Source organism: Pan troglodytes, chromosome 17, assembly GCF_028858775.2.
Source record: "Pan troglodytes isolate AG18354 chromosome 17, NHGRI_mPanTro3-v2.0_pri, whole genome shotgun sequence".
Lineage (NCBI taxonomy): Eukaryota > Metazoa > Chordata > Mammalia > Primates > Hominidae > Pan > Pan troglodytes.
In genome coordinates, this window is record NC_072415.2 from 16,976,062 (window position 1) to 17,048,150 (window position 72,089).

At 44.1% G+C, this 72,089-nt stretch overlaps 2 protein-coding genes across 3 annotated transcripts; both read left to right on the plus strand.

Annotated features, from left to right (window-relative positions):
* Positions 1–12,476: 12,476 nt before the first annotated feature.
* Positions 12,477–12,851, plus strand: LOC455499 (large ribosomal subunit protein eL42-like). The gene has a single exon (XM_016933225.4). It carries the CDS (start codon positions 12,504–12,506, stop codon positions 12,777–12,779), a length of 276 nt encoding a protein of 91 aa, XP_016788714.1. The 5' UTR covers positions 12,477–12,503; the 3' UTR covers positions 12,780–12,851.
* Positions 12,852–16,711: 3,860 nt separating this feature from the next.
* On the plus strand, positions 16,712–50,210 carry MC2R (melanocortin 2 receptor). 2 transcript variants are annotated; one of them, XM_063796124.1, is made up of 2 exons: positions 16,712–16,789; positions 46,617–50,210. In XM_063796124.1, exon 2 carries the CDS (start codon positions 46,745–46,747, stop codon positions 47,636–47,638), a length of 894 nt encoding a protein of 297 aa, XP_063652194.1. In that variant the 5' UTR covers positions 16,712–16,789; positions 46,617–46,744; the 3' UTR covers positions 47,639–50,210. The 2 variants fall into 2 exon arrangements, with proteins under 2 accessions (XP_063652194.1, XP_063652193.1); XM_063796123.1 differs by lacking the exon at positions 16,712–16,789 and adding an exon at positions 16,823–16,931.
* Positions 50,211–72,089: the final 21,879 nt, after the last annotated feature.

Genomic DNA, 72,089 nt, shown 5'->3' on the forward strand with positions numbered 1-72,089 from the left:
CAAACATTCCTGTCTGCTCTCTGACACCCCCGACCCCCATCTCCCCAGGAGCTGCCTGTAGCTGTGGCTTGCAGTTCCCAAAGTGATGAGCACATAAGCCCAGCTTGCAGGCAGGGAGCGTCACAGCTGAAGAGTGCCAAGGGAGGCAACTGTATGGACTAGCGAACCCCTTTCCACTGGCCATGATGCCACTGTGGATTCTGCATTGTGTGATGCCACGACTTTTTAGTGACTTACAGAATGTACAGCGAGAGTCACAGCATGCTGGGAGACCCCCTTTTATCCTCTGGGATATAACCCTGTTCCAAGCTGCCTAAACATTCTCAGCCTAAACATGGATTCTACTGACAACTAGCATCTGGAACGATGACACTGGCTTATCTGTTTGGAGACAGCTTTTCATACTAGACAGCACAGGTGTTGTCTTGCTGATCTCATCACAGTCAAGATCTCAGCCCAGGGTGATGATGCCTGCCCTGGCCCCAGAGTGAGGGAAAGTGGGGAAGAGGGAGGAAAGGAAGACAGAAAATTCTTACAACCATGTACCCGTCGTGTAAGGAAGACCCAAATCCAGAGAAATCCCACTGAGGGACCGCCAAATGATGAGAAGGCAGCCTGACATGTGACTTACCAGAAGCTGCCTCTGATGTTCGAGCCCTGGAGGCCAGGCAGGACTGGCACAGACAGGTTCACCCTCTCCAGGAAGGGGCTCACTTGGAGCAGATAAAACCATTGGCCACAGGTTTCTGTGGCACTGTCAGTCACATTACAAGCTCATTCAGTGTGGTCTCAAATCCCAGCCCCAGACCCAACCTTGCCCTACACTGACTCTGACTTCTGTTCATCAACCAAGACTTAGTCCACTTGGCCCCCAGGACCCCTGCTGGTGGCTATGGCAACCAGGCCTGCTACGACACCCATCTGGAAACCAACCTTTAACCTCCTGCTTAGAAACAATGCCCTTCTTTTCCAATCATAATGTACTTAAGCCCTGCTGGGGCCAGGTCCCACCCCACTTGAGCCCAGTGAGCAGTACTTTCTGCCCCAGTTTGTAAAGGCTCATCCTCACTGCCTGCAAGGCTGAAGCATGATACAGTAGACCCTAAATTAGTTACAATTCCAGGTGGGGGTGAGGCATGCTGCCACCCGCTCCAGTTCATTTTAAAGCCAGTTACAATTGCTGTCTTTACAGAGAGCTTGTCATTACAGAAGGACTTCAGCCCTAAGACAAGGCACAGAAAAGCCCAGGGAAGCTGCAGCTGTCCTGGATTCTGGCCTCATGCCAAAATAGCCACCTGGACCTCACTAGAGGCCCAAAGGGGCCACGAACATCAGCCCAAGCTTTCATCAAGTGATCTCTTCAAAGGAGAAACAATGAATAAGTAGAAAATTAGGTCAGATTAGAAGAGGGATGACATATTCTACCTAAGCATACCCATGATGCCACAACATCATGGATCCTTCCCATATGTTATACATATGGATATGGCTGGAAGTGAAAAACCAATATCCCCACATGATGTTACATCCATGCTATATATGGATAGATATCCCCATCCTTCCCAATAGTTCAACACTTAATTGATTCAGCCTGGCTTCAGAATCAACTGTGAATGTAACCAAAATGAATAGATTTTGATTGCTAAGATTCTGTTTTTCCACTAGACCACATGCAATTGAAATAAGAAAAGTGCTCTTTCAATGCTTAGGTGCAGAACTAGTTCTGGATCAACCCAGCCAGCCTCTTCCACTGTCTGGGTTTGTGATTTATTCTCAAAAAGGACCTCATACTTTGCCCTTTTTTTCTTTCAAATGATTATACTTTTTCATAGTTTTCAAAGACTTTGCCTTTAAATAGATCTCAATTCTCAAATTAACCCAATTCAGATTTTATAATTATATATTCAACATTTAAGATCTCCAAAATAATTCCGTTCCAAAAACATACTCAAACTCCCTCTACCTGCCTCCATTCTCTAGTTGTTTTCAATCCATTTTTTCTTGCAATCCCCTTTTTGTTGTCAGCGTTTTCCATTTTAAATTCATCATTGAGACTTTCTAGCAGCAAGTTAAGTTCTCAGAGAAAAAAATTACTTCTGGTATAGATTATCAATTGCTGCATAACAAATCATCCCCAAATTTAGTGGATTGAAACAAAAAAAAGAGTCATTTCTTTGCTCACGATTTTGCAATGTGGGCAGGCGTGGTGGGGACTTGCCTGTGCTTTTTGGACTTCTGTTGTCAGAGTAGCTCAGCTGGGCCTGTGGTGGCACTTCCATGATAGCTCACTTATGTGGCCAGCAGGTGCTGCTGGCTGAGGGTGCGGAGCTCAGCGGGGCTGCTGACTAGGTGCCACACTTTTCCTTCATGTTGTCCCCTTCATGTAGCTGCTAGAGCTTCCTCCTAGCATGACAGCTTCCTCCAGAGGGAATAAGCTGCCACTGCAGGTATTCATTCAATATTAACTCAAAAGTTCCTACACCCACTTCTTTCATATTGGTATTAGCTGAAGTAGTCATAGACCCATCCCATAATCAAGCAGAAGAGACATAAGCTCCTGAGGAGAGAACCATCATGAACATACAGAGCAGAATGGAATTTCCTGAGGTTATGTTTGAACACAGTCTCCCCTCTGGCCAGAACAATCCATGTTCTCCCCCTGCAAAAAATACACGAACCTCTCCAAAGACCCCAAAACTCTTTATCTCATGAAAGCATCAACTCAGATTCCAGGATATTGTCATCCAAATCACAAGATAATTCTCCTCCAGTGGGGTTCCTTGGGTGCGACTTCTTGGGTGGCTTATCTCAGTTTGAAGATCTGTGAATCATGGGCCTCACATACACCCAACCTGGGACAAGCATCAGATCATTGCTGTAGTTCCTCCCATCTCAAAGCAGGGGGAGGGAGGAAGCATGTAGTCGTGGGCCCAGGGTACTTGTCAAATCCATGGACACGTCACCAGTTTCTTGATTAGTGGCTCCAGTTCCACTAGCTGGGAGTGGTTCCCAGTGATTTTTGACTCCATGCTCTGAATCACCCTTCTTTTCCCATAAGAAATGGCCCAAGTATATAGCGAAGAAATTTCTCAGCCTGCTTCCTTTCATAGGAACATAAGGGTCCACATTCTTTTTATTATCTTTGTCTTTGTCCCTTTCAATCCAAGATGACATGCTTCCTTTAAAACTTTTGTGAGTTTCTTATGTATCAAATTAGACAAAAGTCACAACCACACCCCATTAAACAAAAATGATAACGACATTTCTTTCCAGGATGGGTATTTCTACCTTAAGTCCCATGTGAGACTGATATGGGAGAATGCCCCTGAGATTCTTAGAAGCCTAATTGCCTAGCTGGCAGGTGTACACAGCACACCCTTAGTATTATTGGGATAATTTTTTTCTAGCTTAAAGGCACCACCTTAAGGCTACCTTACTCCAAGACCATGTTATGCTGAAGGTGCTCTTTTTCTTTTGCCTAAAGCCATATATTACTTTCAGAGTGTCATGCTATCTGGAGAGTCTGGTGTATTAGTCCATCTTCCCACTGCTATGAAGACATACCCGAGACTGGGTAATCTGTAAAGAAAAGAAGTTTAATGGACTCACAGTTCGGCATTGCTGGGGAGGCAATTTTATTGGATTACAAACTATACCAATAAACTAAATTTTATTGGATTATGTACTAACGTGATTTTTAAAAAATATATTATGGACATATGAAACGTATACTTTCTATCCTTGAGATACAAAGTTTATACATACATATATATTTTTGCACAAACACACCATGTATACCCACATGAAAAGCACAGATACTCAAGTTTATTTTTCACATCACTCAATTCCTTGTGTTTTGCTTAGCGGAACTGTTCACAAGATGAGTATTAAATCTCCCACTATGTTTCTGTCATTTTTAAGTTTTCTTTGCAGTTCTAATAGATTTTCCATTATTTATTCAGCTAGTATTTTATGTTGCCTATTCATATTTTTGGATATTATATTATCTTCATCGTTCCTTCTGTAATGATGACATCCATCTTTTTCCTCTTAATACCATTCACACGTTTCATATTGACTGATATTGTCACGGCCATTTTTATGTGCATTTACGTGGTATCTGTGTTTCAAGCACTTTATTTTCCACTTTTACTTAACATTCCTTCTTTATTTTATTTTTATTTTATTTTATTTTATTTTATTTTATTTTTTAAGTTCCGGGGTCCATGTGCAGGATGTGCAAGTTTGTTACGCAGGTAAACATGTGCCATGGTGGTTTGCTGCACCCATCAACCCATCACCCAAGTATTAAGCCCGGCATGCACTAGCTCTTTTCCTAGTTCTCGCCCCCACTGCGCTCCCCCAACAGCCTCCAGTGTGTGTTGTTCTCCTCCCTGTGTCCATGTGTTCTCATTGTTCAGCTCCCACTTACAAGTGAGAACATAGCTTTCCTTTTAGATGAGGTTTGTTGTTTTTTTTTTTTTTTTTGGTTTTTGTTTTTGTTTTGAGACAGTCTTGCTCTTCGCCCAGGCTAAAGTGCAGTGGCCCACTCTCGGCTCACTGCAACTTCTGCCTCCCAGGTTCAAGCAATTCTCTGCCTCAACCTCCCGAGTAGCTGGGATTACAGGCGCCCACCACCATGCCCGGCTAATTTTTGTATTTTTAGTAGAGACGGGGTTTCACCATCTTGGCCAGCGTGGTCTTGAACTCCTGAACTCATGATCCACCTGCCTCAGCTTCCCAAAGTGGTGGGATTACAGGCATGAGCCACCCACCGCGCCTGGCCAAGGTTTGTTTTTTAACCCAAATTGCTGTCCCTGCTTCTGCCAGAAGACTTCAGAGTGTCCCATGGAGTGTACTGACTATGGCACTTGTTTGACTGCCTCCCTGTTTAGATGTACTATTCATTTAATTTATTGTTGCCTCTTTTTCTGTTTTCTTACATGTGTTAATTTGATCAAATTACTTGTCCTTTTCTTTCTTTTTTTTTTGAGATGGAGTCTTCCTCTGTCACCCAGACTGGAGTGCAGTGGTGCAACATCGGCTCACTGCAACCTCTGCCTCCTGGGTTCAAGTGATTCTCCTGCCTCAGCCACCTGAGTAGCTGGGACTACAAGTGCCTACCACCATGTCTGGCTAATTTTTGTATTTTTAGTAGAGACGAGTTTTCACCATGTTGGCCAGGATGGTCCCAATCTCCTGACCTCGTGATCTACCTTCCATGGCCTCCCAAAGTGCTGGGATTACAGGTATGAGCCACTGCACCTGGCCATTCTTCTCATTTTTAACCTTATCTTAATTTGGAAATTCTTCTGTAATTCTTAATTCTACTCATGGTTCCTTCTCTTTCTCAACATTTATTCTTCTACTATAAAGATCTCAATAGCTCCTCTTTGAAGATCCTCTGTTGCCCATGGTTTTCCCTTTCCTCAGTAAGAAGAGCATTTAAACGCCTTTATTACTTATCGTATCCCCTAAACATTTGGGTTTGGCTGATATAGTTTACTCTTTTTAATTCCAGACTATTATTAAGTTTTGCCATACTGGTGACCACCATATTACACCCTGGCCTAACCACACACAACAATACAGCTCAGCCCATAGAAAGCTACTGAGGAAGCTACACATCCACAGATCTCACAGAGACTCCAATTGCACACCATGTGCGCATGCATATACACACATGTACATGCATCCATATACCACAGTCTGGTTCTCCACAGCCTGATTTTGGATCTTGTTCAGGTGCATGATCCAAGTTCCCAAGGCAGGTTCTGTTGTAGTTTAATGTCCCCACACTGCAAAATCTACTTCAGAACTGCCAGCTGCCAGCTACCAGTGGTCCTCAGTTCAGATTCTTCTCTCTGCAGCCCCATAGAGTTTATTACCTGGGAACTTCCTATGAGCAACCTTATTACATCACCTAAAATCCAATTTTTTTAGGACACAAGTAATGATATCAAATCCCAAACATCCTGATGGGGCATGCCACCATATCTATTGTATCTTGGAAGGAACATGGCATTTATTTTAGATCTTAGGCACTATTATCCACGGTGATCTGAGATTGTTCACTAATTGTGTACATATATTAAAAAACACGTATAGAAGCAGGAAAGATGTGAACATCAATGAACCAACCACAGAAGCAGCAGAAGTCGGAACTCAGTGACAACTGGGGTGCAGAGCCCCTAACAAATAGGGGGTATCCCACCAGCATCTTTTCTCACCTGAAGTCACTATGCAAGGCATTGAATCATAATTTTTTACTTGCTTGGTAAAGTCAAATAAAAATTCAGCCAACAGCTGTGTGTGGATTCCTCTGAGTTTCCATCCAAGAGTGGAACTCTGTCTGTGGGTGGCTGAGCAGCTCTGCGATTCTGTTGTAAGTCTCTGGAGTCCTCTTGGCTCCATTGGCACATGGGGGCCTCGCTGGCTGATCCAAGGAGCAGCACGTGCTCAGAGAGGGGAAGGGACAGTGCAGCTCAAGCCTGAGGTGAGTATTGTCCTAGAGGGGAAAATGTGCATACCAATTTTCTATGAGCATTCAGCAAAGTAGGCTATTTTGACAAATGTGCATTACATGCTTTGCACAGACACATAGCATAGTGACAACGTGACATACACTGATGTCTTAAGGAACAAAAAAATGTTAAAGCTGCTACCCAAGGAGAAATGAAACCAGTTACCAGATAACTTAAACAAAAACACCTGCAAGGGAGAGAGGGCAAATGAGGGAGGCCCAGGTGCCTGCCCCTGAGGAGCTCACGTGCTAGCAGAGAAAACGCTGCAGGAAGCCATCACACTACCATGAGGTGAGCACAAGGGGAGTCCCAGGAGAGAGCAGCAGAGCAATCCCCTCCCTCTGGAAGGGAGCCGGGTGGAGTCACGGGAGCTGATGGAGGCTGCGGATGGATGGGAGATGCCACACAGCTTGGAAGACAGTGTTTCAGGCCAGCCACAGGGCACAAACAGTGTTTACATTACGGAGTATAGCTTGGATGGGATAGACCAGCAGTCTTCAAACATTTGTGCTCAGGTCCCCACCAAAAGGATTTAGGAAACCTCCCTCCTCAATGAGTACACTTCCCAGGTGACTTCCAGCACTTTTCATTATAGGCTTAAGTAACTGCAAAGGATGTCATTCTCACCATACTGTAAATGTTTCTTTTAAGCTGTTACATCACTTATTACATTCAATGGAGTCTAAATACTATACAATTTGATATCTACACCATGATCCATTTTTAAAATACAATGTCTTCCAAAAGTCATAAATCTTAGATTATTTTTGTTTTTTCCTTGAACTTACTGGGAGTAACTTTCTTTTGTTTAGGAAAGCACTTTATTGGGCCTCTTGCTTAAGCAGAGATGCGCAGACCTAAAAGAGATGGAACATTGAGACAGGCAGTTTAATTGCTGTGCAACAGAGATTCTCAGACTCCCGGGCCTCGGAAGCCCCTGGAGGGCGGTCCCCGACCCACACCCCGGTTCTGACCGCCGGTCTGCTGCTGTCCTATGCATGTGCAGGCGATCCTCCAGCTGCTTGTCTGCTGACCACACTGTGAAAATCGCTGCTCCAGAAAATCGAGTAAAGAGGTATTTTTCTTGGACAGATTTCTTTGTTTAAAAGAATGTTCTGTTTTCCTCTGGCCCAATGAGAATAAAAGGGAGACACCAAGGATTCTAGCTGCAGAAGATATAACAGAAAAGACTCTGCTCTGGAGACCCAGGTTCCTCTCAAGGTGGGGTCAGGGAGGAGAAGGAAAGAGAAAGCACCTTGTGGATAAAAAGGACTGGTCCTAAAGTGGAAAGTCGTAGAGCAGTGACTGTTCTGTGAATTGTTAAATTGCCAGCACCCAAACTTTTAGCGGATGTTGAGTGAGCCTGCAGGGCAGTGTGGCCATGAGCCGGTCTCTGTGCCTGGAGACTGTCATTACCTCCCTGAGTCCTCTGTGCTAGGAGACTAAAGGGAAGGCTCACGTGCACGCCAGCAAAGAGGCATGGGAACAGCCTCCAGCCTCAGGGACCAGGCATGGTCCAAGGCAAAGACAAGATGCCAGGGGCAGCAGCTCCCACACTCCGAGGCTGGCAGCAGCCACCGGACACTGGTTATGAAATTGTAGCAGCACCTGGGGGAAGGAGCTAAACTCCCACAGCATCACAGAAAGCAAACTCGAGTTATTTCATTTCTATGTCAAAGGGAACACGAGGGAAATGCGGGACATGAACAAACCATGTCTGGTATGAGACAGCCTCCCAGGGTGACGCTGAGAGTGTCGTTTCACCTCTCGGGGGTCTCAGTTTCCTTCTCTGCACATCAAAGTGTTTAAACCCATGGACCTCAAGGTGCCTTCTAGTTCTAAGAGCCTGGGATTTGCTAGAGGTTTTTGATTAAAAGAAATCACAATCGGTCCTGTGCATATGGACGGAAACAAAGCTAAATGCTTTCCTTCTCCTTTTCCAGGGAGGCTCTAAAACCAAAAGGAATTGGCGGAATGGTCAGTCCCAAACTGGAGAATTTACTCTCAGTTCTTTTTGTTTCTAAAGGTTTTGGAAACTTATTCTTTTTCCATTTAAATGATCACAAATAGCTGTACTATCTCCCCGATGGAGACAGGCAGTGCAAGGGAAGCATCTTAGACGACTTGGCCAAGTGTGAAAGGAGCATTCTGGGGTTCTGGGCTGTTGAAGTTTGAAAACCCTACTCTACACATATCTTCCAAGAGCACAAAGCACCCTCTCCCCAGCTATAAACTACCGCAGCGCTGCCATGAGGTTAAGCCTGGTGGATTGCACGGGCATTCCTGTCGCAGAGCCATTCTGTTCCTGCGTAACCAGAGCCACTGCTCAGTGACACAGGGGCCCAGTCCCTGGGAAACCTGGGCCCTGCATAAGCACTAATCGGAGCCTGGGACCACAGCTGAGACCCCAAACACGGTGCTGGGGGGCCCAGGCTGATGGCACCTGCCAGGTGGCAAACACACTGCCATCTCTGCAAACTCCTCTCTGAGCCAGCTTTTATGGACTGTGTGCATCTGTGCTGTCAAAGAAAACATTTCAACAAATTGTGTTTAAAGACCTAATTGGCTTTTATTAATGATTCAAGAGTTGGGTGGCACCCCATCTATGAAAGGGGCATTGATAGCTGGGCAGAGGAGGTAGGCTTTATAGGCAGAAGAGGCTGAAGAAGCAGAAAGAGGGAACAAAAAGCAGATGGGTTGTTTCAGAATTACTTTCCTTATAGAGTCACTGACTTAAGTTGACTGGGCCCCTTAGGACTGGTTGCTCTGAATCTCCCAGTTTTTTGGGGGAAACAGGCCCATTTCTAGGCTCAGTTTGGTTTTATGGCACCTGGCACAAGTGACTCCATTCTGGTTTCGTCTGATCTGTTGTGGCCAGGTGCAGAAGCTCAGTCCAAACAATGGCCTCCACACATTGTATTTAATAGTGCAGAAATCTACCATTTGCCTCTCCAGATCCCCTGTCCAGCCTCTCCCTCCAGCTCTGTAGCCCAAGAGGCTGAGCACAAGGGATATATCAGTAACTTCCTTGCCCCGGCTTCTGGTTGGATTAAACCCAAGAGTCGAACAGGAGAGAGGGGAGACAGGGTATTCTCCCAGCTCTCCCCTGCAGGTCACCACAGGCTGGATACATGCCTCAGACCCAGGGCAGCTGAGAGGCATGGCTGTGCCCAGATTCTGTGCTCTGCGGTATGGCTTGCTCTACTCTGCTTACATCTTTGTAAATGACCCTTTTATTAAACTTGTCTCAAATAATCCAGTCTGAGTGGACCATCCATTGCAGGACATTGACTGTCTCTGTGTCTAACCAAAGCTCCAATCTGGGAGGGATGTGGGAATACTAGAAAAGTTCAGGAAGAGAAAGCAATAAGTGATTATTGGGATGAAAATATAGAAGTCAGAAGAACTAAGGGTTACTTGAAGCAGAGAAGGCAGAGAGAAAGTGCTTGCTGTTGGGCAGACAGCAGGCACAGGCAAGCAGAGGCAGCCTCAGCCTTTTATCCCCTCAGAGCAGCTGCTGGGCAGGAAGGCAAGTCAGCCTTTCTGGGGACAGTTTCTTCATTGGTGAGGCAAGGAGGGCTATACAGAGATAGGAGATTTCCAGTGTGGCTTTCAGCTCTCCCCAGGCTCTGACATTGACTCCGTGACCTGGTCTCACCCACTCTTTGTTTTATAGCTTCTCCAGCCCCAGTGGTGGTGATCTGCACACAGTGGGGCTAAGGCACAAACCCTATTTCATAAATAGCCACCACCCACCTCCCTAAATTAATAAACTAATAAACACAATTCTTAAAACAGCCTTCAGGTTTAGGTTGTGGCTGGTGTCACCACCTCTCCTTCAATGAGTAACTTGCACTCTCAAAGTCGCCCCCTGCTCTGCCCCTACCCAGCAGTCAGGGAACTCCTGCGATTACAAGACAACGATCAAACAACTAAAGCAGTCATCACCAAGCGTTTATATGTGCTAGGCACTGCCTTTACTCTCTCTGTCCACATTGACAAAGCACTTACCTACTTTTAACATACTCCTCTAGTTAAAAATTAAGTTCTCTTATCTGGTATACAAGATATTTTTATGATCCAAATTGTGCTGGCTTAACTCCTGCCATGTCCTCAGCACTCCCCACCCTCTATCCTTGTATTTAGTTTAACGGTCTCCTGTGTAGCACTCACTATATGCCAGGTGTTGTTCTAAATGCTTTACAAGTTAACTCATTTAAACAGCACTAACTAGTAATGTACTGGTTAGGATAGGGCAAACTAAGTTTGCAGTAACAAACTGATCCTAAAGTATCAATAGCTTACCACACAAAGGTTTATTTTTCATGATGTGTGCAATGTGGATCCAAGAGGGCTCTGCTCCACATTGTTACTCAGGGACCCAGCCTGAGAGAAGCCCCCGTAGTTTTATCACATGAAACACATGGCCTCCAAGGTACCCACACAAGGAAAAACAAAAGTGACAGGTGAGTCACACAGGCACTTCACCAGCTCAGCTTGGAGTTGACACTCCACACACAGTCCATTAAGGCCAGAACTAGTCACATGATCATTCGTAACCCAACTATAAGAAAAACTGAGAAATGTGGACCGGGCGCGGTGGCTCACACCTGTAATCCCAGCACTTTGGGAGGCCGAGGAGGGCGGATCACGAGGTCAGGAGATTGAGACCATCCTGGCTAACACGGTGAAACCCCATCTCTACTAAAAACACAAAAAATTAGCCTGGCGTGGTGGTGGGCACCTGTAGTCCCAGCTACTCGGGAGGCTGAGGCACGAGAATGGCGTGAACCCGGGAGGCGGAGCTTGCAGTGAGCCGAGATCAAGGCACTGCACTCCAGCCTGGGCAACAGAGCAAGACTCCATCTCAAAGAAAAAAGAAAGAAAAACTGAGAAATTTGGAGGATCACATGTGATGTTTGGTGAGCACAGTGTCTCTGCCACAGCTAGGAGGTATTAATATTCTTTTAGTGAGAAGGAAACTAAAAAGCAAAGGCCTGGAAAGGTGAGGTAACTGGTTCAAAATCAGCTGCAGATCCGAAATCCACACCCGGGCAGTCTGGCTCCACAGTCCATATTGTGAACCACCATGACTGGCACGTCCTTTCCCTCACCCTTCCCCGTTCACTCTCCACTCCTCCTAGATCCTGCCGCACGCACTTTCATAATTGCTTTCCTGCACCTCCTGCGATCCTCTTCCCAACCATATCTGCTTAGCAAAATTCGATTTACCCCTCACAATGCAACTTAAACAACATAGGAAGACATCCTTAGGCTCACCTAAAGGAGGAATAGGTACTTTTACATCAGAGTTCCCCAAATATTTTAGATAGACTTTGGATCTAGCCCTTATCACTTGTGTGGCACACTTACACCTATGTGGTCCTTCTTCCCAACTAGATACTGAACTCTTCTAGGTCAGAGGCTGTGTCATACACACCTGCATCCCCAGCACCTGCATGGTGCCAGGCGCGTGGTACATACTCATCGAATGAGAGCTGAATAAGTGAGGAAATGAATGGATAAATCTTCATTATCCTTTATGCAATGCATGAGATTGGTGTGAGGATGAAGAGGCAAATGCATTTGGAAATTAACAGAGGGCTGACAGGAAGTCAGGAACAGGGGCCAAGTGCGGTGGCTCACACCTGTAATCTCAGCACTTTGAGAGGCCAAGGCGGCAGATCACTTGAGTTCAGGAGTTCAAGACCAGCCTGGGCAACATGGCAAAACCCTATCACTACAGAAAATACAGTAATTAGCTGGGCATGGTGGCACATCCATGTAGTCCCAGCTACTCGGGAGGCTGAGGCAGGAGGATTGCTGGAGCCTGAGAGGTCGACGCAGTAGTGAGCCAAGTTTGCACTGCTGCATTCCAGCCTGGGTGACACAGTGAGACTGTGTCTCAAAAAGCAAAAGAAGATACTTCTGTTTCCAGCACCTCTTCTTTCTTGCCGTGCCGATAGCGCTCATGCAAGCATGGTTAACGTCCCTAAAACCCACCGGACTTTCTGTAAGAAGTGTGGCAAGCACCAACCCCACAAAGTGACACAGTACAAGACGGGCAAGGATTCTCTGTATGCCCAGGGAAAATGGGGTTATGACAGGAAGCAGAGTGGCTACGGTGGGCAGACTAAGCCGATTTTCCGGAAAAAGGCTAAAACTACAAAGAATACTGTGCTAAGGCTTGAGTGCGTTGAGCCCAACTGCAGATCCAAGAGAATGCTGGCTATCAAAAGATGCAAGCATTTTTAACTGGGAGGAGATAAGAAGAGAAAGGGTCAAGTGATCCTATTCTAAGTGTCATCTTTTATTATGAAGACAATAAAATCTCAAGGAGAGTCTTACTGAGCACCAGCTCTGTGCCAATCGTTACTGTGGGGCTTTTTGTGCAAGTGGAGGTGTTCTACAAATGGATTTCAAAATATTTCCTTGAAGACTGAAAAGTGGGCCCAAATGGGAAATGTAGACTGGAAATGTGCTTCCTTTGACTTTATGGGTGGGAGCTACATTTGAGTCCTTGGCTGGTCCTCTTTAGGCTGGGTGGCATGGCTTTAGTGAGCCCTGTCAGCCATGCTCATATGTCAAATACACCCTCCTAATTCACTGGGGTAGCTCAGATATTGGAACAGTTACACAACTGTTTATATATCAGACTAAAATAAGATTGCCTCGTACTTCCGTGAGAAAATATGCAATCAAGAGGCAGGCCCTCATCTCCCCTCCACCAGGCTACGGCCTCCCTACAGCTGTGCCTGCTGTCTCGCCATTCTGGCCAAGGTCACCCTCTCCTCTAGTGCTCAGGATCCGCCCCCTGCCTGCTCAGGAATGTGTGTCCATCTCTGCTGCACTGTGACCTGCTGACCAAGCCCACGCTTTCTGCTGGATACTCTCATCCACAAACAAGTTACCTACCCACGAGGTCTTTTCCAAAAAGACAGGCCCCACTTACTCCCTATCCACTCCCCCTCCACACCTTCTCACGTCAAAATACTCCCCCTCCGCACCTTCTCACATCAAAACTTCTGAAAGCCCTCGCCATGTCTTCATCTCACTTCTATGTAGAATAATTAAAAAGCCGAATCCTTAGGAAGAGAGGAGAAGGGTGGCTGCCAGGGCCTGGGGTGGGGTCCTGGGGCAATGTTGGTCAAAGGCCATGAAGTTTCAGGGGTACAGGAGGAGTAAGTTCTGCAGGCCCGAGGTACAGCATGGTGACTGTAGCTAATCATGTGTTGTATGCTTGAAATGTGCAAAGAGAAGGGCAGGGGATGGTGGCTCACGCCTGTAATCCCAGCACTTTGGGAGGCCGAGGCGGATGGATTGCCTAAGCTCAGGAGTTCGAGATCAGCCTGGGCAACACAGTGAAACCCCATCTCTACTAAAACACAAAAACTTAGCCGGGCATGGCGGCGTGCGCCTGTAGTCCCAGCTACTTGAGAGGCTGAGGCAGGAGAATTGCTTGTACCTGGGAGGCAGAGGTTGCAGTGAGCCAAGATGGCGCCACTGCACTCCAGCCTGGGCAACAGAGGGAGAGCCCATCTCAAAAACAAAACAAAACAAAACAAAAGAAAAAGAAAAAAAAAGGAAATGTGCAAAGAGAGCAGATCTGAAGTGTTCTCACCACACACACAGAAAGGCAACTGCAGGCAGATGGGTATGTTCAGCAGATTGGCTGCAGTCAGCAGTCCACTGTAAGTATACACACAAAACATCGTATACACCTTAAATATATACAATATTTATTTAAAATTTAAATATAAATGTTTCATAAGAGCTTGTCCATGCTTGCCGTCTCCTCTCCTCACTTCCCATTTCCTCCTCAAGCAGCTCCCACCAGGCACCCACCTCTACCACTGTCCCGTCTCCCCTCTGGCCCCTATAACCCGTGGAGAGGATCCTTTAAAGCCTGAATCAGGTCATGTCATCCTAGTCTTGACTCCTCATCGTTCTTACAGGAAAGTCTTAAGTGCTATCATGGCCTCTGTAGAGCCACTGAACTTCTCAGATCCCCATCTATAAATGGGGTCTGTAAGGTGACTTCACACATGTGCTGAGAAGATTAAATGTCGAGATATGTACAGCACTGAGAACATTCATCATGGCTGGCACATAGGAAACCCACTGTGGATTCTTACCATTGCTTCCACTGCAGATTTCAGCAAAGACATTTGTGAGTTACCTTCCAACCCCAGCATTTTCTATGTCAGAATGGGGCAGTCCTGCAAACACAAAAGACAGATCCCTGGCCCTGTCTCTTCTTCCTGTCCCCTTCTGTTTCCCCATTGCATCTCCTTTCCCCTTGCTCTGCCTCCCAAGCCTCCCCCACCCTCTCACTCTTTCTCTCTCTCTGCCTCTTTAGCTTTTCCATGAGAGGGACAAGCACTGGGGAGGAAGTTGTATTTGTGAAAGTGACCGAGTTGTATACGATTGTGTGAGAAGAGAAAAAAGGGTGCATACAGAAGCCCTTTGAATGCTCCCTAAAATTCCCCCTTTTCCATCGTATCTCTTGGGATGAGAGAGAGACTGGGCTGGTGACGGAATGGTGGCACAGTTGTAACATGGTCATCAGAGTTCATCTACCAGCATCTCCACTTACAAGTTTGCTTTCCAATGATCACCAGCTGAATGGGTTTCCCTACAGCAAAGATATTTCTTTTAAAATACCACTATTTCAAGAGTGTTTGGACAGGGTTATAACAAAAACCATAGGTATTGGTATATGGTTTTAGATTTCCCTGAGCACTGTTACGAACCTGGTCTGAATTCTCACAACAGCCCGCTTTACACCAGGCAATGGAGTCCTAGAGGCCTGGCACTCAGAACTCTGACCCCATGTCTTCTGGTTCTAAACCCTTTGTCATTTCTACTCTGCTCCTTCCAAGAGATTTTTGCCCCCTTTTCTCTAAAAATTGGAGAGAGATGAGCCCCCAAAATGGAAGAACTAAAATAGCAATAGCTACTCTCTTTGCAGGGCTTAGCCAAACCCCTAGGCAACCTTCCCCCTGCTGGAAGTCTCTCTCTGTCCCTCCCAATCAGAGTGGCCCAGGTCCCACCCAGGGGACTGGCCCATGCTCGCCTCCTCCAGACAGTGTTCCCATCGTCTGCAGCCTGCCTGATGTCCCACTCCCCGGGGCTGGCCACCGGTTTTCCCAATCAGCCTAATCAGATCCACAGATCTCTGACAAAGGGCCTCTGCTTCTGCAAGTACAAGGGCTAAGGACGAGTTGTCTCTACTTTTCCAGATAATACAGTAGCTTTCTGGAGGCAACGCCTTGCTTTTCTCTGTTATCTCAACTACATGACTCAGGAGGGGAAAGAGGCCTGTGGAACGCCGGATTTCAGCTGCAGGGCATGTTGCGGAGGCACACACCTACTCAGAAACAGTCAAAGTCTGGGATGATCCTGGGTCCATGACTTCCTGGGGACAACACGCTTTGCCTCAGTGACAGGCCAGGAAAAGCCACTTTATAAAATTGTGTTTACCCGCCTGGCAAATTCAACTCAGGCCTCTCTCTTTGGTCTTTTCCAGACCACCCACGTGTGAACACTTTTTAGCTTGGGGCGGAAGCTCACATTTCAGAAAAAGCCACTGGTTTGGCCCCAGCCCCCAAAACCCAGGACCATCTGGAAACTTGGCCCAATTCCACACTTCAGCATTCCTGTTGCTGTGACAGACACCAACAGTAGCCCTTCCCTGCAGGCCCTGGCAGGCAGAAAACACACAGCATTGCACCCTAAAACGGAAGAATTTTGCTTTGAATGATGGCTCTTATCTATGGCGGTTTCTGTGAAGTTTTTGGACAGAGAAGCATTGGCAGAACACAGGGTTTTTTTCTTGTCTGGACCCATGCGTCATATGTGCACTTGAGCATGCAGTTCCCTCATTCTCATTGTTTAGTCTTGTGAAATAGGGATAATGGGGCTATTCCCTTCTTCTTAATGAGACTAATGAGCCAAATGTTTGCAAGATATATCAAGAAGTTTGCTAGAAGTTTTAAAACAAATTCTTCCAAAACCATTTTCTCAAAAACCTGATTTATTTAATTCCTTAGTTCTTTTTGGAACTAAATGCAACTCTAAAGTGGCATTTAAAAAGAGCAAGATGACAATTCCATAATCTGCTAGAAGCATTGTCATAAACATTGGAAGTAACCTTGACTAGCTGAGCTCATGGAAATTATGTCTTCATCTGCCTGTGTCTTTCCATTTCTCTAACTTCACATTACCAGAAATGCACAGTTCATGTGGGATGACATTTATTCAAGGTAATGATAACAATCTAGCTGTCTCTCCGGTGATGCATGTGTTCCGGCCCTTCCCGGCCCAAGGTCCACTTGCTTGCTTTTCTCTCCGAGCTCATTCCTTCTCATTCATTTTGCCCAGAAAGTTCCTGCTTCAGAGCTGAAGGTAAGTACATTTTCCACTAATTCCTCAGCTTGTTAAGTGCTTTTGGACCATGAATAGAGCAGCTAGGAACAAATCTGAGAAGAGGTACTATTCAGAATTCCTCCAAATAGCTCATCTTTTTAATTATGGGCTTTCATCCTTCCTAAGGGAGTTTATTATTTTTCTAATTAAACTACTACAATGAAGGCTATTACCTTTTTGTCTAGCTAAAACAGTCTTCCCTATTAATGAATTTATTGGCTTCTCTAGTACTCTTCAAATTGTCATTGAGCTCTATTCAAGGACTACAGCCAGTTTTTTCCTAATAGAATTAGGGGTGAAACAAATCATGCTTCTATTATCACTTCTGGAGTTAGCCCCTTCACCTGATCAGCTTTTCTAGGTGTAAGAGTGCGGGGGTTTTAGCGCCACAAAGACGTGGGCATGCGGCAGCTTCCTGAACCTCAGGCATTGGTGTCTAAGCAACTCCACCATCCACACGTGTGACGTTACAGTTCTGGGAGATGCACGCACACTTTCTGTGCCTTTCTCAACCACTAGCTCAGTCGTCCTCCACCTTCCTAGGCAGCAACATGGGGTGCAGGATAAACAATAACTAAAAGCATACTGATTATCACATACTCCTGCAAAGTGTTTGCACCCAGAAAGCATGCAGTCACTGCCATCATGAGGGGCTCACACCTTCCTTTGGCTGGCTCTGTCGGGGGGCACGTGTTACCTAGAAAAGAGGCCCAGGCTTTCGATTAAACAGCTCTTCTTCATATTTCAGTTTGTCTAAGCTGCCTTCAGATAACTGTCCTCATTCTTCACTTACACACACACACTCATACACACACACATACACACATACATGTGCACACTTGTAAACATACATACATACATGCATGCAAAAAGTCCGAAAGGGATAGGAATGGGAAAGGGGTACAAAGGGGTCCAGAGAGTACAGCCTTGAGCAGATCAGAAGGAGGAGTGCTCCTCACATGCCCTCCCCACCCCATCCCCGGAGTGGGAGTGAAGCGGTGGTCACAGGCTCTGCTCACACATTCATGCCTGGATCAAGCTGTACCGAACCCATATGTGCTGGGCCTTGTTGCAAGCCTAAGTCAGAGTGGAGCCTCCTGGAGCCCCGGCGCTGAGGACAGCGCACACTGAGACAACACTTCACACTAGCTCCCAGACAGGACACACACCCACAAAGAGCTGTGGGAGCAGGGAGATGGGAGCCCTCACCCTGCCTTTGGGACACCGCTTAGGCCGCGGCAGGGGCGGAGGAGGGCATGAACCAGGGTAATGGGGTAGATAGCTCCAAAGCCAACCTGACTTCTCAGTGGATCCTGAATCTCTGGCAGAGGAGGTTTTTGCTCAGCAGCAAATTGCCCTCTCACTGCCTCAGAGCAACTTAAGACATCTTAAAAAAAAAAAAAAATCCTATTCTTTACCTTGTTAATGATCCCAGGTATGTTTCCTATGGAATCCTTAGTGTCTAATACATTTTAATGAGAGCTTTCTTGTCTGTGTAAGCCACATTCCTTGCCTTCATTACGCAAATATAATTGCTGTGGACCAGGTTGTCTGCAGGGCTCAGCCTCAGACATGGTCAGGGCAGGTCTTATCCTAAGGAACTCAGATCCATCTGCAGGGTTTTCATGTGAATAATGCCGTTGTAGAAATAAGAACAAACGGCTACAGGTGCATAGACGGGCAGCGACCCTGGGCTCCCTTGGGATGCGGGGGCAATGGAGGAGAGTCTGTACTTGGGCAAGGACACAGTGCTGAGTGTGAGAAGTGAGGAAGGACGTGTCCAGGCTCAGGGAGAGAGAACGTGTGAACAGACAGGCAAGTGCTGGTGCAGACCCACCCAGTGGGCCCTAAAGTGTGGTGGAGTCCTAAAGTCTTAATTTCTCTGTTCTCTGACTTTGAGCTGCCAGGGTACAAAATTTGGAAGATGGTTTTAAAGTAAGTTCTCAACTCAAAATATGTGTGTGCCAATCTCTGTGCTAGCAGCATGGGTAACACACAGAGCCTGACTTGGTGGGAAAACAACATGTGCAAACTATAGAGACTAAGTCAACCTAGTAGGCGTCCCAGCATCAAAACCTGGGGGCGGCAAGCATTTGTGTGAGCAGCACAGACATGGCAGGGAAAGGTCCGAGTGGGTCACACTGGCAGGAAGGCACCGTGGAGGAAGCCTGCCATGAGCAGTGAAGCTCAGAGGACGGGAGATGTGAGCGGGTGGAAGGTGGTGGTCCAGGTGAGGCTGTGCAGGGAGGTGAGCATCACACTGATTTCCAACCAGAACACTCCAGCCTGGGCTTCATGCCTCCCTAGCTGTGAGCTCCTGCAAAAGCTTCCATTCTCGGGACTTTCCTTTGCTCATCCTAAGATGTGATCACATTGTCATTCATGCCTAATTTCCAGTCTTGTGTATATTAAAAAAGAAATTATACTGTAAGCAGCAGTGCTCTGTGAAGTGTCGGAAAAGCTGTAAACCTGCCCAGCGGCCTGCAAGATGATCACACCAAGAGACGCTTCTGCCTGTGCCTGGCATGGGGAAAAAGAATAAAGCCACCCCCAAAATAAGGCTCCCTTGAAGGCCTCTCATAATTGAGCCTATGCGGAATTCAAAACAAGATGTGCGCTGGATTCAGATGAGCCATTGCCTACCATAGCGAGCTCTGCTGGCTGCAGCCAGTCTTCACAGTGATAAGCGTAACTTATAACTCTGTAAGATCAACATCAGTAAGTTCAAGGAAAACTGACTTCAGCTGGAGACAGTGACTGGGCCCTAGCAAAGCAGTTGGGACAGTCCAGGAGCAGAAAACAAAGTAGAAATTCATCTGTCCTTGAATTTTTCCTATTTCAACAGAGTATTGATTAATTGATTAATAATAATCTACAAGTTTTATTATGGTGCTATGTTGTTATTTTGTTTTATTTAGCACCAAAACAGCCTCAGAGTCCTGAGCCCCTCAGTTCCCAGCTCCTCCCACAGCTCTTGGCCCAACCTGACCCGGTCCTCCTACCCATACCTGTTTCAGAGCTAGGCTTGTCCTGCTTCCAAACACTCAGCCTCTCGGGCTCTTTGGAATAACCAAGCGAGCACAGACCTTGGAATGAGGCAGATTCGCAGCTGGGTGACCTTAAGCAAGGAACCCAACCTCCCTGAGCCTCACTTTTCTTATCTATAATATAGGCAGGGGAGCAGGAAATAGGAACACCTACCCTTTATGTGTAACTGGAGCATTAAGAGAGAATACCTCTCACTCTGCCCTGTCTCCAACCTTTAACATTGCAAGAGAAATCATGGCAAAATCAAATTGCCCTTAAAGTGCAGAATTGTAAGGATGTACTGAGGTATCCTGGAATCTGCTGTTTTACCTGGTTGAGTATTAAGTAAAATTGCTGAACATGCATTGTGGGCCCAACACAGTACAGAATGAATTACCTAAAGCACTCCTAAGTGAAGCCAATTCTTTTCCATGCCATCCAAACCATGGAGCAGTTCTGACCCCAATTTGCAAGTGACCAAAGGCTCACCTGTCCTCTTTCTCAGCTGTGCATGTCTTACCTCCTCAGCTAGATGTTCATAGGCAGTACGGTGTTTCCTGTAGCTTTTGGATTTCCAATGACATATAACCTAAAATTGGATCCTAGAGGTGCTAAAAACTGCCAATTCTTTAAGTGATTACTTGGATTAAAGCCCCCAAAAGATCTTAAATCTTTCTTCCTGCTGCCCTCCTCATATGCCCCAATCTCCTTTTTCCCAATTAACATCCCCCAGACCCTAGGATGGAGACCCTGCCATAGATGGCGCAAAGCCAGTGTCTCCAGAGCAAGGTCCAGAAGCCAAAGCTACCCGCTGCACTCATGGTGGCCCTGGGGTCTGATTGGGTTGGACTCGGCCACTTTTTAAAGGTGGGGCGAATAGGAGCTAGGTAAGGCAGAGAAGTCTTCCAGGCACTCGTCCAAAGATACCCAGCAAATTTTAAAGCCTTCATCTGGGAGAAAAAGCAGATCTTTACTGACATCCTTTTATTTCATGGCATTTGTTTGGCTAACTAAACCAGTTATAAACTAGTTTATGCTTTTTCAAAAGGGGAAATTTTGAGCCATTTCAGAGATGAGAATGAAAATGGGACTGTGCAGGGAAGAATTTAGTACTCATTTTTAAGGTTAAACAAGGACTTGATGGAGTTTCTTTATCTAATAAAAAGGGAGCTCCAGGAGAGGCTGCAGGCTGCCTGGGTTGCTCCCTGACACTCTGGCCCCTGCTCTCGGCTGCCCGGCCCTCAGTTCCTCTCCTGTCCCTGTGTCCTTTGGCCCCTAGTCCCTGCTACTGTCACTGGCCTCCTTGCTCTAGCAATCACCCCAGCTCTGGGGTTTTGCTGCTTCACACTCTCACCTAAGGCAACTGCACCTGCCTGTGTTCCCTGCTGAGCCACGCTGACTGCTTTTTATAAATCATAAATCATGGGATTAAGTGAGCCAATGTCAACCTGGTCTCAGGTGTAAAAGATAAGAATTCAAAAAGGAAGCATTTTCTGGGGATGATGGTTTCACCCATGATGGGGTGGTGACTGGTGTTGGTTTTGTAGGAGAGACACTGGGACACAGGGGCATCCGCCAGCTCCCCCACTGTGGCTGGCATGATTTGGGGCAAACACTGTTGTGATGAGAAGCAGATGGATTGAGAGATTCCAAGCTGCCTCTCTGTCCTCCAGATGCCTGGTGCCCTGAAGGGAGCCCTAGTGCTGAGCATAACTGGAGCAGCCTCAGCCCAGCCAGGACTAGACCAGGGACCAGCAGCCCCTGGTCAGGGAACCTTCTGGCAGCAGCTGTCTCTCCTCCAGGCAGGCTGCAGGAAGCTGTACAAGCTCCCCGTCAGGCACTTTGTAGTATATGTTTTAAATACCAAAATCAGAAAACTTGCAAAACAGCAAGAAACACACTTTTTTAATCTTCTCCACTTGATCAACAGAGTCAACACAATCCCTGTCAAAAGTCCAGAAAGCTATTTTGAAGATGTCAATAAACTTATTCCAGAATTTCTGTGGAAAAGCAGATGAGCTTGAAGAGCCAACAAAACAGTGAAAAAGAACAACAAAGTCAGAGGACTGTCACTCCTTACTTCACAGTAAGTCTGAGTAACTCTCAGACTTACTCTAAAGCCAGTAATCAAGACAGCGTGCTCTTAGCAAAAGAACAGACAAACAGATCAATGAAACAGTAAGGACCACACAAATACAGGCCCACACAAATATAGCCAGCTGATTTCAACAAAGGCACAAAAGCAATTCAATGGGAAAAGGGTAGACTTTTCAACAAACAGTGCTGGAACAATTGGACGTTCATATGAGGAAAAAATTATTTTAAACATAGATCTTATTCCTTACAGAAAAAACTTAACTCCAAATGATCAAAGACCTAAATGAAAATTACAAAACTTACAACTTCTAAAAGAAAACATAGAAGAAAATCTCCATGACACTGGATTTGGTGTTTTTAGATATAACATGAAAAGCATCATCCATGAAAGAAAAAATAAATAATAGACTTTATTAAAATTTAAATGGCACCCCAGTAGCAACAAGTACATTGAGCACTCTGATCTTGGTTTCTAATACCATTCTACACTGGATGAAATCAGGGATCCCTGGGGGAAGTGGCTTATTCTATGACTATGTCAGGAAATAACAAGTTGAGCCTGGAACATCTTGCAGTGCCAGAGAGTAAATAAGTGTTCCAGAAAGCCACAGTGATGCAGGTCTGGCACAGGACACAGGTGCCAACTGAGAGAGCTCCCAGTGGCCAAAGTTGGAACAATTTAAGCAATGAAACAAATCAAATAGCATTGGATTATAATCTAAAGTATAAAATAGTTGTCCATGCATTCATACTGATAGAAACATAGGATTGAATAAATAAATAAATAGGGAAGGATAGACTAATCTCCCATGCAGAAGAACTCCAAATGGATTATGTAGACACTCCACCCTCAAAGAGGTGGGGCAGAACTCTCTGCTCTGTATGTGAGGGCTATGCATTCTGACTTCCTTCCAAAGAATCCATTATGGAAACAGTGTGCAGGAAACACTGACTGCAGTGGGGAAACCTGGCAAGCATGAACTCAGCCAGGTGACCATGGTTAGCACCAGTCATGAGTCACCTTGACAGCGTGTCCCTTGATGTGATGTAATGAGAATGATAGTTTACATCTTGTGGTCTTCCTCCCGCAAGGTCCATAACCCCAGTCTAATCATGAGAAAAATATCACACAATTGTGGCAATTCTACAAAATGTTTGAGCAGTACTCCTTAAAAATTTCAAGGTCATCAAAAGCAAGGGAAGTCTGAGAAACTGTCACAGCCAAGAGAAGCCTAAGGAGACATGATGTCTAAAGGTAATAATACCATGTCCTGGATGAGACCCAGAAACACAAAAGGACATTAGGTTAAAATTAAGGACATTTGAATAAAGTATGGACTTTAGTTAATAACAGTGTGTCAATATTGGTCCACTAGTTGCAATAAATGCACCATACTCAGGTAAGATGTTAACATGATGTAAGATGTTAAACTGGGTGTGAGGTTTGTGGGGACTCTGTACTATCTTTGCAACTTTTCCATAAATTTAAAACTGTTCTAAAATAAAATGTTTATTTAAAAAATAGCTCATAGCTCTACCACCCAGTGATAACCACCATTAAAATTTGATGTCATGGATTTTTCTATGCCTTTGCTTGAAATACACATACACACACACACACACACACACACACACACACACACACACACACACACAAAGAAGCTCCTGCACCGTTGAACTGCAATTTTATAAACTGGTATATGTATGTAGTTTTAATAGCTGTATGTAATTTCAGGGTACATGTGATAATTTGATACATTCATATAATTTGTAAAGATCAAATCAGTGTACTTAGGATATCTATCACCCTAAAGTCTCTTCTTTACGCTAGAATCATTGAAATTCTTCTCTTCTAGCCATTTTGGAATGTACAATAGATTATTGTAAACTATAGTCACCCTACTGATTTATTAAACACTAGCTCTTATTTCTTCTATCAAACCATGTATTTGTACCCATTAGTCAATTTCTCTTCATCTCCCTCTCCCCTCTACCCTTCCTGGGCTCTTGTAACCACCACTCTCTGTCTTCATGAGATTTACTTTTTTAGCTCCCACATGTGAGTGAGAACATGGGACATTTGTCTTTCTGTGCTTGCTTTATTTCACTTAACATAATGGCCTCCAGTTCCACTCATGTTTCTGCAAATGACAAGATTTCATTCTTCTTTATGGTTGAATAATATTTCATTATGTTTATATACCACATTTTATTCATTCATTCACTGATGGACACTTAGGTCGAGTCCATATTTTGGCTTTCGTGAATAATGCTGCAATAAACATGGTAGTACAGATATCTCTTTGATGTACTGATATCTTTTCTTTTCAACGTATACCCCAGTAGTGGGATTGCTGGATCATATGGTAGCTCTATTTTTAGTTTTTTGAGTCACCTCCAAATTGTTCTCCACAGTGGCTATAGTAGTTGACCTTCCCACCAACAGTGTACGGGGGTTCCTCTTTCTCCACATCCTCACCAGCATCTGATATCGCCCGTTTTTGGATATAAGCCATTTTAACTGGGGTGAGATTATATCTCATTGTAGCTTTGATTTTCATTTCTCTGATGATTAGTGATGCTTTGAAATTTTTCATATACCTGTTTGGCCATTTGTATGTCTTATTTTGAGCAATGTCTGTGCAGATATTTTGCCCATTTTTAAATTGGATTATTTGTTGGTTTTCTTTTGCTGCTAAGTTGTTTGAGCTCCTTATGTAATCTGGTTATTAATCTCTTGCTGGATGGAGAGTTTGCAAATATTTTCTCCCATTCTGTGAGTTGTCTCTTCACTTTGTTGATTGTTTTCCTTGCTGTGCAGAAGCTTTCTATCTTGGTATAGTTCCACCTGCCTGTTTTTGCTTTTGTTGCTTATGCTTTTGAGATCTTACTCCAAAAATCTTTGCAGAGACCAGTGTCTTGAAGCATTTCCACAATGTTTTCTTCAAGTAGTTTCATAGTTTCGGGTCTTAGATTTAAGTCTTTAATCCATCTTGATTTGATTTTTGTGTCTGGTGAGAGATAGAGGCCTAGTTTCATTCCTCTGCATATGGATATCCAGTTTTCCCAGCACCATTTACTGAAAAAACTGTCCTTTCCCCATTGTATGTTCTTGGCACCTTTGTCGAAGGTGAGTCGACTGTAAATGCATGGATTTATATCTGGGTTATTTATTCTCTTCCATTGATCTGTGTAACTGTTTTTATTCTGATGCCGTGCTGATGTTGTTACTATGTGTTTGTAGTAAATTTGGAAGTCAGGTACTGTGATTCCTCCAACTTTGCTCTTTTTGCTCCAGACTGCTTTGTCTATTCAGGGTCTTTTGCGATTCCACATAAATTTTAGATTTTTTTCTATCTTTACAAAGAATGTCATTGGTATTTTGATTGGAATTGCATTGAATATGTAAATTGCTTTGGGTAGTATGGAAATTTTAACAATATTAATTATTCCAACCCATGAGCATAGCGTATTGTTCCGTTTTATGGTGTCCTCTTCAACTTCTTTCATCAGTGTTTTATAGTTTTCATAGAGATCTTTCACTTCTTTGGTTGATTTCTAAGTATTTAATTTTATCTGAGGCTATTGTAAATGGGATTACTTTTTCATTTCTTTTTTAGATTGTTCACTGTTGTTGTATATAAGTGTTACTAATTTTTGTATGTTGATTTTGTATTCTGCAACTTTACTGAATTTGTTTGTCAGCTCTCACAGTTTTCTGGTGGAGTCTAAGTTTTTCTAAGTATAGCATCATGTCATCTGCAAACAAGGCTAATTTGACTTCTTCTTTTCTTTTTTTTCTTTATTTCTTCTAAGAAAAAAAAATGGGATACATGTGCAGAACGTGCAGGTTTGTTACATAGGTATACATGTACCATGGTGGCTTGCTGCACCTATTGACCCGCCCTCTAAGTTCCCTCCCCTCACCTCCCACCCCCCAACAGGCCCTGGTGTGTGTTGTTCACCTCTCTGTGCCCATGTATTTTCATTGTTCAACTCCCACTTATGAGTGAGAACATGCAGTGTTTGGTTTTCTTTTCCTGTGTTAATTTGCTGAGGATGATGGCTTCCAGCTTTATCCATGTCCCTGCAAAGGACACGATCTCATTCCTTTTTATGGCTGCATAGTATTCCATGATGTATGTGTACCACATTTTCTTTATCCAGTCTATCACTGATGGACATTTGGATTGGTACCATGTCTTTGCTCTTGTAAATAGTGCTGCAATAAACATACGTGTGCATGTATCTTTATAGTAGAATGATTTATATATTTTTTTCTTTTTTCTTTTTCTTTTTTTTTTTTTTTTGAGATGGGGTCTTACTCTGTCACCAGGCTGGAGTGCAATGGCACAATCTCAGCTCACTGCAACCTCCGCCTCTAAGATCTGGAACAAGACAAGGATTCAAGCAATTCTCCTGCCGCAGCTCTCTGAGTAGCTGGGACTACAGGTGTGAGTCATGATGCCCAGCTAATTTTTGTATTTTTAGTAGAGATGGGGTTTCACCATGTTGGCCAGGATGGTCTCGATCTCTTGGCATCATGATCCACCCACCTCGGCCTTCCAAAGTGCTAGGATTACAGGCGTGAACCATCACACCTGGCCAGAATAATTTATATTTCTCTGGGTATATACCCAGTAATGGGATTGCTGGGTCAAATGGTATTTCCAGTTCTAGATCCTTGAGGAATCACCATACTGTCTTTCACAATGGTTGAACTAATTTACACTCCCACCAACAGTGTAAAAGTGTTCCTATTTCTCCACAGCCTTGCCAGCATCTATTGTTTCCTGACTTTTTAATAATCGCCATTCTGACTGGCATGAGATGGTATTTCTTTGTGGTTTTGATTTGCATTTCTCTGATGATCAGTGATCTTGAGCTTCTTTTTTTTAGAGGGAGTCTCGCTCTGTTGCCAGGCTGGAGTGTAGTGGCACGATCACGGCTCAGTGCAACCTCTGCCTCCCGGATTCAAGCGATTCTTCTGCCTCAGCCACCTGAGTAGCTGGAACCACAGGCATATGCCACGAAGCCCAGCTAATTTTTGTATTTTTAGTAGAGACGGGGTTTCACCATGTTGGCCAGGATGGTAGCTTTTTTTCATTTGTTTGTTGGCCGCATAAATGTCTTCTTTTGAGAAGTGTCTGTTCATATACTTTGCCCACTTTTTGATGGGGTTGTTTTTTCTTGTAAATGTGTTTAAGTTCCTTGTAAATTCTGGATATTAGATCTTTGTCAGATAGATAGATTGCAAAAAATTTATCCTATTCTGTAGGTTGCCTGTTCACTCTGATGATAGTTTCTTTTGCTGTGCAGAACCTCTTTAGTGTAATTAGATCCCATTTGTCAACTGTGGCTTTTGTTGCAATTTCTTTTGGCATTTTTGTCATGAAGTCATTGCCCATGCCTATGTCCTGAATGGTATTGCCTAGGTTTTCTTCTAATGTTTTTAAGGTTTTGGGTTTTACATTTAAGTATTTAATTCGTCTTGTGTAAGGTATAAGGAAGGCACCTGGTTTCAGTTTTTTTGCATATGGCTAGCCAGTTTTCTCCCAGCACCATTTAATGGATAGGAGATCCTTTCCCCTTGCTTGTTTTTGTCGGGTTTGTCAAAGATCAGATGGTTGTAGATGTGTGGTGTTATTTCTGAGGTCTCTGTTCTGCTCCATTGGTCTATAAGTCTGTTTTGGTACCAGTACCATGGTACCGTTTTGGTTACTGTTTTGGTTACTGTACCTGTTTTGGTTACTGTAGCCTTGTAGTATAGTTTGAAGTCAGGTAGCATGATACTTCCAGCTTTTTTCCTTTTTTTCTCCTGTCTAATTGCCCTTGCCAGGACTTCCAGGATTATATTGAACAAAAGTGGTAAAAGTAGGCATTGTTGTCTTGTTCTAGATCTTAGAGGAAAGGCTTTCCATTTCTCCCCATTCAGTATGATGCTAGCTGTGAATTTGCCACGTATGGCCTTTATTATGACTTTTTTTTTTTTTTTTTTTTTTTGAGACGGAGTCTTGCTCTGTCACCCAGGCTGGAGTGCAGTGGCGCTATCTCAGCTCACTGCAAGCTCTGCTTCCTGGGTTCACGCCATTCTCCTGCCTCAGCCTCCGGAGTAGCTGGGACTAGAGGCACCCGCCACCTCGCCTGGCTAATTTTTTTTTTTTTTTTTGTATTTTTAGTAGAGAAGGGATTTCACCATGTTAGCCAGGATGGTCTCGATCTCCTGACCTTGTGATCTGCCCATCTCTTCCTCCCAGACTGCTGGGATTACAGGCATGAGCCACCGTGCCTGGCCTATTATGATTTTTAAAACGTTTTGAGTGGGTTTATTTCATTGGAAGAAGAAACAGGGTGACTCAAAATACAAGCAGACATCTGTGGAAATGAAAAAAAAAATCTACAATTCTTAAAAACCTAAACTCTCTTTTACGGATGTTATCATATAGAGATCTAAGAAACAGCACAGCTTTAAACATACTTTTAATAGAGATATTAAAACTGCATTTTCATCCTCCTCTTTTTTGTTGTTTTTTAAAATTTTCCTTTAAGGCTGCATTTTTTTTATTTTAAAAAATGTAGAATTAAGTTATTATTCACTATAGTCACCCTGTTGTACTATCAAATAGTAGGTATTATTAATTATTTCTAACTATTTGTGTACCATTAACCATCCCCACCTCCCTCCAGAACCACCCCACACATACACTAACTTTCCAGCCTCTGGCAACCATCTTTCTACTCTCTATGCCCATGAGTTCAATTGTTTTGATTTTTAGATCCCATAAATAAGTGAGAACATGTGATGTTTGTCTTTCTGTTCCTGGCTTATTTCACTTCCATCCATGTTGTTGCAAATGACAGGATCTCATTATTTTTATGGCTGTAAAGTACTCCATTTTGTATATGTACCATATTTTCTTTATCCATTCATCTGTTGATGAACACTTAGGTTGCTTCCAAATCTTAGCTATCATAAACAGTGCTGCAACAACATAGGAGTGGAGATATCTTTTCAATATGCTGATTTCCTTCCCTTTGGGTATATACCCAACAGTAGGATTTCTGGATCATATGGTAACTCTATTTTTAATTTTTTGAGGAACCTCCAAACTGTTCTCCATAATGGTCGTACTGATTTTCATTCTCACCAACAGTGTATGAGGGTTCCCTTTTCTCCACATCCTTACCAGCATTTGTTATTGCCTGTCTTTTGGATATAAACCATTTTAACTGGGGTAAGATGATATCTCATTGTAGTTTTGCATTGCCTTACTCTAATGATCAATGATGTTGAGCACCTTTTCATATGCCTGTTTGCCATGTGTATGTCCTCTTTAGAGATACATCTATTCAAATCTTCTGCCCATTTTAAAAATCAGATTATTAGACTTTATCTTGTAGAGTTGTTTGAGCTCCTTATATATTCTGGTTATTAATCCCTTGTCAGATAGGTAGTTTGCAAATATTTTCTCTCGTTCTATGGGCTGTCTCTTCACTTTGTTGGTTGTTTCCTTTGCTGTGCAGAAGATTTTTAACTTGATGTGATCCCATTTGTCCATTTTTGTTTGGGTACCTGTGCTTGTCGGGTATTACTCAAGAAATTTTTGCCCAGACCAATGTCCTGGAGATTTCCCCCAATGTTTTATTGTATTAGTTTCATAGTTCGAGGTCTTATATTTAAGTCTTTAATCCATTTTTATTTGATTTTTGTGTATGGCATGAGATAGGGGTCTAGTTTTATTCTTCTGCATATGAATATCCAGTTTTACGAGCACCGTTTATTAAAGAGATTGTCTATCCCCCATTGCATGTTCTTGGCACCTTTGTCAAAAATGAGTTCACCATAGGTGTCTGGATCTATTTCTGGGTTCTGTATTCTGTTTCATTGGTCTATGTGTCTGTTTTTATACCAGTACCATGCTGTTTTGGTTACTACAGCTCTCTAGTATAATGTGAAGTCAGGTAATGTGATTCCTCCAGTTCTGTTATTTTTGCTTAGGGTAGCTTTGACTATTCTGAGTCTCTTGTGGTTCCATATAAATTTTAGGATTTTATTTCTATTTTTGTGAAGATTGTCCTTAATATTTTGATAGGGATTGCATGGCTGTGGGTATGTTGTGTATAACTTTTATTATGTTGAGGTATGTTCCTTCTCTACCCAGTTTTTTTGAAGGTTTTATTATAAAGAGATGTTGGATTTTACCAAACGCTTTTTCAGCATCATTGAAATTATCATATGGTTTTTGTCCTTCATTCATTGATATGATATATCACATTGTATTTTGCATTGGTTTGCATATGTTGAGCCATCCTTGCATCCTAGGGAAAAAATCCCACTTGGTCATGATGAATGATCTTTCCAATATATTGTTGAATTTGGTTTGCCAGTATTTGGCAGTGGGGCAGTCGGTGGGGGGGATGGATTTCTTCGTCAGAGATATTGGCCTATAGTTTTCTTTTTTTGATGTGTCTTTGTCTGTTTTTGGTGTCAGGGTAATACTGGTATTGTAGAATGAGTTTGGAAGTGTTCCTTCCTCCTCTATTTTTCAAAACAGTTTGAGTAGGATTGGTATTAGTTCTTCTTTAAATGTTCAGTAGAATTCAGCAGTGAAGCCATTGGGTCAGGGGCTTTTCTTTACTGGGAGATTTTTATTATGGCTTCAATCTTGCTATTTGTTATTGGTCTGTTCAGGTTTTGGATTTCTTCCTGGTTCAATCTTGTTAGGTTATATGTATCTGGGAATTTGTCAATTTCTTCTAGATGTTCCAATTTATAGGCATATAGTTACTCATAGTAGCCACTAATGATTTTCTGTGCATCAGTTGTAATGTCTCTTTTTTCATTACCTATTTTATTTATTTATATCTTCTCTCTTTTTTTCTTAGTCTGGCTAAAGATTTGTCGGTTTTGTTTAACTTTTCAAAAAATCGACTATTTGTTTCTTTGATCCTTTGTATTGTTTTCTTCATTTCAATTTCATTTATTTCTGCTCTAATCTTTATTATTTCTTTTCTCTTACTACTTTTTGGTTTGGTTTGCTCTTGCTTTTCTAGTTTTTTGAGATGCATCATTAAATTGTTTATTTGGAACATTCCCTCTTTTTTGATGTGGGAACTTATAGCTATAAATTTCCCTCTTAGTAGTGCTTTTGCTGTAACCCATAGGTTTGGGTATGTTGTGTTTGCATTATCGTTTGTTTCAAAAAATTTTTCAATTTATTTAATTTCTTCATTCACTGGTCATTCAGGAGCATATTGTTTAATTTCAATGTATTTGTATAGTTTCCATAATTCCTCCTGTTATTAATTTCTAGTTTTATTCCATTGTGGTCAGAGAAGATACTTAACATTATTTCAATTTTTTTGAATGTTTTAAGACTTGTTTTGTGACCTAACATGTGGTCTGTCCTTGAGAATGATCCATGTGCTGAGAAAACGAATGTATATTCTGTAGCTATTGGATGAAATGTTTTGTAAATATCTATTAGGTTCATTTGGTATATACTGCAGATTAAATCTGATGTTTCTTTGTTGAGTTTCTGCCTTGAAGATCTGTCCAGTGCTGAAAGTGGTGTGTTGAAGTCTCCAGCTATTATTGTATTGGGGCCTGTCCCTCTCTTTAGTGCTAATAAATTTGCTTTATATAGCTAGGTGCTGCAGTCTTAGGTGCATATATTTAAAATTGTTGTATCCTGTTGCTAAATTGACACCTTTGTCATTATGTAGTGACCTTCTTTGTCTCTTACAGTTTTGTCTTGAAATTTATTTTGTCTGATGTAAGTATAGCTATTCCCACTCTTTTTTGGTTTCCATTGGCATGGAATATCTTTTTCCCTCCCTTTATTTTCAGTCCATGTGTGTCTTTATAGGTGAAGTGTGTTTCTTGTAGGCAGCAGATCAGTGGGTCTTGTTTTTCATCCATTCAGCCATTCTGTGTCTTCTGATTGGAGAGTTTAGTCCATTTACATTCAATATTATTATTGATAAGTAAGGACTTACTCCTGCCATTTTGTTATTTGCTTTCTGGTGTTCTCTTCCTTCTTTTTTTCCTTCTTGTCTTCTTTTAGTAAAAGTGATGATTTTCTGCTGATATGATTTAGTTCCCTGCTTTTGGTTTTTTGTGTATCCATTGTATGTTTTTTGGTTTGAGGTTACCAAGAGGCTTGCAAATACTATCTTATAACCCATTATTTTAATCTGATAACAACTTAACATTGTTTGCATAAACAAACAAGCAAAACAAAAACTAACAAAAACTCTACACCTTAACTTCATCCCCCACTTTTTAACTTTCTGTTGTTTCTATTCATATTTTTGTACTGTCCATGTCTTGAAAATTTGTTGTAGTTATTATATTTTATTGATTGCTTAGTCTCTGTACTTAGGATAAGAGTAGTTCATACAGCACAGTTACAGTGTTATGATATTCTGTGCTTTTCTGTGTACTTAATGTTATTAGTGAGTTTTGTACCTTCAGATGATTACTTATTGCTCATTAACATCCTTTTCTTTCTGATTGAAGTACTCCCTTTAGCATTTCTTGTAGGACAGTTCTAGTGTTGATGAACTCTTAGCTTTTGTTTGTCTGGAAAGGTTGTTATTTCTCCTTCATGTTTGAAGGGTATATTCACTGAATATACTATTCTCAGGTAAAAGTTTTTCCCTTCAGCACTTTAAATATACCATGCCACTCTCTCCTGGCCTGTAAAATTTCTGCTGAAAAGTTTGGGCCAGGTGTATTGAAACTCCACTGTTGTTTCTTTTCTCTTGCTGCTTTTAGGATCCTCTCTTTATCCTTGATCTATGAGAGTATGATTATTAAATGCCTTGAGGTAGTCTCATTTGGGTTAAATATGCTTGATGTTCTATTACCTTTTACTTCCATATTGGTATCTTTCTCTAGGTTTGGGGAGTTCTCTGTTATTATCCCTTCAAATAAATTGTCTACCCCTATCTCTTTCTCTATCTCCTCTTTAAGACCAATAACTCTTAGATTTGCTCTTTTGAGGCTATTTTCTACATCCTATAGGCAGGCTTCATTTTTTTTATTCTTTTTTCTTTTGTCTCTTCTGACTGTGTATTTTCAAATAGCCTGTCTTCATGCTCATTAATTCTTTCTTCTGCTTCATCAATTCTGCTATTAAAAGTCTCTGACGCCTTCATCAGTATGCCACTTGCATTTTTCAGCTCCAGAATTTCTGCGTGATTCTTTTTATTTCAATCTCTTTATTAAATTTATCTGATAGGATTCTGAATTCCTTCTCTGTTGTCTTGAATTTCTTTGAGTTTCTTCAATACAAGCATTTTGAATTCTCTGTCTGAAAGGTCATATATATCTCTTTTTCTCCAGAATTGGTGCCTTATTTAGTTATTTGGCAAGGTCATATTTTCCTGGATGTTGGTGATGCTAGTTGATGTTCATCAGTGTCTAGGTACTGAAGAGTCAGGTATTTACTGTAGTCTTCACTGGCTGGGCTTGTTTGTACCAGTCCTTGGGAAGGCTTTCCAGATATTTAAAAGAACTTGGGAGTTGTGATCTAAGCTGTATCTGCTTTAGGGGGCACTCCAAGCCCAGTAACACTGTGGTTCTTGCAGACTCATAGAGGTACCACCTTGATGGTCTTGGACAAGATCCAGGAGAATTATCTGGATTACCAAGTAGAGACTCTTGTTCTCGTCCCTTACTTTCTCCCAAACATACAGAGTCTCTCTCTCTCTTCTGAGCCACCTAAATCTGGGGGTGGAGTGACGCAAGCACCTCGTCACTACCACTGTGACTGGGCTGGGTCAGACCCAAAGCCAGCACGGCACTCAGTCTCACCCCAGGCCTGCTGTAACCACTCCCTGGCTACTGCCTGTGTTCACTCAAGGCCCTGGGGCTCTACAATCAGCAGGTGGAAAAGCCAGCCAGGCCTGTGTCTTTCCTTTCAGGGCAGGAAGTTCCCCCAGGTCCTGGTTAGGTCCAGAGGTGCTATCCAGGTGTCAGGGACCAGAGTGACAAACCTTAGAAGTCTACCTAGTGTTCTATTGTCTGTGGCTGAGCTGGCACTCAAACCACAAGACACAGTCTTTCCCACTCACCCGTCTCTTTCCGAAAGGCAGAGGAGCCTTTCCCTGTAGCCAACATCACCAAAGGCCACAGGGAACACTGCCAGCCTACCACTGATGTTTCCTTGTTTGCAAGCGCTCTTCAGTCAGGTTGTGGTGAATGCTGCCTGCTCTGGGAATCACCCTTCAGGGCAGTGGGCTCACCTCTGGCCCAGGGCTGGTCCAGAAATGCTGTCCATTTGTCAACCCCTAGAATCGGGGACCCCAAGAGCCGGCTTGGTACTCTATTCCACTGTGGCTATGCTGGTACCTAAGGTGCAAGACAAAGTCCCCTTTACTTTTCCCTCAGCTTTTCTCAAGCAGAAGGAATCTCACCCCATAGCTACCACAGCTGGGAATGTGCTGAGTCTCACCTGAAGCCAGCAAGTCTCAGGCTCACCCAAGGCCTTCAACGTAGTACCTGGGTATTGCTGCTTGTTGCTCAGGGCCTAAAGGCTCTTCAGGTAGCAGGTGATGAATGCTGCCAGAACTGGTTCCTTCCCTTCAAGGCAGCAAGTTCCCTTCTGGCCCAGGGTGTGTCTAGAAATGTTGTCCAGGATTTAGGGCCTGGAATGGAAGCCTCACAACTCTGACCAGTGCCCTATCTTGCTGTGGTTGAGCTGATATCCAAGATGCAAGACAAAGTCCTCCCTACTCTTCCTTCTCCTCTCCTCTCCTCAAGCAGAAGGAAGGGGTGTCTTTTGGAGCCATGAGCTGTGCAGCTTAGAGTTAGAGGAGAGGTGATGCCAGCACTCCCTTAGCCACCCCAGCTGGTATTTCAGTAGGTTGTGCGCCCCCCAAGTCCGCTGTCTATGGGCCTAGTTCAGCATTAGGACTCGCCTAAGAGTTACAGTCCTTGTGGTCTAGACTGCCTTTTCAAGTTTACTTAGAGACTGACAGCACTGTAGCTTTCTGTGGCAAGGTTTGCGGGAACTCAAGTTCCGACCATTGGGGTCAGCGATTCCCCCTGGCTAGGGCTGGTCTAAAGGCTTGCTCCGTGGCTGGGTGTCAGCCGAGTGTAGTCTGGTTATCTTTTCTATTCTAATAAGACACCACTGAGTTCAATGTTTCACAATTGCTGTGCTCTCCCTCCCCCAGCATCCAGAGATGCTCTCCACACCACGCTACCACTGGGGGGTGTAGGGGGGGTGGTGTCTGCAATTTGAGACTGTTTTCTCTGCCTCTTCAGTGCTTCTTTCAGCAATATGAAGTTAAAACCAGGTACCATGAGGGCTCGCCTGATTTTTGGCTCTTATGAAGGTGTTTTACCTATGTAGATAGTTGTTGAATTGGTGGCCTTGCAGGGGGACAATCAGTGGAGCCTTCTATTCTGGCATTCTGTTCTGCCTCTGCCTTTATTATTTCAAGGTATGTTGAGCTGTGATTTTAATTGTCATGTAGCATTCTATTGTATGGACTTGCCGAGTATATTTAACTAATCTTTAATCACCAGTTTATTATGTTGTTTTTAGTTTTTCACTACTTGATATAACAAGTCAGTGAATACCATTGTATATGCATCTTTGTAAACATCATTGATTATTTGTTCAAGGCCACTGAGTCATAAATCAGTCATGTTTTTAGGTCTTAAAGGCAGAGAGTGTGTTCCTTGCTCCAGATATTTAGTGATAACACATTTCATAGCTACAAGGTCTAAAGTAATATTAGATACCTATATTTAATAAAAATTGCTACCTGGATTTTGAATAATTTATATTTATTTAAATTTAAATAAATCACAGATGCTTATTTTATTTCTAACTGTTTTTTATCTTCTTTTCTTCAATTTTCCTTTCTCTGAACTGTCATTGTTCACGTTAGGTTCCAATCTTAGAAGAAAACTATTTGCTTAGTCATTGTACTTCTATTTTCTTTCTACAACTTTTACCCAAAGCAGAGAATAGTTACCTCTCACACTTTTCAGCCAATTCTCATATATTTTTCCTGGTTGAGGAAGCTTTATGCCAGGGTCAGGGAGGGAATGGCTGCTTCCAGGTGACACATCACCTTTCTTAACTCCCTGTGCTACTTTTTTGATTTGCACCAAATGGAACCCCAGAAATCTGACATTAGTAAAAATTTTCATCCCTTTACATTGAGAATCTTGGCCTTATACTTTTTAATCATGATATATACTAACTCTTATTTATTAGAACAACATCGTGCTTTTTATCCTGTGTGCCTCATAGATTTCACATTTTGACATAGACCTTATGTAACCAATATGAGTTGCTCCACAAAGTAGTGGTAAAATAGTCATATCTCTTAATATTCAAATTAAATATTCAAATACCAATCTAATATGTGAGAAAAAAAGAGCCAGTATCTTCCTCTGGGCTGCCTCTGTCCCGCTGAACGTTCTAAAACCTAGAGACTTATGGAGTCCAAATCTGAGCAAGACCAGTCTGGTATCTGATCTACTACTGTCCTTGCTTCTCGCTGCCTCATGGTGTTGCTGTTGGGGATGGCTCCTCCACCTTCTCACAGAATTTGCCAGTGCCAATGGTAGTTCAGCTCCTAGTCCCCTGCACTTTCAGTCCCACATGCAGCCTTCCCAGGGTGCTAACCACCCCTGGAGCTCCGGGCCAAAACCAGGTCTGACGTCACCTCCCCACCCTTCCTGGAGGTAGACTGTATCCACTCCCCTTCCGGAGAGTAAACATTCTCAAAAGTTGAGCTTTTTTTTCTTTTTCAACATTCAGAAACTAAGAGGTCTGATTTCAGCTGCTTTCTACAGGCAGAGGGTCCTCGCCTGCCCCTTCCTGCTGAATAAAAACCTCTCCTGACTCTCTTGCACAAAGGTCCCATCATTTCCTGCCCACACCACCTGGAGACTTCTGACCCTGCAAGTACTGCTCTTGTAAATAAAGCTGTTTTCAGGGACTCTGCAGAACCTGACACTTCCCCCTGTCTAGGAGGAGAGTGAAGGCTGTCCATTTTTCTGGTACTACTTTGAAAGAAGAGGAAGGCAACATTTTGATCTCTAGAAGAAACACTTATTTTCCCATAAAATTTTAACTCAAGTATTATCCACTGAAATGTAAGCTCTGACATATGATGAAATGAAACCACTAACTCTGTTTCTTGTATGCTTTATATCTCCCCCAAACATATTTGTTTAGAAGCAGAGGCTGTGAATTATTCAGATTACCCTGGGTTATTCAAGTTGCTGATTGTCACATCCCAAGGCATCCATAAATTACTACCGTGCACCTCAGTTACCCGGGAAGATATAAAGAAGAGGGTGTCAAATTTGCCAACCTTGCAGGGCACTGCCCGGCTGCTCAGGAGACAAGACATCTACACTTAAAGTAGACTTTTCCCAAGAGCAGAGAGTGTCACCTGCCACACGCAAGCCAAGAACAAAACACGCTGTGGTGTTGTGATGGCACAGACAGGTCGCGTGGGTTGATATGGAGCCAGAGACCTTCAAGACATTTGATCTTGTTTGGGCTTAAACAAATATATGATTTAGACAGAGGAAAGATTCGAAAAGTTCAGAGGGAGAGCAGTACTAAAAAATGTGACAGGCAAAAATCTTAGAGACAATAAGAGGCCTGGGCCAGCTGGAATGCATGTTCTACACAGGAGAATGCTAGAAAATACAGTGAGAAAACAGCATGGAAACAGATTGTACAGAGCTGTAAGTGCCAAGTTTTATTTTAATGGAATTTTATACTTTAGGCAATGAAAACTAATTGAAGAATAATTTCCTTTATTGAACCCACACTGTGTTCCAGGATCTGGGCTGGTAATTTACATACGTTATCACATAGAATCCAGACCACAGCCTGTGAAATCTATGCACTGAGTGTTGTTATCTTCATTTATTTACATGTGTGTGAAGACAACCATCGTTAGGGAGGTCTACCTCTTTGATGCTGTTTCTGGATTTCAATGATTACTTCTCTTAGACCAAAGCAAAAATTAACTTCCACGAAAAGCTCTCATATGTTTGGGATAAATTGGATATGAGACTCTCTAGTAATACCCAAAAGATCGCCTGTCTCACAGCTATGTTGTGGGAAAAAATAGAAAAGAAAATTAAAGAACAAAAGGTCACCTGTCACTAATCAAACTTTAGTTTGATATTGATATATCCTCTCTCTCTCTCTCTCTCTCACACACACACACACACACACACACACACAAACACACATGCTTCTATTTCTCATTTCTCTTCCAAAACTATTGAAAAATTCCAGGAAATATCAGAATCTTTTTAAGGAGAAAGATGAGTGAGCAGAGGTGAGACACAGAGATTTATTATCACTCAAATATAAACTTCCAGAAGCCAGTGCCTCCTCATGAAGAGGTGTTGGTATCCAATGTAATATTGCTTAGGCCATCCCTCTGGTGAACACCCTCAAATCTATTCTTAGAACAGATTCAGCTCCTTTCCAGAACAGAGTATCAGTCCTGTGCAATACAGTTAAATGCAATCACAGACCTGCATATCTGCAGACTCAGCCTCTCCACGTCAGTGATTCATCTTCACCCTCTGCATTGTACCATATAATTTGAGAAAAATCCATATCCATTGAGTGCTGTCTACAACATTCAAAATCTTCTCTTTTGTTATTGATTTCAATCGAGCTTCCCTCTAGCCAGCAAGCAACACAAACCCCAAAGTAACTAACAGTGACTGGGGAGGCACAGGCGACAGCTGGGCCGGCTGAGATCTCCATTACTTCAAGAGGGAAGTGAAAGCTTGGTGATTAATATAAAGACTTTTTTTCATGTGGAGGGTAAGACAAGCAAAAAATAAATCCCTTAGTGAAAGAATTCTTAGCAGCACACCTGATGAGCTTGGGCACCTTCAAGACCCTTCTACTTCACAGCTTGTATGAATACTCATAAGCACTCAAAGCAAACACATCAACCAGCTTCAAAGCAGAAGATCTGCACTTCAGATGAGTCTAAAAAACCAAAAGGCACAGTGGTAAAAAATTACTCTCTGACTTTCACTATCAATACTCATATTCTTCCATATTAGCCATCTCGCCACCCCACGCCACAGTGGATAACAAGACAAATGCTTGATTCAGGACTACTTGTGAATCATGCAGACATATAAACTTCCGGATGTCGTTCAGAATTCAACCAAATAAGAAATTGGGTGGAAGCCATCACAAAGAATTTCACAGCAATCAATCGTATGCATGTCTAAAAAGAGGATATTCAGTGGGGGCTCCTGAAGGAGAAAATAGTTCACTGCACATAAACTGAAGATTGAGATCTGTTATGAAAGGGCACCAAAACAAGCACAAGAATCTTTGCAAATTGTTCATTTGGGGCAAGGCATGGTGACTCATGCCTGTAATCCCAGCACACTGGGAAGCTGAGGCAAGACAATCATTTGAGCCCGGGAGGTTGAGGCTGCAGTGAGCCATGACCACACCACTGTATTCCAGCCTGGGCAACAGATATGTGTGTGTGTGTAACAGATTATGTCTATCTCCATCTCTATTTTTGTATCTCTCTTTCAAAATAAGGTTGATAGCTCTCTTTTTTTCTTTATTGTCATGGTTAATTTTATCTCAACTTGACTGAACCAAAGGGTGTCAAGACATTTGGCCAAACATTATTCTGACCCTGTCTGAAGAAAAAAAAAAAGTTCATTTATTGTCACTTTTATTACAAGTCCTTCAAAGTGTTCTACGCTGTTCAAGCCAAGCATCTAGGAGTGAAGGGGTGCCCTGGCAGAAAAGGAAGGCACATGAGCCAAGGTGAGCTGGGCTCATTGGCCACCCATGCTCCGACCACCACCAGACCCTGCCCAGAGGCCTGTGCTGAGCAGGGATGGGTGCCGGTGAGGAGGGACTGGTAGGCCCTCAAGGGAAAGGGGCAGCCAGTCCTACAGGCTTATTGAGGGCCCACATCTTCCAACCCGCCCCCCACCATACTTCATCCTCTGTTTTCTAAGTTTGAGTCAAAGCCAGTAATCTCTAGCAAAAGTCACAATGACTCTTCCCCTTTTAGAGGGTGGCTTTCAACATTCAGACCACCTTCATCCTGACCTGCCACCAGAGGAATATCCAACATCCTTAAAAGCTGCCACAGGGGCTCTGAACCATCAGCGAGAGGGAGTCATCCATTCCCTAGCCCCCAGCACGACCCTGCATGACGGTGAAGGGCCCCTGAATTGACCCCAGACTCCGGGCCTCTCAGGACACAGGCCACCACTGGCCCTTTTAAATTATGCAAAACCCGCCTGGCCCTGTGTGTTTGTTTATACTTGACTACTGCATCCTGTTTCCCATTTTTTATCTCTTCTTTATTAGATCATCTTTAGCTTATTTTGCTGCTTAATTTTTCCAGTCTTTTTCTTCTCTGTTTGAATTCAGGACCAAGAAATAGAAGCACTAACCAGTAATAAAGACAGGTCATGCACAAAGAGAAAATGTCACTGCCTCCCTCTGTCAAATGTTGAGGTGGGGTGGGTCAGATGTGTTCCTGGGCACTGAAACAGAAGTAGGAGGCCAAGACCCGAAGGGCCAAAATGCTGTGAGCCTGCAGGAATGGCAGTGTGCTTGCCCCAACTGGGATGTCAAAGCCACCAAAAGGAGGGCTCACAGACTCCACAGCAAGAATATAGACAAAAGTAAGATGCTGAAACACCCCCTAGATGTGTATTGGCAATAATCCAAAAGCTTGACAGCACTTTGCACTGAAGAGGCTAGGGAAGGGGCAGACACTCAGGCATTGCTGGTGAGGATGTCAACCGGGATAGCCCCTATGGAAGGCAGCCTGACAACATCTATCACAACCACCCATGCATACACATTTGCCCTCAACAATTCCATTTTTGTAAAATTATCCTCCTCATGTAGGTTCACACTAAACTATATAAGTAGATGATTATGCATTATAGCATTATTTACACAGCAAAATATTGGAAACCAAATAACTATCAATACAGAATAGATTAAATAACTTGGGATACATCCATACAATGGAATACCATGCAGTGGAAGAAGGAAAGAAAGAAGAGGGAGGAGGAAGTGATCCATCTACTTTTTGGAAAGCCTCCAAGATAAGAGTAAGGTACAGACATGATATACAGTATCTCTTTGAATACACAGGAAGCGGAGGCATGCTGGCCGTGGACGTGAACCAATCAGATCTCCTGCCATTAGAAAAGAGTTGACAGCCCAGTTTTCCAAATCCCTCGCCCACCAATATTCACGGGCAGCTTTGGCTTGAAGCCTCCCCATGGCCAGATGAAATGTTCTCAGAACTGTGCTGCAGTCTGAGACTCGCCCTACTCAATCCTCTTCCTCCTTGTGTGCCCAGGAGTCATGCCTGCCTCCAGTCTGCAGGCTCCTCTTCATCCTTGACAGGCATTGCTAATCCCTTCTCAGCACCTGCTTCCCAGAAACCCTAACAACTGAGAGAAGACATGGATATTCATGTTTGCTGGTGTATGCATAAAGAAATTCCAGGAGACCGGACTTCTGAAGGTGGTGATGGGGCCGTTGGATAAAGCATGGGGAGGGAGCCTTTGTACTATTCATACATATCCACACATACAGACACACAGACATAAGTGTATTGGGCCGTACAACTTATGCAAAGAGTGACATAAAAATCTTAAATGCATCTAGTGAAAACAAAGGAAAAAGGCAGCACAGAAGCTGGGACGCGGAGAGGAGCTCCTGATTCACTCAGAGCTGGTCTGAGAACCTCACCCCAACACAGATCAGCCTCAGCCGCGTGACAGCTCCCACCACCAGAACCCAGAGCTCAGGAGCACAGTCTAGAGGACTGCCCTCTAGAAAAGCCTGAAAGCCTCTGGTAAACAATACTCAGCCACTCAGTCCTCCTTCCCCAGCTCTTCTCCAGAAGAGCAATCCGAGAAAACACCCAGCAGCACAGAGGAAAGCGGCACAGTGTTGCTAACTTATCTTCAGCAAGATCCACGGAACCCCAAAAACACAGCCCATGGGCCCCAGGACGCCTGCAGCCCTGCTGCTCAAAGGCTTTCTGTAGCATAACGCCCTTCCTAAACCACAAGTGGGGTCTACAGGTCTTTCTGTTCTCTAAATTTCAGAGAGATTTTTCTCTAAATGAAATTTAGAGAACAGAAAGATTTAAAACCATCCTGATTTGGTCAGATACAGAGGTTTAAGATTGTTAAGTTATTTTATGTTCATTTTTTTACTAAAGCCATTAAAACTTCCTTATCAAATGAATATTCATGGAAGCGCTAAGATTAATCATTTTTGGAGCCAAACAGATCTTGATTTAAATCCCAGCTGTGCAACGCAAAGCCTGTGGGACTTTAGACCGGTCTCTTGGTCTCTGGGCCTCAACTCCTCAGGGGTGAGTCAGATCAGGGGTGAGTCAGAGAGAATAGGACTCCCTTGTATTGTCATCAAGAGGATTAAAATGAGACCCACCATGCACAGCACAGGACACAGGACCAGCTGGCACATAATGAGAATTTAACACATAATAGAGCCTAATCCTTACCCTTGGAGCCTTTAAAAAATATTAAAATTATATATTTTTTTTTGGTCAAAGATGATGATCAATATAAAAATCTCACTTTAGGCCCATGCTCCCTGGACTTTCCAAAGAGCATCTAACAGAGTGAGCCACATTTGGGGCCACATTTGAGTTATCTGGGGCCATGTTCTTGTGCCCTGTGATGCTGTTAACTCGATGATTTGTGTGCCCCTCCCAGCCAAAAAACAAAAGTCGGTTTTGCTTTTCCTTGCAGTCCCTTGAACAGTTATAACTACCCCAATTGTCTGCTCTGCCTGCCGAGACCTACGCCTTCAGGCAAACGAATCAACCAAGTTTCTTTCTGGGTACAGATTAAAGCTATAAGAAACTTGTCTCTTTTCTCCTTTCTCATCCACCACCCCATCTCCGCCTCCTGGGGAGCACTGCAGAGTTAGAGCCTTCTAAGACCTTGTTTACTGCAAGCTCCAGGTGATGGAGCTTGGTCTTCGGGCCAGGAGTTAACTCCAGAGGTTCCAATAACATAAGAAAGAATGAGATTTAAAGATCACTCTGCCAGGTGGGATGGTTCATATCTGTAATCCCCAGTGCCTTGGGAAGCTAAAGTGGGAGGATGCCTTGAGCCCAGGAGCTTGAAACAGGTTTCAATAGGGTATGGAGAGAGGAAAGCAGCATGGAATTGAAGGGTGGACATTTATTGCCCAGCAAACCACAAACCCTGGAAGGAGGTGAAAGGGCTCTAGACCTGTGTTGTTTGCAGTGAAGAAATCAAGACACAAAAAAGCAAATGGGAGAGGACAGCAGACGGCTTTGAATGGATGAGAGCCAGACATATGGCAGGTGCAGACCGCTATCCAAGTTCTTTAAGCCAAAGACATTGTTGAAATATTTGGATCATTGACGCCATCTCACAGCAGGTCCTTGTGAAGTTTAAATGGAGTGAGTTTTGCTTCTTCTAATTGTCATTTAGTGTGTTCTACAGGCAATCTCTAAGCAGGAACAACAGGAGCATAGCAATGCAGCAGAATTTATAAATCCTACTTGGCACTGAGAAAGGCCAAGTCGAGAGGAAAATGACTGGTGTCAATTTTATTGCAGTTTGTGTTGGAGTAGGGGGTGCTCTGTCTGGTCTCTTGCATCTGTTGTTATTACCCTTGCCACTTGTGAAAGGAGTGTGACATGGTGGTCACAAGACGGGCTCTGCTGTATCCTCTCCAGACTGTGGCTTTGGGCTGTTGCCCAACCTCTCTGGGGTAGCTTCCTCTGGGGGTTGAGTGAGTGAATGCATGTGGAGTATTAGGTGGTGCCCATGGCATGCTGAGCACTCATAAAGGCCACCAATTCGTGTCACTGTCCCTTCAACCAAGAATGGGGCCGCACACCACCTGCAGCCCCCACCACCAGCTTGGCAGCATCCACAAACGTGCAGTAGCAATGCTTGATTGGTGGCCTTTTGAAGGGACCCCATGGGCACACTGTGTATCTGTCCAAATTCAGGGCTCCCCATAGATTTATAGGATTGGCAGCTGCAGGTCAGCAATGCACAGCAACTGAAGCTGGGCTCCCAAACCACCTGTTTCTAAAAAAATATTACAACTACTTTCAACATGTCTTTTTTTTTTTTTATGAATTTTACCATCAAATGCATCTGAAATTGGAAATATATACTAATTCTGATTACATTTAATGGACTCATGAGATGGGAGTATCTGTGCCGGCAGAGTCTCCATACATGGCCCATGCTGGCCACAGGTGTTGGGCCCTGTATTAACCAGGATTCTGAAGAGGAAAAGAAACAGCAGGAGATGGGTAGAGACATAAAGAGATTTATTATAAGGAATTGGCACACACAGTTATGGGGCTGCACAGTCCCAAGCTCTACACTCAGCAAGCTGGAGACCCAGGAGAATAGATGATGTGTTCTGGTCTGAAAGCCAGCAGACGTGAGACCTAAAAGGAGCTCACACTTCTGTGCTAGTCCGAAGGCAGGAAGAGGCCAGTGTCTCCATCAGGCAGTCAGGCAGGAGGAGCCCCCTAGTCCTCGAGGAGCTGGTCTGTTCTCCTCAGGCTTTCTGCTGATTGGACAAGGCCCACCCCCATCCCAGAGGGCCTCTGTTTTACTCAGTAACCTGTTCAAATGTGCATCTCACCCAGAAACACCCTCAGACACACCTAGAACACTGTCTCACCACATACCTGGCACCCTGAAATTCAGTCAGGCTGATACATGTACACCAACCACCACAGGCTCCCTCCCATCCCTGAGGCTTCCCCAGCAGGTGGGACAAGCACACAGGCCCCCTCCTATCCCTGAGGCTTCCCCAGCAGGTGGGACACAGCACACAGGCCCCCTCCCATCCCTGAGGCTTCCCCAGCAGGTGGGACACAGCACACAGGCCCCCTCCCATCCCTGAGGCTTCCCTAGCAGGTGGGACACAGCACACAGGCTTCCCCTCCCATCCCCGAGGCTTCCCCAGCAGGTGGGACACAGCACACAGGCTTCCCCGGGCCTCGGCAGGAGGCACGAAGGTGACTCATCCCTGTCTGCCCAGGACTGAGGTGGTTCCTGGGATGCAGAACTTCCGGCTTTTAAACCCTGCCCATGTTTCAGGCAAACAGGGTAAATTGGCCATTCCAGGCAGAACCCTCGCAGCAGCTACGCCCTGTCAACCGCCTCCTTCCGCATCCACCGAACCCACAAACCTCCTTCTGAACATTTGACCTCTGACCCAATCCTTTCCAAGGTAATTAGTTCCTTTCCAGACAAGTCCCTAGAGTGAGGCCGTGATGAGCTCCCCGTGGACTTCAGATCATAGGCTGTGCTCCCAAATTTGTCCTCCCTAGGAAGTGTCTTCCTCGCCACGTGGTGCTGGCTTTCCCCACTGTTGCACTGCCGCAGTCCGCCTTCACCCCAGAGACACAGAAAATAAGAAGTCTCCAGAAATGCCAGTCCCAGGAGCTCCACCTTTGAAACAGAAGTGCTGACGCTCATTGCATAGTCATCTTTGGGAATGATACATCAGCACCTTTACCGTTATCCCACAGGCTGTGGGGTCAGGCAGTGACCCAGGGAGACGAGCAGTGAGAAGGAATGGACCTAAACATCTCCCGAGTCCACCGAGCCCAGCCACCGCCTCCCAGTCAGAGAAGGCAGCTGTGGGCTCTCCTGCTCCCACATGGACCTTTCCTTGCTTTACCTCTTTTTTCATCAAGGGCACCGCTGCTGTTCATCTGTTCATCCCACACTCACGTGTGTTCACGAGAAGGATGGGAGGGAAAGTGGGGCGGCAAAGAATAATCTTTGCTATCATCTCTCGGCTCAAAATTCCGCTAAAGCTGTTTATCACAAAGTGCTTAAGATGAGGGCCCAGTATATTATTTTACCTAAATTACAATACTTTATATATGTTTTTATAAATGCAAGGGGTACAAAAGTGCCATTTTGTTACATGGATATACTGTGTAGTGGTGAAGCCTGGGCTTTTAGTGTATCTGTCATCAGAATAACATACATGTTACCCGTAGGGTAATTTCTCATCACCCACCCCCTCCCACCCTTCCGAGTCTCCAATGTCCATTCCACACTCTACATCCACGTGTATGCATTATTTAGCTCCCACATATAAGTGAGAACATGTAGTATTTGACTTCCTGTTTCTGAGTTATTTCACTTTGATAATGGCCTCCACTTCCATCCATGTTGCTGCAAAAGACATGACCTTATTTTTTTTATAGCTGGGGAGTACTCCATTGTGTATATGTACCACATTTTCTTTATCCATTCACCCATTGATGAACTCTTTAGTTGATTCCATATCTTTGCTATTGTCACTAGTGCTGCAATAAACATACGTGTGCAGGCTCTTTCTAATATACTGATTTCTTTATATTTTATGGAGGAAATAGAGTTTCTTTAAGCGAGTGTGGCTGGTTTTTATTTTCTAGTGTACTTTGCAACTAATATTTCTGTATACTCTCTTTTAGGTGATTGGGAGATTTTAACTTAGATCTCCAGCAAGTGCTACAAGGAAGAAAAGATCCTGAAGAATCAATCAAGTTTTCCGTGAAGTCAAGTCCAAGTAACATCCCTGCCTTAACCACAAGCAGGAGAAATGAAGCACATTATCAACTCGTATGAAAACATCAACAACACAGCAAGAAATAATTCCGACTGTCCTCATGTGGTTTTGCCGGAGGAGATATTTTTCACAATTTCCATCGTTGGAGTTTTGGAGAATCTGATCGTCCTGCTGGCTGTGTTCAAGAATAAGAATCTCCAGGCACCCGTGTACTTTTTCATCTGTAGCTTGGCCATATCTGATATGCTGGGCAGCCTATATAAGATCTTGGAAAATATCCTGATCATATTGAGAAACATGGGCTATCTCAAGCCACGTGGCAGTTTCGAAACCACAGCCGATGACATCATCGACTCCCTGTTTGTCCTCTCCCTGCTTGGCTCCATCTTCAGCCTGTCTGTGATTGCTGCCGACCGCTACATCACCATCTTCCACGCACTGCGGTACCACAGCATCGTGACCATGCGCCGCACTGTGGTGGTGCTTACGGTCATCTGGACGTTCTGCACGGGGACTGGCATCACCATGGTGATCTTCTCCCATCATGTGCCCACAGTGATCACCTTCACGTCGCTGTTCCCGCTGATGCTGGTCTTCATCCTGTGCCTCTATGTGCACATGTTCCTGCTGGCTCGATCCCACACCAGGAAGATCTCCACCCTCCCCAGAGCCAACATGAAAGGGGCCATCACACTGACCATCCTGCTCGGGGTCTTCATCTTCTGCTGGGCCCCCTTTGTCCTTCATGTCCTCTTAATGACATTCTGCCCAAGTAACCCCTACTGCGCCTGCTACATGTCTCTCTTCCAGGTGAACGGCATGTTGATCATGTGCAATGCCGTCATTGACCCCTTCATATATGCCTTCCGGAGCCCAGAGCTCAGGGACGCATTCAAAAAGATGATCTTCTGCAGCAGGTACTGGTAGAATGGCTGATCCCTGGTTTTAGAATGCATGGGAATAACGTTGCCAAGTGCCAGAATAATGTAACATTCCAACAAATGCCAGTGCTCCTCACTGGCCTTCCTTCCCTAATGGATGCAAGGATGATCCCACCAGCTAGTGTTTCTAATAGCTAGGTTCTATGTGAACAGTCTTATTATAGGGGCAACCTCTTAACTTTGTGACTGGACAGATAAAACGATGTAGTGAAAGAAGGATAGAATACAAAGTATTAGGTTGGTACAAAAGTAATTAAGGTTTTTGCCATTACTTTCAATGACCAAAAATTGCAATTACTTTTGCACCAATCTAGTAAAAACAGCAATAAAAACTCAAGGGCTTTGGGCTAAGGTAAAGGCTTGCTTTCCTGTGGACATCTAACAAGCCAGTTCTGAGGTGGCCTTTCCAGGTGGAGACCATTGCAGCCGATTTCCAGAAGTTAAGTACCTGGAAATGCGACTCCAGGCAGAAGATGTAGGGTCTTTGTAAGCCAATAATAAATTGGAAGGAATGCATTGCTGCAGCTGAATTTGTCTGTCTCCCACAGCCATGTGGAATCTCCGCCCTCCTCTTTCTCCCTGTTAGTCTGATGTATTGATGCCACCTCAGTTTCAGAAAGTAGGCTAAGTATAAACTACAAAAGTCGAATAACGAGCTTCGAGTTTCCAATAATAAATGGACCTTCTCTGTTAGTCTTCTTTGCTCACTCAGTATCCCACTGGCCTTAAAACCCTTTCCTGTTATATTTCCTCATGCTTTATGAGCATACATTTCAAAGGAAGAAATGAAAATTTAATCCATTTAGTTCCCATGTGGGAATACATAAAGGCCAGATGAAAATTGTCACTATTTGAAGAAGCTGTAACCAAACTATGTGTGTTTGTTACAATGTAGAAGTACAAGAAAAGAGCCCCAATATGTATTTTAAGAAATAAAGAGAGAGAGAGAGAGACAGACAGAGAGAGAGAGAGAGAGAGAGTGTGTGTGTGTGTGTGTGTGTGTGTGTGTGTGTGTGTGTGTGTGTATTTTCCCCATGCTTTTGGACTATGGGGAAAACCAAAACCAAAGCAAGACTTCAAGCAATGGTGCTGTTATTAGAGCCCCAAGTCAAAGACCTGAGGGAGGCAAACACCACTTCACTCTGCAGATGAATGTGAAAGCAGACCCAGTCACTGGGAAATGTCATCCTCCCATCAGCCAAGATGCCAGCAATGGAAGAGTGGCAACCCCAGTAGGAATAAAAGAAACATAATTTGCAAGTTCATTCATTTTTAATAGCTAAAAATCAGCTTAAAGGAGAAGCACATCCTGATTGTAAGTCCCCACTAAGTTGGAGGGTGACTTGAATGGGGTGAAAGGTGAAAGGGACAGAGGAGAGCAGTGGGGCTTCAGAGGCCACCAGGCTCAGGATCTGCAGGATGGATGGTATCTTCCAGAATAGGCAATGCTTTGCCCTCAGGAGAGTTTCCCAGAGCTGCTGAGGGGAGAAGACAGCCACACACAGGACAGACCATTTGGTGATGGGTTTGATATTAGAAGTGGCAGGGACAGGAACTTCAGAAGCAAAGGAGGCAAGGCAGCTAGAGTCAAGTGAGGACAGTGGCAGGCATGCTTTCACATGGCCTGTCCCACAGATGGAGGTGAAAGGTGCACCTTCTTGTCCTCTGTTCTGTAGAAATCCTTCCCTGTTTGATCCTTCCTCTGCCAAATGAACTATGTTACTCTAATACTAACCTGTATTAATTAATATATGAGATATATATAAGTTAATTTTCCATGAAATCTAAAGCACAACCCTAGAACTAATTTTTAAAAGTGTTATTTCTACCATTGAAAAAGTAATGTATAACATATTTTATGTGATTAAAGTGCGTATTCTCAATAAGAGGTAACCTTTTTTTGATGCTGCAATGCTCTGTGATACCACAGAGGTAAGCAATGCCACTTAACCTGTATCATAAATAGTCCCAAACTGCTCTTCCTATAAAATTCTGCCTTTGTCAACAGCTTTGCTGTCTCCTAATCACTCTCAAGCTCTCTGCTGTGCACGTGACTGTTGTCAGAAGGAAAATCACCAAGAAACTTCACTTCTCACTGCTTTTGATTTGTTGCATTTAATCTAAGAAACAAAATGAAGATGGCTAGTCTAATGATGGATGAAACAAAAATGAAGTCTGAGTGCTAATTCAGAGAACTTGCAATTCCAGACATTTTCAATTCTAGGTCTTCTGCTATATTCCAATCATAACAGAAGCTTCAGGGCTCATATTTATTGAGAAAACTCAGGTTTTTCTACCTCTAACTTCATATAGAATTCCAAATGAAAGCACCACCAAACTGCACATATTTGTTTAAGGAAGATCAACAAGGTTCAGACTTTTCCCATGAGGCCTTAATTCTTTTATCAAATTACCCAATTTTTAAACTGCTGTGTGGATACTGTGAGTGTTCAGCTTTATCGATGACCTAGCCTTGGACCAGATAGCTGAAAATGTTCAGGATGTGTACTCAAGCTGATAGTAATTCTGAGCCCTGTCTAATAAAAAAGGAAGGATGTTTCCTCTTCCTCTCCTCATTTTCCCATCAGGTCATGGACAGACAAGAGAAGTTCAGCAAACACCGCAGCTGCCCCTGCAGCCACACGTGTGTTGAGCTATGGTGAGAAGAGCATGGGTTAGGAGTCCCTGAGAAGCACGAGAAAACCAGTCAGTGAATTCTGAAACGTGGTCAGAGTTGCTGATGTTTATGTGGCTATAGCAAGATATCTAGTAATAATAATACAAATAATAACAGCAATAATAATAGTACCTATTACGGAGCAGTTGCTACAAGCCAGGTATTGTTCAAAGAGCTCTACATGCATTAATCCTCATGACTACCCTAAGGGCAGGTATATTATTGGCCTCATGTTTTTAGGTGAAAAAGCTGAAGTTCAGAGATAGTAACTTCTGCGGCAGGCAGACTCTAAGGTGATGTTCAGAACCCCTCCCCCTGAAGTATGGATAGGACCGTGACTTGCTTCTAACCTATGGAATGTGGCAAATGTGATGGGAGTTTGCTCTCATGATTACAGTCCATTATCTAAAACCCTGTCTTGGCCAGGCATGGGAGCTCACATTTGTAATCTCAGTGCTTTGGGAGGCCAAGGTGGGAGGATTGCTTGAGCCTAGGAGTTCAAGACCAGACTGGGCAACATAGGGAGACCTCATCTCTACAAAAAATAAAAAATAAGTTAGCTGGTTATGGTGGCATGTGCTCTAGACTACTCAGAGACCCTGTTACTAAAAGAAAAAAAAACTTAATCTTGCTAGCAGATGTGTTAGAGAGCCTCTGCTTTCTGACTTGATGAAATAAGTGAATATGCTGGGAAACCCCACATGGCAAAGAACTGCTGGGGCCTGTAGGAACTGCTGGGGCCTCTAGGAACTGCTGGGGTCGTCTGGGAACTGCTAGGGCCTGTAGGAACTGCTGGGGCCTCTAGGAACTGCTGGGGGTCTCTGGGAACTGCTGGGGCCTCTAGGAACTGCTGGGGCCCCTAGGGACTGCAGGAGACCTCTAGGTACTACAGAAGTGATGCAGGATTTTTCTCAACCACTTTGTCGAATTTGCAATGGGGGTTCCACATTTACTCGGCCCACAGCGCTCAACCCCTTGTGGAAGGGAGCACGTGATTAAGTGAGTGCAGGATCCAGCCAGCTGCTTTGGGTACCAGCAGGAGCAAGCTCTATGCAGACCCTGCAGTAGTGCCCAGGTGGGGGTGCCTGTGATCCCCAAAGCCCCTGAGGGCATGTTATAATGCTCTCTTAGCTCCACTCTCCGTGGACAGCGGTGTGTTATCAGTTCAGTGGGCCCCTTGCCTCACTGTGTGGGGTGGCTGCCCTCTGCCAGTGAGGGCAAAGGACCAGTGTGACAGTCTTTCTTTGGGTACCCACACTTGGGGGGTCCCGATCTCTTGGCTGGCATCCAAGAAGAATGGGGTTGCCCAGACACTTGAAGGATGGTGAAGACAGAGAGTTTTATTAAGCGATGGAAATGGCTCTCAGTGGACAGGGAAGCTGGAGAAGGGATGGGACAGGCAGGTAATCTTCCCCTGAAGTCCAGCAGTCCCTCTGAAGTCAAGTCACCTCTCTCCAGTCAAGCTTCTCTCTCTCTACCTACTGAGTCTGCGGTGGCAAAGGGTGAGGGGCAAGGCAGGTCGTTTTGGAAAAGGCAACATTCAATTGGTAAAAAGACATTATTCAGAAAGAACCAATCGGGAGAGAGCAGCCAAATGGGGATACAAGTTCTCACTTTGGGTCCTGGGTTTCAGGCTTTTTGGCTCAAAGGTGGGATTTTACCAGAGACCCACCCCTGTCTGCCTAGAATTTCTCTGCCTCCTGCCTCTATCAGAAGTGCCTCTAGGAACTGCAGGGGGACCTCTTGGAACTGCAGGGCAGTCGGGGGGGCTCTAGGGACTGCAGAGGGGCCTCTAGGAACTGCTGGGTCCTCCAGGAACTGCAGAGGGGCCCCTAGGGACTGTAGGAGGCCTCTGGGGACTGCAGAGGGGTTCTAGGAATTGCAGAGGGGCCTCTAGGGACTGTAGGGGTCTCTACGAACTGCAGGGGCCTCTAGGACATGTGCAGGGCCCCTAAAAGCTGAGGGGGACATCTGGGAGCTGCAAGGGGATCTCTATTTCCTGTGCAAGAAAGCGAAGTTCTCAATCCTGCAGATCCTGGGCCTCAAATGAGAATGGAGTCCAGTCCACACCTCGATTTTAATCCTGAGATCCAGCAGAGGATCCAGCGAAGCCATGTCCAATTTTATGACCCACTAAACTGAGATAATAAATGTGTGTTGTTTTAAGCAGCTAAGCTTTGGAACTGTGTTATGCAACAAGGAGACTAATAAACTTACCCAACTCAGGTTAGTGAGCGCCCGAGTCCGTAGTCCGCTACAAGTCACTGTCTGGCCCAGAGCTCATGCCCTGGGATGCTCATGCCCTGGGATGCTGGGAAGCTCCACATGCAAACAAAGGGCCATGTCTGGGGTAGCGCCCATTTGCTCAGCTTTGTTCCAGGCCTGGGCAGGCAGCCCAAGAACACCTGAAGCCATTGTCCCTTCTCCGTCACTGCTTCTCCCTCCCTGCACACTCAGCTCCAAGATTGGATGGTAATCTAGAGAGAATTCACCATTGTCCCTACTCAACAACCAGAGCCCTGGCTGGGAGATTTTGCCTGGAGGGAGAAGAAACCCATTAAACAAATATCTCCTAATTTTTGTCCCAAAGAAACTGATTGCATCTTCAACAGAGTGCAGAGAAATCCAAGTACTCTCAAGAACAGCGAAGTTTCGAAGTCACTGAAAAATGTTTTAAAATAATAAATATATTAAGAAGAAGAACAATGGAAGTTGCAGCAAAAGGTAACTGGGAGAATGACAACTTCCCGCAGCCCTGTAGGCTGAGAGAGCCCAGGGGAGAGGCGGGGCCAGCCTTCCTGAAGTTTGGAATTACTCTCAGTCATTGACCTTGGGAAAAATCCTTCAAAGGAGGAGAATGTGAGTAGATTCCCCTCTGGAGCAATTTATGCCCCGGGGCATTGTTGAGAACAATAGAGAAATCAGTCAGCAATTACTGGTGCTTAAGAGCTGAGTGTACTCAGTGACCAAGACAGTCAGACAGCCCTGTCAAAACCACTGTCATCCCAGAGTGACAGTGGGCAAACCCAAGTCTGCACCCCCTGAGAACATTAGAGACAGAACACTCCTGGGTGGGATGGAGGAAGAGACTGCTCTAAAATAATCCAGACACAGTGCAGTGGTTTACATCTGTAATCCCAGCACTTTAGGAGGCAGAGATGGGAGAATCCCTTGAGGCCAGCAGTTCGAGACCAACATAGGCAGCATAGTGAGACCCCCGCCATCTTTACAAAAAAACTAAATTAGCTGGGTGTGGTGGCACGTGCCTGTAGTCCTAGCTACTCAGGAGGCTGAGGCAGGAGGATCACTTGGGCCTATGAATTTAAGGTTACAATGAACTGTGGTCAAGCCACTACACTCCAGCCTGGGTGACAGAGTAAGACCCTGTCTCAAAAAAAAAAAAAAAATTCAGACAGACACTAAACAAATAAACAAATAGCAATAACAAGCCCCCAAAAGGGAGAGGCATAGGGCCAGTACTCAGAGTTGCTACAATTTATTATCTAAAATATCTAGTTCAAAAGCATGTATTATCTAAAGCACCTAGTTCCCAGCAAAACATTATAAGACATGCTAAAAAAACAGGAATGACCCACAGCATGGGGGTCAGGGAGCTGCAACACAGACTGCCTGTGAGAGCAACCAGATGTCAGATTTAACAGACAAAGATGTTAAAACAGCTATTGTAATGTAAAGAAGTCAAGTATAAAAACAATATCGCATCAAATAGAGAGTATCAATAAAGAGATAGAAATCATAGAAAAGTACCAAGTGTAATTTCCAGAAATTAAAGTACAGTCACTGGACAATTAAAAGAGAATGCAGGAGCAGTACCACAGAAACGGTGGCATGAAAAAGACAAATAACCACATTAAAAAATGGACCAAGCATCTGAAATGGCATGCTCCAAAAAAGATACACAAATGAGCACATGAAAAGACGCTCAGCATCATCAGACTCAGGGAAATGCAACCAAAACCACAATGAGAGTCCACTTTGCCCTGATGAGGTTGGCCAGAACCAGAACATCAGACAATAGCAAATGCTGGGGAGATGGTGGGAAAATCAGAACCCTCATACACGGCTGGTGGAAATGGAAAATGTTGAAGTCTCTTTGGAAAACTGACTGGTGGTTCCTGAGATGGTTACAGAGCCACTGTGTGACCCAACAATGCCTCTCCAGAATTGAAACATACGTCTACATAAAAATGTGTACATAAATGTTTACAGCAACATTATTTATAATGGCCAAAAGGTGGAAACAATCCAAATGTTACCAGATAGATAGTCTTGAGGGTGAGTTGTCCAGGTTCTTGTCATGTTGAACAAAGAATTGAACAAAATGCACAAAGCAATGAAAGAATGAAACAACAAAAGCCCAGACTATTGAAGTGAAAGTGTTCTCCACAGGGTGGGAGCAGCTGGAGCAAGTGGCACAAGAGCCCCAATTGCGATGCTCTTTAGGGTTTTTATTAAACTAAAAGAGTTTGGTAACAGAGGTCTCCAGTTGGTTACACCCTATGTAAATGAAGGATTTGCCCGAGGCCAGTTAGAAGCTGAAGCAAAGAGGCTGAAGTGAGTTGGCATCTTATGCAAATGAAGGATTAGCCCACAGCCAATCAGAGGTACTTCCCAATTGTGGCAGTGGAGGGGAAGGGTCTGTAGGAGGAATGGCCTATGGTCCCTTGTCTCTTGGGTATGAAGAGGTAGGATTTCCTTTTGAGCCAGTTCCAGGAAGTCAGCGTGAATTGGCCTTAGGTTCCCTATCTCCAGACCCTGTTCTCCTGCCTCACAAATGCCCATCACCTCACAAATGGAAAAGCACAATGTAGTATATCCATACAATGAAATAATATTCGGCTGTGGAAAGAAGTGCTGACACACTCTGCAACGTGGGTGAACTTTTGAAAACATTTTGCTAAGTCAAAGAATCCAGGCACAAAAGACCGTGTATTATGCAATTCCATTTACTTGAAATATCCAGAATCGGCAAATCTATAGAGACAGAAAGTAGATTAGTAGTTGCATAGGGGTAGGGTTTGGGGAACGGAGAAATAGGCAATGATAGCTAAAGGACAGAGGATATCTTTTTCAGGGGGTAAAAATGTTCTAAAATTCACTGTGGTAATGGATGCACATATCTGTAAATATACTAAAAACCATTGAATGTACACCTTAAATGGGTGAATTGTATGGTGTGTGAAAAAATAAAGCTGTTTTTTAAAGACCTTACAAAGAGACTACTTATGTTCAATTTGTGATTCTTTTCTTTAAACAGGCCAGCATACAGTATGTGTGTGTGATCCCTAGTGGTGGAAGAAAGTTAATTTGCTCCTATGTTAAGACTCTTCTCCCAAACAAAGCTCGCATAGGTTTTTCTGTGAGGCCCAATTTCCAATGGTATCGGCTCCACTAAGCATGAGTTCTCTGCAGAGCATCTTGCCTTCCAAATACTAAAACATGGAAAAATGCCACTGAATCATTCTCTCTCTGGGATACAGAAGTAGCAAGAAAACTTTAATAAATGAAGTGCACTTTTTACAATTATCGTGGAAGAGTCCTGGGCAAGTTCCATTAGGGTCACAGGATGAAGATGCAATATGGGGGTTTCTGGGGGGATCTTCCAAGTAGAGAAGTGGCAGAACCTGCAACAGCTCTCAAACCCTCATTGCCCAACAGCTCAGGCCTGACAAAGACGGTCTGCCCACACGTGGCCAGCATTCTGCTGGGAGAAGGGCTGGTCCTCACCATGCTCTACATAGTTACAGGATTGCAGGCAGAAAAATCTCTGTAGCAACGGAAGTTCCCTGGCACAGAGGCATCCTTGTGATCAGGGGGCGTATTCTGAGCTCAGCGCTGTTGTCTGTCGGCTCCTGGGCTAAAGCAACAAGGTTCCCCACAGGGTTACCACGAGCAGGGAAGAAATGGCTAGATCTGTCTCCCATCACAGAGGAAACTCTGGGAGCAAATATTCTTTCTTCAAGGTTCAAGTTAACCATCTCTCTTAGGAGAAGACATGGATGTTGCCTGGGCCTTTCTTTTCAAATTGTTGAACAGTTACTCTCTCAGTGCAGGTTAAAAAGGCAGCTCAAGAGCACAGTGTGGACAAGTGTCCAAGTGTTGACAGTTGATTAGTGCAGGGCCCTGGCATCAGCTTCCGCAGCCCCACCCCTGGGGTCTTGCTGGACCACGTGTGGGCTGAGAAGTTCTCTCCCGTTGGGGCTGTGGGCCCCCTGGCCAGTCAGCATGGAGTCTCTTTCCTCCTGGACTCCGTCCTGGTGGCCACCTGACCTTCTAAGAAGGGGAGAGGGAGTTGGGCATGAGAAATGCAGCTCCTCTTGTTTGGAGACAGGCCCAGCACGTCTTGTACTGCACTGCTTCTTAGGAGAAGAAAGAAGTACAGAGTAGGCTGTCAGGGTTTGGCTGCCAGCCGCCTGAGACCCTTGGGCAAAGGCTCAGCACCTCGGTTTCCTCACACATGAAATGGAGATAACCATAGAACCTTCCTCTTTTGTTTACTTTGAGGATTAATCCTTTTAGAGCCCTTGGCAAACATCGCACACTCAGTAAGTGTTGACATCCTCAAATAAGGGCCCAAATTGAACACACCGTATGGGTGAAAACATTTTTCATCCTGTTGGCAAACAATCTCAAAGCTTCACCTCCATCTCCAAGACCCAAGTGTCACTACCCGCTCACCATCTGCAGACCCTCCTCCACAAGGAGGAGTACAGCCAGGGCTCCTGGCTATCTTGCTTTTGCCCTAGAGTTTAAGAGTGTGACTCTCAGCATTCAGACTACTTTCAAGACAAATGTCATGTGCAGTTTGTTTGTTTTAATTTTATTTTTTAATAGTAACATATCACATGATATTTTAAAAAGCACTGTGGAGTCTTTCTCACTGCTGTTCCCATCACCAACTTCCCAACCTTCCCACCTCCCACGGGTAATGATATTTATTTGTTGCTTGTGTGTCCTTCCAGACTCTGTATGCATATATAAGAAAATGTAGATTATGTATATATATATTCTTGTCGTACCCTTTTTTACACAAATAACATTTTTTCACCTTGTTTTTTTCACTTCTCAACATATCTTGGAGACCTTTCTGCATTAGTGTATAGAGAACTTTCTCATTCTTTTGTACAGCAGCATACTAGCCTCTTGTGGAGATGTGCCATAAGTTATTTAACCTCAGAGAGGTGAACTGGGTCGGTAACACCAGAATTCCACCATAGTTATATCTATACATTGTTTCTAATCTATATATGTGCAAATATTTATTCTGCATTTATAATTAATTACTCAGTGTCTCATTCTTACATCTGTGTTCTCCCCAGTTGTCTGCCAGAGACTAACCCTTTACTGAAATGATGAGCGGGGCGGGAATGGGACCTGAGGAGGGCTGAGCAGGAAGTCCCCGCCCCACGGGCCATGCTGCGCTGTGTAGTGGCGGTGCAGGGGGGTAGCTTCGGTCTGGGCATCACCGAGCCCACATGCAGCAGGCCCGGCACAAGCTGCACCAGATGCATCCGGGGTGCAGATCCGTGCTGCGCGCCTTCCCTCTGTCACCGTGGTCCTTTGTTCTTGGTTGGATTGCACATGGGTTCTGAAGTACACAGCTTGCTTCCTTAGTGAAAGATGAGCTTTGCAAGTTGGCGGATGTTCTTTCGGTTGTGACTCCCCACGGGAAGTAGGTTCCCGTCCCGTGTTCCCTGAGGATCCGGCACACCCACACCTCTCGCTGTCTGGAGGAGAGTGCTCCATGGAGCTCTCAGACGAAGTCCTGAGGATTCTCCTGGAAAGAAAAGTCACCCCGAGATGCTCCTTGGGCTTGAAGGATAGTGGAAGGAAGGAGAAGGGAGAGGTGAAGATGCTGTGACTATAGACAGGTGTCTGTCGCTTAGGTAGTCCCTGACACACCCTCTCCAAAGCTGTGCCCTGGCCGCAAGGCGAGGAGTGAAACAAAAGGGCAAAGAAAAACCTTTCTTCCCTCTCACTCCCTCCTCTTCCTTTTCCTCTCCCTTTTCCTCTCCATGGAACACCGACCGATTCCTTTAGAGGAAAGCAGCGGGACCCAGGTGGCGCCTCCCTCAGGATTCCGCTCTGGGGAGAGGAGGTGACTGCAGGCTGTGCCCAGATGGTCATCAGCCGGCGTGGTGCCCAGACTTCGGTGGGGACCGGCAGCAGAACCACTCCCAGCAGCGCGGGCATGTCCTGCAGAGGAGCCTGAGGGAAACACAGATGCCAGCACCAGGCCCTGAGAGTCCAGCAGGCCCTGGGGCCACTCTGAGCAGCTGAGGGTACGAGCTAACTGTACCCAAAGAGCCCACAGCCAGCCAGGGAAGTTCTATTCTCTGGTTATTATGGTGATTTAAAGACTTCTGGATTGGCTTGATCTGGAAAACACAGTTTAAGTGTTTGAACATTCTCAGCCGCCAGTGGCCCACAGATGTTTAACCAGCTGTGAATTTCCTATTTTGGGGGCTGAATTAAGTTGCTAGTGGCAAGCTATTTATGCAAGCTCTCTGCTTTTCTTCTGACTCCTTTTACGTTTTCTTATAATATAAGGCAAAAAGAGTTGAGAATAGAGAGACAGAAGTTCCATAATGCTGATTTATGTTAGGCAATTTGTTACTGGCTCAATCCTAGGCTTTGAAAATAAAAGAAATAGAAAACACTGATTAAAATGAAGGTTTCAAATCACCTGTGCCTTTCTTTCATTCATACTATCCCTGACATTTTTTAGGTGGTAGAAATGTTTCTTATTTGTGGAAATTCAATAAATAAGTCAGATAAAGGAGGAGACTTCTGGCTGAAATGGCACAGGTCCTGGCTCCCGGGGCTGCCCTGGCTCTGGGAGCCCCCTTCCCTCACATTCCCAGGGCTGACTGGACACAGTTTTAAAACATAACATAGAAGGTTGGCGATTGAACATGCTCCCTTGAGTATACAGGAGGAAAAATAAAACAATAACAAAAACGTGATCAGGGGAAACCTGGTCTCCTTGGGGCCCAAAGGCTGCAATGAAGAGAGCATGGCTAGAAGGACAGTCCTGAGTTCAAAACCCCATTCACTGCCTGCTGGGCCAGAGACCTCACACTTGCAGCAAAACACCTCGAGCTTCAGTTTGTCACCTGTAAAATAAATGCCATTTTCTTATGCTGTAAAACAGTTTCTCATCTATGATTGTAGGGGTTAAATAAAATAAAATAAAATAAAATATGAAAGAACCCAACACATAGAAAATTCTCAACTAGTAGAAATTTTGACAAGGATTTCAGATACAACTATTCATCAGCAAACCATTTGTTCAAATCCAGTCATTTCAGGCTTTGTATTTAGGATGCTGCTGGCATTAACAGATAAAAAGTCTGTGTTCCAGTGAAAGGCTGTAGGTAAACCCCTGGGATTCCATCTCGAGGATAAGTGTCCCCATCAATCTGGTGTGAGGAGTAGGTGGGATGGGCCATCTCCCTTGGGAAGCAGGGCAGGGAATGGAGGGGCATGTTCTGGAGACATCTGCTGTGGGCCTCACACAGAGTCTAGGCATAAATGCAACATCTGTCCAGGAGAGTCACTGGAGTGGCAAAGCCTTCTAAACAAAAAAGTACTGAAAACAGCATGCCTCCCTGATAACCTCTGCTGAAAATGTCAACCAGAAACTTGTTTCAAATCAGCGATGGTGGTAATAACAACTTTTGGAAGGAATGCCAAGAGATTGCATCACCAGATGTGGCTTGCCATTGTCTGGTAGCAACCCCTATAGGTTTGAAAGGGAGGCCTTGAGACCCAGACAGAGGCTGACAGGAAGGGGGCTGCCACTTTCCAGCAGGCGAGGGGAGGCTTAGCCTGCATGTCCAGCTGCCCTGTGCCCACTGAGTGCAGGCAAGGGGGAGCTTAGCCTGCACACCCAGCCTCCTTGTGCCCACTGAGTGCAGGGAAACCTCGAGGGAAGCACATGTCCCTCTGCAGTCACTCTGTAGGGCCATGCCAGGAGACCACAGCTGATTCCCAGTGACAAGAGAATGAGCACTGCCAGTAACTGAGTAGGGGACAGACTCAGACACCAGCCTCCTCTGTGGCCCTGACCATCAAAGTCACAGGGACAAGGAGTGGCAGGGACAGAGGCAGCTACTACGACCATGACCAGGACACCCGTTGGTGCCAATTGACAGGTGTAGGCAGACACTCCTCTTCCCTGATCCCTTGATATCCCCTGGCATCTAGGTGCCACCTGGGAAGAAGTGGTGGTGAGGGGAAGGGCTCAGCCACTGGACCAAGTTTATAGCTGACATGACAGAGACATCGACAAATTGACCAAATCTTTCTGCAAAGAACCAGATTAAAATTTTACCTCGGACATAACAAGCATGCAATCCGAAATTAAGTTGTAGTTTTCAAAAAATTACAATTCTATACATCTGAGTAGCATGAAAGCCCGTAACTGAAATATTAGATCCGTGTAGCAGCCTGCAAATTATTGGGCTCAACACAGTGAACTGCCTAGAAAAGTCCAAAACAGAGTAATCGGGTGAGATAACTTGGAAAAGGATTTCTACATTAACTCTCCGCCCTCGGGAGACTGCACCGCAAAGAAGAAAAAGGCGGCGGGTGACAGGGGTGCTTGGTTGAGCAGTGACCACGATCAAACTCAGGGGCGTGGATTCCAGCGAGCTCCGTGTCATTGAACAAAATCGCCGCCGCCTCAGTCCTGTGTGGAGCTCCATGGTCTTACAGGTTTTGGCTTCTTCCTTGAACAACGCTCAATGCCAATCCTGGGCCAGCAACCTAACATTTCTCTCCCCAACCCTGTTTCTATGGAAGAGGAAGAGGCAGGCGCTAGAGCAGCCCTGCGTGGCGGGCGGGCGGGCGGGCGGATGGGCGGGAGGGGGGCGACTGGCCTCGGGGCTCTGGTCCTCTCATCCCCATCGTGGGACTTCGCAGCGTTCAGTTGCCGTCTGCTCTCCAGCTGAAAACTGGCGCTAGTCATCCCGAACTCATGGGAGTGTTTGGAGGAAGTTCCCAGGGCCTGGCTGCCAGCACATAGGTGCAGGGCGGTTTTAAAATCCGCGTCTCAGCGAGGCCGGGGCAGTTCAGGTGAAGGAAGAGCTGATGGGCCGGGTGCCCTGCGCTCGCTCTCTCCGTTATGCGTCCTGCGGCGATGCCTGGTCAGAGCGCCGCATGGAGCAGTCCCTTTGGGAATATGAGAGTGTCCCAGTGTTCCGGGGTGGCGCGGGGCTGCCTGGCATGGCATGCCGCCGGCCCTGGCCGCCCTTCTGGTTCCCCCTCACACTCCACCGCTGCGCTCCTTACCCTGATGGGTTCGGTTGTCTTTTGGATGCATCTCCTTGCGCTTGTTTTCAAAGCTGCCCCTTTCTCCGCCCATCGGGCGGGTGACTGTGTCTCAGCTGCAGAGCGCAGAGCCCACACGGTCTCCGAGGTCCACGCTGAGCATCCTGGACTCCGGCAGATCGCACACAGACTCCGAGGCCCACGCTGAGCATCCTGGACTCCGCTCCGTGCTGCATTCCTGCTTGTGCGGTTGCCCGGGCCTCTGAGAGGGCCCATTGATTCACTGTGGTTTGATGGAAATGAAGAGTCTCCTTTCCTGTTAGGAAAGCAGGCAGGAGGAACGTGGCCAGCTCAGTCCTTCATCGCTGTCTGCGTCTCTGCTATGGCACCTGTCACTCCCCAGCGGGAGGTAGTAATTATCAAATAGAATAAAAATGTTGCCCGAGAAAATATTGCATTGCTTTGTACTTACGGTCTTGGTTTACAATCACCTTTGCATTTTGACCTAAACACCCCATTATTTACATGAACCAATAATCTATTTGCTCTACCAAGATTCTCATAGCTTCGAAAATTATAATTTACTATTTCGCTGCTACAAGAGGTAATCCAGCACAAACTTACTTGAAAGTACATTTTTAAAATGAAATTTTTCGCTGGGTGCATAAAATTTGTTTAGTTCACAGCCACACTTAAGATTGGTAGTGAAAATAAGCTGACAAGAAATTAATTTCTGTCTCTACTGATCATACTGCTTGACATTCAGTAATTAAATCCCACTGTTAACATAATCTCAAAGGACTGCCCCTTCCTCTCTTACCTAAACAGTCATGTTATTTCTGGTCCATCTGTTGCAGCAAAAAGTAAACAAAAAAACAGGTAGTGGAGAAGGTGGAAATGCCAGAATACAATATAGAAGATATAATTGCTTCTCTTTGTAAGAAGAACGCATTTTCTAAATTAAGCTGAAATGAATCATAGTCACGGGATCTCTGAATACAAAGTTTGAAGGGCTCTTCACTGGCCCCCTCCTCACTCTCATTGGATGTCTGATTCTTCAGCCTATTCCTGAATGTTTCTTAAAACATGCATGAGGAACTATCAGACTTAACATACGAAAGTGAGACAATGTCCTCAGTGTTTCATGACTGAAAATTCTGGTTTTCTTTATCAAATATCCGCTCAAAATTGATCTCTGTCTCTCCCTCTTTTTTTTTTTTTTTTTTTTTTAAGACAGAGTCTCACTCTGTCACCCAGGCTGGAGTGCAGTGGTGCAATTATAGCTCCCTGCAGCCTCAGACTCCAGGGCTCAATCAATCCTCCCACATCGGCCTCCCAAAGCTCTGGTATTACAGGCTTGAGCCACTGTGCCCAGCTTAAATTTGGTCCTTTTGACCTTCAGTGACCATGACACTCTAGGTTTTCAACTAAAACACTTAGGTTTATAGAATCACAGGGTTATTAGGGACCTTAGAGATTATTTACGAAAAATTCTTAATTTCCAAATAAGCAAGTCTGTTATGTAAACCACCAAAGATTCCATAATGTGTAACTTAAAGGCGGATAACTTCCTTGCCTCTATCCTGAGGCCTGGCTTTTCACGGAACATATTAATGAAAATGCCAAGCCTGTAGGGAGACCCTTAGTATGTGAGTCTAGGAGCTGCCATATTTGTCCTTTGAGAGGTGCTGGGATTTCTCAGAATTTCTCAGAATTGAGGCAGATAAGTAACAACATATGGCTGTCAGTGAGCATCAGGATTATGGCTTAACATTATTTAATAATTTCATTTAACTATTTTCATTTTTGGCTTGGGTATTTTCAACACTTTTAAATTGTATTATAGTTGTATAAAAAAGGATTTTGAAGATGTATTTTAATATGCCATGTATTCTGATTCTAGATAGAACTGTTTGGGGTTTTTTAAATTATTTATTAATTAAATTATATTGAGGTTATGATGCTTTCAGGAAGATTCACGTATTTCAGTGGTTTAAAGACAAGAAGTCAGATAGATTTGCATTCATGTCCAGTCTCTGCTACCTACTAGTTCCAGTAACCTTTGACGTGTAATTTAACTTCTGTTAGCCTCAAATTCCTTTTCTGTAAATGAGTTAATACACCCAATGTGCTACGTCTGAATAAAATAACGGTGTAAGCACTTAGCACAATACTCAGCACATGGTCCCAATCAATAGACCATCGGTATTTGTGATACCTTCAAGTAAACATAACAAGTACTGCTTAGAGATCAATATTCTACAAAAGCATGTTATATGTTTTGTTATTAATAGCACTCTGGCATATACTACAAAAATGTTTTCTAATTACAAATAAGTAAAATGAAATGATTTTGGCTATTCATATTAGAAAATCATTGTATGAGTTACATTTAGAAATACTATGACTCACTCTTAATTGTGACTACTGAGAGTTTTATAGACCATAAAATATCTATATTAAGTGCCAGTGGTAGAAAACTATAATTTGATTCTTCTTATAGATTACATGATGTTTCATTATTCCCCCAAATACACTTTTCTTATCATTTATTTAGTCATCAAACATTCACCTAGCATCTGCCACTTATCAAGCACCAATGAAAGAGATAAGTACTTGTCCTTGAGGAACTCCAAGTCTAATGAGAGGGATAGAGCTATTCATAGGGATGATGGGAGCACCAAAGAGATGGATCATAACCTTAATTGGAGGGCACTGAGGATTAGGAAAAGCTTCCTGGATAGGAAGGTGCCTGAACTAAATCTTCCAGAAAAGGTAGGTGACAGAGAGTGGAGGGAAGTGCATTTCAGGCAGAAGTGATATAGGAGCAAACACATAGAAATGCACCATGCAGAAGATAAGCAGTCTGGTGATGCAGCTGTAGGCTGCAAGGCAAGAGTGCCAAAAGCTGAAACTGGAGAGGAGACCGGTCTCCCTAGCCATGTGTCATGTTAAGAGTCTTGTATCTTAATTCTATAAGCACGGGGGATTTTCAAGGGTTTAAAAATATAAATGATATGATTAGATATGCATTTCCTGAGGATGTCTCTCGCTAATTCAGGGAGGAAGAAACTCAAGTGAAGCAGGGGATGCCAAGTAGAGGGCTCTTGGTGTGTTCTGGTTGAGAGTTAGTAATGTCTTGGACCAGATGGTGGTGGCGGAGCACAGAGAAGTGGACATATTCAAAAGAAAGGGCAGAGTCAGTAGCAATCGGTGCCTGGTGGGTTATGTGGGGGTGGGGGGGAGTGGTGAGGAAGAGAGAAGAGTCCTGGATAATTAGAAAGATGGTGGGGCAGGGATTTTTTCACAGACAGAGGAACAGAGGAGGAAGAGCAAGCCTGGGAAGTCTGTGGATTCATTGAAGCCGACTATATTTGTGGGACTTCAGGGAGAATGCCCATTCCACACCCGTATATTCAAGAATGAATCCAGTGGAAAAGCTTGGGTTGGAGATAAGTAGTTTGATATCTTCAGATATAGGTAGAAATGAAATCAAAGACTTGATGAGATCATGCAAGGGGACTATATAGAGTGAAAAGACAGTCTGAGAACTTAGCCTCAGAAGGGACACAGCATTGCTTCTGCCATATTCTACAGGTTGGAATAGATACAAGCCCAGATGCAAAGGGAGGAACCATTCTTCAGTAAAAACATTAGGTGCAAAGTTTTAATTTCTTTCTCCAAATTAAAGAGAATTTTGCTAATTTCTCTATGCACAATTATTTAATGGTATATGATTTTGAGTACCCTTAAAAATATAAAATATGAATCCACCAGTCAGCTAGTGTTTCCCTGAATATGTACACAAACATGTCTAAATTGAACACAGTTATGATTGTAAATTCTGCAACTTACAACTTTTCTATAAGGCAACTTCAGAAAATATTCCTATATTTATTGTCAATTTTCGAGATTAGTTTATTTCTGCTCTTGAGTCACTAGATACTTGTTAGAAAATTGATTTTCCTTTTACCACTCCCCCACAGGAAATAAGTTCTCAAAAGGCATTTTTTTTTCTTTTTTGAGACGGAGTCTCGCTCTGTCGCCCAGGCTGGAGTGCAGTGGCACGATCTCAGCTCACTGCAAGCTCCACCTCCCGGGTTCACGCCATTCTCCTGCCTCAGCCTCCTGAGTAGCTGGGACTACAGGAGCCCACCACCACACCTATCTAATTTTTTTTTTTTTTTGTATTTTTAGTAGAGACGGGGTTTCACCTTGTCAGCCAGGATGGTCCTGATCTCCTGACCTCGTGATCCACCCTCCTCGGCCTCCCAATCAAAAGGCATTTTTTAAAATTATTCAGATTTGTTGGCCGGGCACGGTGGCTCACGCCTGTAATCCCAGCACTTTGGGAGGCCGAGGCGGGCGGATCACGCGGTCAGGAGATCGAGACCATCCTGGCTGACACGGTGAAACCCCGTCTCTACTAAAAATACAAAAAATTAGCCAGGCAAGGTGGCGGGCGCCTGTAGTCCCAGCTACGCGGGAGGCTGAGGCAGGAGAATGGCGTGAACCCCGGGGGGCGGAGCTTGCAGTGAGCCGAGATAGTGCCACTGCACTCCAGCCTGGGCGACAGAGCGTGACTCCGTCTCAAAAAAAAAAAAAAAAAAAAAAAAATATTATTCTGATTTGTTGATGATAAGTGGCTGGAGCTCCACTTTAGGGAAATTACCAAATCTCTGAGCCTTTAAGTCCTGTTTCTTTGCTGGATGAAAGTGACTCTGGTGATGAAAATAAATAAAATGTATACCAAAGTTGAGCAAGAGCAAGTCCCCAGCCTTCTCCAAGAACCATATACTGCCATGACTGCCAAAAGTGCTGGGATGGAAATTCATCCTGATGGCCCTCCATACTTGATCATCTCCCCGGGGCTCAGTAGCCTGGAGGCAGGCGTGTGAACAGCATGAAAGCTTGAAGTCAGAAAGAAGAATGGAAAGGCAGAAAAGAGGGCACATAGACTGACAAGGCTTTAGTGGTAAAGCCAAGAAGCAGAAGGTCAGGCACGATGAGGTTGCCTGCATTTAGGAACAACTGTGCCATCTGTAGAGAAAGTGTGTGTTCTTGGCACCCAGTGCCCACACAGTAAAAGCTTCAGTGTGTTTTTGCAGATGAGCACCATCATTCTCATGAGAGATCTTGGGAAAAAATGCTGTATTTGTATAAAGTTGGCAAATCTACATAAGAGTCCCAGGCCCTCTTAGAAGTGTTGACCTCCCTAGGAAATAGGTGACTGTGTTCCCAGCTTGATCTCAGATGCATCATTCAAACCATACAGCATGAACATTTCTTCAGAAAATTCTTAAGTGAGATTGCTTTCCTTATATATTCTTTCTTTTATTTTACCATGAGGAATTTAACCTTTTTAAAAAGTTAGCAACTATGGTTAAATGTTTCCAAGAGATTTAATTCTTTCCTAAGTCTTGCTAAGATGTAAATATGATCAGTAGGGATATGGCTAGGTTAGAAGTTGGGATTGGTGACTGGTTTGAGAACCACTGGGAAATTCTGAGCAATAGCCATTCAGATTCTAGTGGTCAGGGTTGAGAAAGTAAGTGTTACTTTGATTATAAAAATTCAGTAGAAGTAAACTTTTGCTTTCACAGTATCTTTTCACACAGGTTACTTGAAATGGAAAATTGGGAGGAGTCTATGCTTAAAAATGGTATTTATATTTTTAAAGCCAAGAAACTAAATAAACATTTTGGTTTTGCCATTACAATATTACATTAAGTTTCAACGAACTCTTTAGAAAATTATTTTCCAATAGGATTTATGTTCTTATAAATTCCGGTCTTAATTTCTCCAGCTTTGGGGCATCATCTTTCTTTGGGTATTTAATAAGACAGCACTAATCTCCCACCCCACATCCTGTGGGAAATCCAACACATTACAAACTTTCTAAGGGTTTTTGGAGAATTCCCGTTCTTGCGGCCACTGCCGCCCTGAACCCTGGCTTTCCTGGATGCCCTACCTTCCTCCCCAGTACCCTTCCTGGACTTGCTTTTGTACCTGTGGTCACTGCCTCTTACTTCATTCACCAAAGCTGTGAGTGCAAGTCTGTTCCAGATTACTTGGGCCAAATGAGAAGTTTGACACCACAGTATAGAACAAGAAACTATTTAAAATTGAGTATTTGGGATCTCTATTTTCCTTGTCTATCTTTGTCATAAAAGGATATTTCTCATTGTTCCACTTTCTTCTATGAATATAGTTTGCTACAATTTCCTAAATTCCACTCTCACCCTCCCAAGTCTGAAACTTTCCCTTAACTGCCTTTACCCTGGTCTAACCCCCACACCGCTCCACCCACCCCATGCCCCAGGTTGCCACTTGAAGCGTCAAAACAGTTGTGAATTTTATTGCGCAGATCATATCAGCAATCTTTTGCTCAACCTCTTTTTTTGACTAGCTCGAGTTCTCTTTTATTTTAAATGAAATCAAAAACAAAAAGAATAATATGGACAATGTAATGATCTTCTAAATAAAGTTGCTTTATATCCTGTATGGAAAAACTATTTCCCACACAAAGAACCAGCAGAGAGTATTTGAGGATTGCTGGCTAGATGGCCAAACAGCGCTGGTCTGCAGCTCCCAGCGAGATTGATGCAGAAGGTGGGTGATTTCCGCATTTCCAACTGAGTTACCTGGTTCAGCTCACTGGGACAAGTTGGACAATGGGTGCAGCACACCAACGGCGAACCAACAGACGGGCATCACCTCACAAGGGGTCAGAGAATTTTCTCCCCTTCTCAAGGGAAGCCTTGAGGCACTGAGCCTGAGGAACTCTGGCTCAGATACTGTGCTTGTCCCAAGGTCTTCACAACCTGCAAACCAGGAGATTCCCTCTGGTGCCTACCCCATCAAGGCCCTGGGTTGCAAGCACAAAAGTGGGTGGCCATTTGGAAAGACACTGAACTAGCTGCAGTTCTTTTTTTCCATACCCCAGTGGCACCTGGAACACCAGCGAGACAGAACCATTCACTCCCCTGGAAAGGGGTGCTGAAGCCAGGGAGCCAAGTGGTAGCTCAGTGGGTCCCACCCCCACAGAGCCCAGCAAACTAAGATCCACAGGCTTGAAATTCTCACTGCCAGCACAGCAGCAGTCTGAGATTGACCCCGGATGTTTGAGCTTGTTGGAGGGAGGGGTCTCTGCCATTGCTGAGGCTTGAGTAGGCGATTTTACACTCACAGTGTAAACAAAGCCACTGGGAGGTTTGAACTGGGTGGAGCTCACTGCAGCTCAGCAAGGCTGCTGTGGACAGACTGCCAGATTTCTCTTCTATGGGCAGGGCATCTCTGAAAAAAAGGCAGCAGCCCCAGTCAGGAACTTATAGATAAAACCACCATCTCCCTGGGACAGAGCACCTGGGGAAAGGGGCGGCTGTGGGTGCAGCTTCAGGAGACATAAGAGTCCCTGCCTGACAGCTCTGAAGAGAGCAGCGGATTTCCCAACACAGCATTCGAGCTCCGCTAAGGGTGAGACTGCCTCCTCAAGTGGGTCCCTGACCCCCGTGTATCCTGACTTGGAGACACCTCCCAGTAGGGGCCGACAGACACCTCATACAGGAGAGGTCTGGCTGGCATCTGGCAGGTGACCCTCTGGGACAAAGCTTCCAGAGGAAAGATCAGGCAGCAGTCTTTGCTGTTCTGCAGCCTCTGCTGGTGATACCCAGGCAAACAGAGTCGGGAGTGGACCTCCAGCAAACTCCAGAAGACCAGCAGACAGGGGCCTATCAGAAGGAAAACTAACGAGCAGAAAGGAATAGCACATCCACTCAAAGATCCCATCTGAAGGTCACCAACATCAAAGACCAAAGGTAGATAAATCCACAAAGATGGGGAGAAACCAGTGCAAAAAGACTAAAATTTCCAAAAACCAGAACGCCTCTTCTCCTACAAAGGATCACAACTCCTCACCAGCAAGGGAACAAAACTGGACGGAGAATGAGTTTGACGAATTGACAGAACTAGACTTCAGAAGGTGGGTAATAACAAACTCCTCCAAGCTAAAAGAGCATATTCTAACCCAATGCAAGGAAGCTAAGAACCTTGAAAAAAGGTTAGACTAATTGCTAACTAGAAACCACGTAGAGAAGAACATAAATGACCTGATGGAGCTGAAAAAAACAGCACAAGAACTTCGTGAAGCATACACAAGTATCAATAATGGAATTGATCAATTGATCAAGTGATTGAAGATTAACTTAATGAAATAAAGAGAAGACAAGATTAGAGAAAAAAGAATAAAAAGGAACAAACAAAGCCTCCAAGAAATATGGGACTATGTGAAAAGACCAAATTTACATCTGATTGGTGTACCTGAAAGTGACGGGGAGAATGGAATCAACTTGGAAAACACTCTTCAAGATATTATCCAGGAGAACATCCCCAACTTAGTAAGACAGGCCAACATTCAAATTCAGGAAATACAGAGAAGATCACAAAGATACTCCTTGAGAAGAGCAATGCGAAGACATATAATCGTCAGATTCACCAAGGTTGAAATGAAGGAAAAAATGTTAAGGGCAGCCTGAGAGAAAGGTCGGGTTACCCACAAAGGGAAATCCATCAGACTAACAGTGGATCTCTCTGCAGAAACACTACAATCCAGAAGAGAGTGGGGGCCAATATTCAACATTCTTAAAAAAAAGAATTTTCAACCCAGAATTTCATATCCAGCCAGACTAAGCTTCATAAGTGAAGGAGAAATAAAATTCTGTACAGACAAGCAAATGCTGAGAGATTTTGTTACCACGAGGCCAGCCTTACAAGAGCTCCTGAAGGAAGCACTAAACATGGAAAGGAACAACCATTACCAGCCACTGCAAAAACATACTAAATCGTAAAGAACATTGACACTATGAAGAAACTGCATCAACTAATGGACAAAACAATGAGTTAGCATCGAGATGACAGGATCGAATTCATATGTAACAACATTAACCTTAAATGTAAGTGAGCTAAATGCCCCAATTAAAAGACACAGACTGGCAAATTGGATAAAGAGTCAACACCCATCAGTGTACTGTATTCAGGAGACCCATCTCACAAGCAAAGACACACATAGGCTCAAAATAAAGGGATGGAGGAATATTTACCAAGCAAATGGAAAGAAAAAAAAAGAAAAAAGCAGGAGTTGCAATCCTAATCTCTGATAAAACAGACTTTAAACCAACAAAGATCAAAAGAGAAGGACATTACATAATGGTAAAGGGATCAATGAAACAAGAAGAGCTAACTATTCTAAATATATAAGCACCCAATACAGGAGCACTCAGATTCATAAAGCAAATTCTTAGAGACCTTCAAAGGGACTTAGACTCCCACACAATAATGATGGAAGACTTTAACACCCCATTGTGAATATTAGACAGATCAACAAGACAGAAAATTAACAAAGATATTCAGGACTTGAACTCAGCTCTGGACTAAGCGGACGTAATAGACATCTACAGAACTCTCCACCCCAAATCAACAGAATATACATTCTTCTCAGCACCTCATTGCACTTATTCTAAAATTGACCACATAATTGGAAGTAAAACACTCCTCAACAAATGCAAAAGAACGGAAATGATAACAAACAGTCTCTCAGACCACAGTGCAATCGAATTAGAACTCAGGATTAAGAAACTCACTCAAAACCGCACAACTACATGGAAACTGAACAACCTGCTCCAGAAAGACTACTGGGTAAATAACAAAATTAAGGCAGAAATAAAGATGTTCTTTGAAACCAATGAAAATGAAGACACTATGTACCAGAATCTCTGGGACACATTTAAAGCAGTGCGTAGAGGGAAATTTATAGCACTAAATGCCCACAAGAGAAAGCAGGAAAGATCTAAAATTGACACCCTAACATCAAAATAAAAAGAACTAGAGAAGCAACAGCAAACAAATTCAAAAGCTAGCAGAAGACAAGAAATAACTAAGATCAGAGCAGAAGTGAAGGAAATAGAGACACAAAAAACCTTCAAAAAAATCAATGAATCCAGGAGATGATTTTTTGAAAAGAAAACAAAATAGACCGCAAGCCAGACTAATAAAGAAGAAAAGAGAGAAGAATCGAATAGATGCAATAAAAAATGATGTAGGGGATATCACCACTAATGCCATAGAAATACAAACTACCATCAGAGAATACTATAAACACATCTACGCAAATAAACTAGAAAATCTAGAAGAAATGGATAAATTCCTGGACACATACACCCTCCCAAGTCTAAACCAGGAAGAAGTTGAATCTCTGAATAGACCAATAACAAGCTCTGAAATTGAGCCAGTAATTAATAGCCTACCAAGCAAAAAAAGTCCAGGGCCAGACGGATTCACAACCGAATTCTACCAGAGGTACAAAGAGGAGCTGGTACCATTCCTTCTAAAACTATTTCAAACAATAGAAAAAGAGGGAATCCTCCCTAACTCATTTTATGAGGGCAGCATCATCTTGATACCAAAACCT

What these genes read in the sequence shown, in the direction of transcription:
- LOC455499 (XM_016933225.4), top strand. Translation starts at nt 12,504, where the DNA reads ATGGTTAACGTCCCTAAAACCCACCGGACTTTCTGTAAGAAGTGTGGC.
- MC2R (XM_063796124.1), top strand. Translation starts at nt 46,745, where the DNA reads ATGAAGCACATTATCAACTCGTATGAAAACATCAACAACACAGCAAGA.